The following is a 72,089-nucleotide window of genomic DNA, read 5'->3' on the forward strand; positions in this document are numbered from 1 at the left end:
AAACCTGCAAAAGAGGTGTCATCTATCACTACTGATCTTTCTCTGAAAGTGAATAAATACATCTGTCACTATTTTTCTGTGGGACTGACACATGATGGCATCTCCATTAATCACATTTTTTTTCTCTCTCTATTGCAAGAAATACAAACAGGTATTGCTTTTACAAAACATTATGAAATGACATTTGAAAAGTAAAACTCTGGAAGCCATGAAGTGTCCTATATCTGCTTTAATCTGAGGGTTTTATTTTTCAGTATTTCAGTACCTTTTATGAAACTTTTGATAACATGGTTTTCATCAGCAGACGGAGTTTGTCTAAACTGTGTCATAGATAGTATAACAGTTGTAAACTCCAGTTTTTGTGCTGAAAACTCTATGACCTTTGAGGGTTTTAAAAATATTATTTCAACTACCATTGTCAAAATATTTGCTATTGGACTGAGGTTTTGATTATAAGCACTCACCAGACTGATTTGTCATCTGCTACTTCCAAGGTTGAGAAAGAAAGGTTGAGAACACAGTGTTGAGAACACAGCTTAATGCAGTATAATCATAAAATATACGTGGTAAAGATGTTGAATAAGGTCAGTTAAATTATTAATAAACTTCTGTGATTTGATTTAAAATGGACTTTTTAGTCTTCTGTAGATTTTTGAATATTTAGCAATGTCTTTGCAAAGGTTTTCACCTCATGTATTGTCTGTGTCATATGTTTTATTGAGAATTTGAACAAACATGATCCCAGGTCAAATCCAGAAAAAAATGAAAAAGGAGGATTTCTTTCCTTTAAAATCTGTACGTTTGATAGATTCCAATTTGATTTGGCTGTTAGATTGGTGAAATTTCAGATAAGTCCCAGTGGAATTTTGAAGTGCAGGTTTAGATGGATCGAGGGCTGTACAGCGTGGCTCTCATTTCTGACAGTGTAGTTCCGGTTGAAAACATTGGCAGGTGATCGTGCAAAGCAGGAACACTTTTAACAAACAACATCCTGCTCCATACTTCATGCAGAAATAGCACTCAAGTTTTTAATAAGACCAGGTTGAAAAATGCTTTAAATCAAGACATGAAACTAATAACATGCATGTGCGGTACATTATATAGCAAATGAGATACTGACAACATGAAAAACACACGTGATATTGGTGTTATTTGTAATTAGATTTATGCTTTCTTTTAACTGTATAGTGTTTGATTAATGAAGTTTTTCGTCCACTTAATACGGGAAAAGACTGCCCTTGCTCCAAAACCACATCCTGTGCACAACGTAGACCCATGTGTGAATGGGGTTGTGTTTCAGTTGTAGAGGTCTGCAGACGGCATCATGTGGTGTCATTGACTGAAACTATAGAAGCTATATCTTCCAGCGTGCAACGTGTGCCTGTGTCCTTTGAAGGAGACCAGCTGAGTGCAGGAAATAGCTACATAGATTTTCCTTCATTGTTATTTGTGCAACTTTATAATACAGCAGACTACTGAAGATGTGCTGTGTATGAGAAATAATGGACCTGCGTTTTACTTCTAGGTCTCTCTAATCTCACAGTGATAATGTGGGACCTAGGTTACACTTGTGGTGTGATTCCTTAAGTTGAGAGCTTTAATTATTCCCAAAAGCAAGTCTTTTATTAAACTGGACCACTTCTAAAGCTCAGTGTTAACTGTTTTGTCAGTCTCAATATTAACATTGATATATAAAGCCAACAAGCTAGAAACTGTCAAGGGAGGGTGGGTGATGCACAGAAAAATTATATCGTTCATTAAGAGCTTGATAATGGCTCTGTTGGTCCATTAAATGTGTGTCCATGTGAATATTCGGAACCTACATCTGGGACCGACTGTCTCTGTATTTTAATGCCATTGTTTCTTGCACCATATCATATTTATTGCAACAATCACTCTGAAGCTGTCTCACTGTGTTATAAACACAAACTTTGCTGATGGGTTTGAAGGGGTCCAAGTCACCATTTTAATAATACTTGTAGATTAAACTCAATGCCAATAGGGGAAGAGACTCGGGTCACCAAACAATACCCAGTTTATCTTTATGTTTGTATCCAGTTATTGCTGCTATTTTAACTGCACAAATGCTACACAAATGCACAATTCAAGTTAGTCACAGAAGTTGAGATACAGAGAAAAAGAGTCAAAAGAAGATTGGCGGGTCAGTGCTGTTGGCAGGTAAATGAAATCCCAGCAAATCTGTTTTTGAACACCTGGCATGGACTGTGTTTGAATCAGTGATTACTACTCAGCAATAATCAGAACGCTGTATACACAGCTGACTTTCTCCTCCTGGATGGATCCAAATGCGATGGCAAACATGATGAAACAAAATATATAAACTGAACTTTTTCTAGTGGCATGAATCAGTGGGAGACTAAGGCAATTGTTCAGTCCAACATGCTGGTCCAGACCAGCTCCAGATCATTTGGATTTGGATTTTGACCATGAAATTAGTAATTGAAGTCGAGATGTAACCTGTCCAATAACTCGGTTTATGGTCAAATGCTTGCCAAGTACTATTATTTCCGATTTTCATTAGTTGGTGCTAGTTAGTAAATATTTACATTTACATTTACATTTAGTAATTTAGCAGACACTTTTATCCAAAGCAACTTACAAGGGAATATTAACATGCAGTTGCTGATCATGCTAAACATCAACGTATTCACATTGTCACCTAGCATATACCATGATGGTAGGATTTAGATGTATTTGTACTTTGTTCTTGGTGCAACTCTTTATCAGCTGCCTGAAACACTGGCACTCTCATGCCTTTAGTCACTGCCACGGTGCTAGATTTGGAGACAATTCATTGAGAAGATTTATGCTTATTCTGTACAATCAATCAGTATCACTTGCAGGAGATTTCGCTAAGTGTGTAGATGAAGAAGTAACAGTAAAGCAGTCTTAGCAGTAAATTGATGATTCAGTAGGTGCGTGATTTCAGCAGTTTTACCTTTCATGGATTAAGCCTCTGTGCTTTGAAATGTACTCCCTGACCGACTGCATCTTTGAATGACAACTATGCTGACTAGCCCTTGACTTCACTGTCATTTGATTTAAATTTTCAGAGCACTCATTTCCCTTTCATGAAATCAGGTAGTTTGTGCAGATGTAATGAAACCTCATCCCTAAAGAAAATGGTTTTGATGACAAAATATGCACAACATCAAAGGGATGTTAAGTTAATTATACATCAGACACAAAATGATTAAAGTTGGGAACAAAAGTGAAACTGTACAATAGCATGTTATACACTCAGCAACATTTTCCTGAATAACCCATGATTAGTTTCTCTGAATGTAAAAAGCATTATGAGCAAAAGCTCCTTAGTTAGTTTATAGAGCATAATCAAGCAGTGTTTTTGGCACCATCAACATATGTCCACTGCTCGATTCTTCCCTGGCTTCCTAGTCTTTACAGCAATGCTGTGATCAATGTCATTGATTTTCTACTGGCCAACACATGAAATCAGATGTGGAGCTGGCTCAATTTGTCTTGCCTGTCTGTCTGTGCTCTCACAATTTCTCAGCTTCCTTTACTGTTTGACACACTACAGTATTTAGTGTATAGAAAGGCAGGAAATCTCATGCAGCTACATGTATTTGTTATTGGTGTATGAACAGACCCAGGAAGAAAATAAAACATAATTAATCTGAGAAAACAGCTGAAGTCAAACCCAAAAACGGGGACACAAATGGACTGTGATTGACAACAGTATCGTGATGAGAAGAATGTCAAGCCCCAGGTCAGACAGGCTGATGATGGTGAAGGTCTGTAAACAAGTCACTTAGAGCTGGAACTCTGCCATGGCTCCACTCTTTCAGAGCAGGTGTCCTCAGGGGTCTGAGTCATAGGCATTTTAGAGTTTTCTTCTTCCAGGGGGGTGACCCTGGAAACTACGGAGGGCAGGAGTAGTGGTCACTTAAATGATTGGTTGACACTTCTAAGCCTGTATCATACATCCTACATAAGATGCTTTTCTACACTTCTCCTATTGCACCATTACGCCACATCGCTAAACAGCAAGCACTTGCACTGTAAGTCACTTCAAAAGTAAAACATGAACACTCATTAAATGTCAAGACAGATGGAAAAAAGGTCAAGACGCACAGAATTAATGAACCATGAAAATCCAACGTCTCCCGCAGGTAGAAAGTTGATTTCTAAATGAGTGTGATGTGGTGTCAACAGAGCGACGTTAACTCAGAAACAGATGGTCCTCTGCACAGAAACACCAAGAGCTCACTTTACACTATTCTATCTGCGCTCCAGAGCACCCACAGAATCGGCGGCTTTGGTCCGAGTAATTATTGAGCAGGCCTAGTGGGCTCAGGCCCAGAGGTCCAGAGCATATGAATTTACTGATGATTTTTCTTTTTTAAAGGAATCGGCAGAAAGACACAAAATGACCAAGAAGAGATATGCACAAAACCAGAACCACAAAAAGTCTCAAAAGTATAATAAAATAAAAAAAACAACCGAAAACTGTTCAAAACTGTGTTACACTGTCACCCATTTTGTATGGATCCATCGCTTTGGCAATAAAAGGCTGACCCCTTAATTGGGGTTAATTGGGATCTGTCCATGGGAAACCGAAAATCTTCTGTTAATGTGAACAACGCCTTTCTGCTCAGCATGCGGACAACACAAAACTTCGTCGCTACTCACTGGGAATGTAACAAAAGAATAAAAACAACAAATTGTTCACAGTGATGAATTGCTTATCTTATGCAAGTGCAGTGTCTCTTCAAATTGGTTTAGTGTGGCAGTTTGCTGAAATGAATAATGGCTCTGTAGAAAGTCGGTAATGTATGCAAGTGTAAAACTGTTTGCAGTATATGGTATATGCTTATAAAAGGAGTAAAATTAAGTATACATCATATTTAATTAAGGCCTCAGTCTGTAATTTATGTCCGTCCTTTCAGCACCAATGATAAGCGTCCACAGGCTGCATTAAGTCAATACATGTTATTTATTTATTTGTTCGTTTATTTATTTAATGTGACAAGCAGTTTGAGGTCAGCGAGGAGTCACAGTGACAAAGCAGAAGCCAGCTGGCACAAGGTCCACCCTCGGTCAAAAAGATCACCAGGATAAACACTCCTCAGCAACCTGTGAATAACAAAACTTCAGGGTGGGAAGTCCGCTGTGTTCTGTACTTCTTATTCCTCCATTTCGGAGTGTGCATTATTAATTATGAGGTACTTGTGAGAATCAGAATGAGCTCTGTGTTGGGTTGTTTGAAATCACAAAAGCCACACAGAACTTTAAGAGGCAGAATATGAATTTTTTTTGTATTTGACAAATCCTTTAGGCACAACAGTGCTATACTTGCATAACTTTCAGTGGTTTAACAATGGATATTTGAAAATGATCATATTTCTTTCAGTGATCATGCGCTACACTCTACATTTCCTCTCAACATCTACAAAGTCAAACGTCTCAAAATAAAGATGCCTAAATTCTTACAAATATAAATTCTGTAAGTAAAGGAGCAGTACCTTGAAATGAATACCTTTGATCTCCAGTGACTTGCTGTGAGGTTTACCATCCTGCCATCAAAGAGCCATGTAAGAGAAAAATGTTTGAACTGATGGATGAGCCAAAGAAAAGAAACACTTTGTTAACACAGAGATTCATACTGTTTTTGCTTCTCCTGTGTAACAGGTAAATTACCTTAAAACAAACAGAGGACTGTTCTGTAAGAAAATAATTTTATACAGTAACCTGATATTCCAAGTCGTACAGGCACATCTGACATTTTTTGGGAATATGCTTGTCTAGTGCAAAGATAGATTACAAAGGTTTGTTTAAGCGATGTCCGTATCACAGTGGTCTTGTCGCAAATACTCTATGGTGCCAGCATTTGGCTTTTCAGTCTGTTTTGCACATGTCAGCGAATGGCACAAGAGTTGTTTTTGAAGTTTTGAATTTTATTGCCTTTAATGAATATTTCCTATGAGACATTGTCGTTAAAACATGATCAGCTTATAAGATGCAACTTTCGATGTGTCAATAACAGCAAGGCAAACAGAACAAATGCCGACATAGTCAGCAGATATTTCATAGGGGGCCCTGGTGGCTGGGGCTGGGATGCAGAATCCCGCTTCCCCCCCAGACTCAAAGGGCGACCCTGGTGCCGGTCCCGAGCCTGGAAAAAGTGGGAGGATTGCGTTGGTAGTTGTATGCATGCTCACCAATTATTTATGGTTAAATCGTCGACTAATGAAAGAAATGCTGACTGACAAATGTTTTTAATGAGTTAGGTGAAAGGAGGTGAAACAAGAACATTTTAGAAACTGTGGAAATAAATTGATCCCAATTAAAAAAAAAAAAAGCATCCTTTCTTGTGTTTATTACAGCCTCTCTGAAAGCAGGCAGAGCTTTCAGCAGAGAGAAAAACCTCTAGGCAGCAACCTCAGAAAAAAGAGACTGAATAACCCAGTCAAACTTGGAGGACAAGGCAAATATCAAGAGGTCCTTCAGTGCCTACAAGAAAGCTCAGGGACTGTAGCGTGGAGAGGGTGGGCACTGTTAAAAAAGAGAAGTTAAAGGCTGAAAGTCCAAAGCACTGAGAACAACAGCACCTGTGAGGAAAGGAGGCAAAAGTGTTTAACTCTGTTTTGATGGGAAAGGAGAAATATGGTGGATCTGGATGGTGGATACTGGATCACTTGAAAAATGAGCTCAAGAAAGAGACCTTGACAGGCAGGAGAGAGACAGACGGCCGAATCCCTGGAGGGAGGCAGAGGCACTTAAACACTTTCTGGTGGATGTAGAATATATGCTCCAACATGAGAGTTTCATTAGATTAGATGAAGATAAGCCTGAGAGACCAGGAAGATATTGAGAAAAAGTCAAAATACGAGAGGCGTCTGAAATAAAACAAGGGAAGGAAGAAATCGAAAAGCTGACACAGCCTTGAACAACCCGAAGGATGCCACAGTCAAATAAACAAGGCTCTGAGCTCCAGAAAGGCCTGAAGGTCAGGACGTATGAGTAGGTATGAGACAGAAACTAAATCTTTGTTTGTGTGGAAAGAAATTGCAACACCTGAACATGAGACAGCATCTGTCATTTCTTCACATGCAGATAATAGCCTATGCTCATATTTACCTGAGCAGCACTTCTTGAGGTTGTGTTTGTCGTAGGGAAAGGCAGAAATGGAGGAGAAGGTCTGTGTTGCTTGAATGGGTCCGTAACTACTTAACAGGCTTTTTTTCTTTTCATAACATTAACAATTTTTTTTTTCCTGCCCCTGCCAATACTAACCAATTGTGAATGAGAAATCGAATTACATCTCATGGGGACATATTTCTTTTAATAAGATGGCGTTTTGAACAGGGCAGCATTGTCCTGCAGTAGTGGACACTTTCCCAACATGGCTGATATGGGTTGATTAGGTATTAATAATTGTGTTCATGTTTGTTTTATTGGGTTGTATTTTCTGTATCTATATAACTAACATACTATAAAAGCAAGACTAAAACAAGCCTATATTTTCAGTTAAATATGTGCCATTTATGTGATTAGTAAAAGGTCATAACTCCCTACCAATCTATTACACTGCTTCTTTCCTTTCCCCTTTTTGTTTCTGTGATATTTAGGCCAAGGCTTAGTGGTCTTAGTGGGCACTGTGATGTGTCTCCAATTGTTGAAAAAAATCCATCCCTAAAGTTCTTTCTATTATACTCCCCCTGGCACAAACAGACCTCCACCTACGCCTTGCCTCATATTGATGTGTCTGACATTTTAAAATGTTTGACTGACGCTTTATCACCACCACAGATTTTGTCTGAAGGGATTGCGTCAAGATTATGCCAACTGAGACAGATGTGGAATATATTTGGACTGACAGAGTAGATACAGACAAAGCAAAAATTGTTGGCCCCCTCATACCCCAACTAAGACAGTGCTCTGTTCTTTCTGAAAGGAAAATTAAAAATTCTCTGTCCATGCATACAGTATGGATTTGACTTACTAAGAATAAAACTAAGAGGAGAGAAAAAGTATTCTTACTTATTCTACAAAGGTACTCTTTGAAGCAGTGATAAGTGGATAGTAATGATATTTCAAACATACTATTGTCTTCAATTCAATCACACGTCTTCAATGTTGTAATCAGTCATTCGGCCTATTAAAAATGGAGAATATTACTCATTGTCAATGAAAATAACTGCCAACCATGGTCAAGGTTAATGATGCACGGCTATTTCCATGCTGCTACAATACCTCAATGAAATTATTGTGTATGAAGGAAACTGTGTACAGTAGTTTTTGCATAACAATTTGCTGACTCGACTTTTCATCAATCATACATTTCATGTTTTGCATTTGGAATTGTGTCTTGGGATTTTAATTTAAGAAATTTAAAATAATTAAAACATTTTTAATTATTTGCCCAGTTAATTAATGATCATTCCTACTCAGTTCTAATGTATGAAAAGAAGGAAACACAAAGAAACTAAAAGAAATCTTTATAGACTGGAGCATAAATACTCATCAATAATAGTATAATTTTATGACATTGTGCTTTGTGTGTGTGTCTGTGTGTGTCTGTGTGTGTGTGTTACTGAGTTTCTCCTTGGATACCTCATTTTTCTAGAGGCTGTGAATCATTGTCAGACTAAACGAGTTGTCGGATAATTAGGGTTACTGCATCATCATTCAGTCATTGGTCACTGGCAGACAGCTCCATCTCTCACATTCTTGTCATTCCCATTCAAGTCTCTTTCCACAATCAATCTCAAAGTCCTTCCTACTTTTTTAGGGTGGACTCTGTTTTACTATAATTATCACTATGTTATATCATGATTTAATGATGATATGATTTATTTCCCATAAGCTCCAGCGACCAGTAATGTAACCAAGGTCTTGTTATTCTACTGTGAAAAAATGAATAATGCAATCAGTTTACTTGACAGCAGTGGGTTATAACTTTTATTTATTAGACCTGCCGTTGAGCCACTAAATGTTTTGAGATATTATTTTGTGGGAAATACTTGAACTTCCAGCACTGATTGCAAAATTTATATTTTATCTGGTCTACCCAATAAAGACATCTTTCCTGTGAAGGAACAAATTTAATATTTACTCCTTGAAATGATTCTTTTTCTATTTTCCAGATGATCAATATTATGTTCTGTCACTGTATGTGGCAGCATATGATTTGATTTGTTGGTTGTTTCACAGTAATTGCGTGAAATTGCATCTCAAGCTTCTCTAGACGCAGCATTTAAGCCCTCTTACATTCATCTACAAGCCTTCTCTTACTTGTCCTTCTACATCTTACTACATCATTTTAAAAGAATCTTCAAATAGGAAGTATACACACACGTATGTAAACATAAACTTACCAATATACCTATCATAAAAAAAACAATAAAAGCTAGATGAACATTTTCTTTCTATAAGCAAAAAATGAGGATGTTTGCACGCTTGTTGTTTTTCTGTCCGCAATCAGAGACAGAGGCAGATTCATTCGTTTCTGCTTACAGTCTAATTGGACATGACATCTGTGGGCACTCAGATGTCCTAAATGAGTCCACCTCAGCTCTGCAGATAACACATGATAAGATGTTACCTGCTCTATTGTAGTATTCAATTACCAGTTGATTTGCTTGGATTGATACTGGCTTTTAGAAATAAACATGTTACGAGATTGAAAAGGACATTTAACAACAAACATATCTCACATTAGAGCTATGACTGTAAATTGTCCAACGATTAACTGGGATGTATGAGGAATATCTATTTGAGGGCAATGACACAGGACAGACAAAAAGACTCAGTACTTTAATTCAGACAAACCTACAGTACAACAGGTGAAGCTGTGGTAGTTGTAGCTACATGAGGCTTTAACTATGCCAGCCGTTTTTTACTTTGTTTGTCACATTGTTCTGCAAGTAAACAAGTGTTTTACCATTGTAATTACCTTCATGATCAAACTGCTCACTTTAATGTTTTGTATAGTAGCTCTTTTTCCTTTCTCTCGATCTAATCAGCACATTAAATAAACCATACACTTTTCTGTATAATATCAGAATCTTTTTCGCCACCACAACTCTGATGAATCACAGGTGTTAGAAAAGGGGAAATGACAGTAAATGGAGGGGATGAAAGAGAGCTGTCAAGTCTGTGACACATGGGATGTAGCTGGAGCCAAAAAATGCATTTCTCACTCTGAATCACTGTGTCCATACTGAAGCTTCCATTTGATGAAAGTGATGCTGCCAACATCCATATTCATTATCACCACGGCTGCCACAGTACTGCTGTGCTAACTACTCATTGATGGACTCATTGTTGTAACATCAGCCTGAACTGTGGGAGACCTGTACATTACCAGTACATGATACAGTACTGTACAGTACAATACATAAGAAAGAAATTGGAAAGTAAATTGTCTGTTGTTTTGGATGTAAGACTGTGTTTTGATTTCTTTAGTTAATGTTTGTTACTAAGGAAAGTCTTCAGAACTAGTTTCTTTTTACTACTTTTTCACGGTCTAACAGTCAAAACAGTACTGCTCTTGACCTGACCCAGCCTTTGGCTTTTCTCACAATCTTTAAGTAAGTGGTTGTTGAAAAGAAGGACATTTTATTAACGGAAGTACTTTTTTTCTAATGGACAAATCATTGGGACTTTTTGCATCTGAAACCTTGGTCGCCAAACACAATGCCATTTTTCACATTATACTATATAATATGCATCTCTTCAATGTGGATTCAAAGAATTAAAATTACCTAGAAAAAAGTCTTTGCATGTAAAGGTGATTCAGGTATGCCATGAAAAAAAATCTGAAATAAATCAAGCTCCCCGTGCAGTAAAGCCTTCGACTTAAAAAACCTGGAAGACGTTTGAGCAAACACAGACTGTGTTCGTCCTTGAGTGAATGTTTGCTCAGATACCTTTGAGAAAGCTAAAATGATAAGTAATTTAATATGTCTACATACACACAGTTCTTAGTGTGTGATCATTCTAAATTGGTTTGAGACCCAAACATTCTCTTGTTTTTCTCTAAATTCACTAAAATAAGAAAAGAAAGTTCTCTTATAATTTCATGCATGATGGAAAATCAAGGCTTTCACATCAGTATAAAAATCCATTGATCAATATTATACATTCATGTCAAAGTAAAATAAAATGGGGTTTTCAGGCAGTGCCACAAGAACACTCTGTAGCCTGGTGTACAGAGACATCGTCATGATACCCAGGGAGAAAAATGTTAAATTATGAATTATGAAATATTTAATTATTCCTACAGTGACTGTACAAGGTGAAAATATTTCTTTACCAGCACTTTTGCTGGATGGAACACCAAGTGACTCACTGGGGCCCCAGCAAACAAAGGACAGGCTGTTCACTCAGGAGCTGGTTGTAGATGGGTTCTACTTTGGTTTTGTGCAACCTGGAAAAAATGACACTGTGGTTTATGAAAAGGTGGAGGAGAGAAGAAGAATGGCAAAAATCAACATGGCAGATCAAACAAAAACTATTAATCTGATGAACTACAGTACTTATAGCTGGCATTCTGTAAATACAGTGTACGGTCACGTGAATGAGTATTAATTCTATGTTAATGGACCAGTGCCAGTCTTCTTTTTATTCTATATTTTGTGACAGAATATGCAGCATTTTGTAATGTGTGAATAGCATAAATCCATCGTTCCCTATTTTTAACATGCAGGCATCAGCTACACAGGGATCAAGAACAAGGCACCAAGATGTGAAGAGTAAACAGGCCTTATATGAAGATGCCATCCCAGGGGTTTCTTCTTCAAACACCTGTCCCTACTTAGATGAACAGCAGTGGATCCAGAGGACGAATGGGTGTAGATCATTGGGAAGTGGTGGAGGGATGAGAAGGCTTCACTATGTTCTCAGTGAATGCTGTATTATTCAACAATAGTAGTTTGTAGGATGACTGGTTGAACACCAAATCTTTAATATTTCACAAGTGGCCAATGAGGTAACTGGCTGCTCAGTTACATATGTGATAGTTGTTGTTTGAGTGCTAACCCTTTATGGAACCAACTGAAAGGAAATAGTGATATGCAATACTGAAAACCATGCTTCAAGTAATTGTATTGTCCATACTAACCGCATGCCTGTAGAGATAAAGGTCAGCCTTTGATCCTCCACAAGATGAATCCTTTTTACTTTTCCTCTAACACATACATGAGTACATACATGGTGATCGTGACTGGTTGACATGTCATCATTGTGAGTGTGCTGACAAGACCATTCAGCTCAAAGCACCATTGTGTCCAAGTAGCCTACAGTGTTTTTAACATGGTGGAAGTCATTTGATTCAAAATGAGTCATCACATGTAAAAAAGTGTGCTGAAGAGGAGGTTCACTCCGTGACTTACCACAATCCTGATATAGCCTGTGATACTCAACATGCCGCATTTTACTGGCATCAATTTTGATGTTAAATTAATCAAAATGAAATGTGTACATGTGTAAGATGTGCCAAAGCTATTCGTAGTTTGTGAGATAGTAGTAGTGCTAAAATGACTTATAACAGAGCAAAGTAGTGATAAATGTGTTTCAGTATTCAGAACCAGCAGTTATTCAAGTGCTCATGACCTCTTCTTAATGCTTCTGTTTGTGTTAAATGGAGGTCACAAATGCAGGACCCACAGATAGAGATGGTAGTGTGCAAAAAGTCCAGTACAAAGTCTGCAAATATGGGAGATACAAGGTATAAGGCAAGAAGTTAACGTCTGCCAGGGTAAGTATTCAGGACATTATAGAGGATGTTGAACTGGTAAAAATGCTGACAGGAAAATACAGGCTTGAGGTCTAGTAACTAGTCAGGGTGCAGAAACAAGCAAACAGTAACACAGACTAGAGACCTGGTCCCAGCTCTTTGTGTGTGGATTAACAGGTTAACAGGATAATTTTGGTGATGATTAAACATAATTCCAGATCTGCATGTTATTCCAAAGTCATGTTGAACTTGTCTCTTTTCAGCAGTGTAAACAAGAAAACCTCTCAGATTTGAAAGGTGTTGAACCAGGAAGTCCATCCAACTACTGATGTGATCTTCTTAGATGAGCAAACCATTGAAATTAGGGGATGATAAAAAAGATTATTTATGCAGTTTATAAAGTTTTGCACTGTGCAACAATATGTGGGTCGAAAACATGCATACCATGTTAATCTGTTACCGGCAGCAGTCTGACTTTCACAACAAAGGAATTTCATCCACAATTCTCCACTATTAATGCGTGTATAGATTAATACACGGACACTAGTTTGCAGAATATTCTTGCAGCTCTTTTCACTTGTTCCAAAGTCCTTGTAGTTTTTAGGCTACTTGCTCTGACACAGATTATACAAATGATTCACAGTCAGATCAGCAACTGTGGTGCCAGTAAGAATTCCCACTTAATTTGTCAGACACTTTTTGTCTTTGTCTTTTTGCATTTTTGCAGCATCTTTAAATCCTCATTAGCCACACTAAAAATGCATTCTCTCACTCTCTTCTTCTCACCCCTTTCTGTCACTCCTTTTTAAATTTCTCTCTCTTTCTGTCTTTCATCATTAGCACATAGCCAATAGGAAACATGCTGATCATGGTTTTCAGTGTCTATAAATAACCACCATGAGAGTGTGCAGTTATCCCAGATGATAAAATATAGCTTTTGTAATCCAATTCTCAAGCAGGTTTGAAGAACCAAAAAAAAGCAAAGATTTGCAACAAGGTTTGTATAAAAAAACTTTTGTTGTTGTTGCCGCAGGAAGTAAGGAAGTAATTTATATCTTATATTATTTATATATTAGCTTAAATGTTATTTCTTTTTGGTTACCCAAACCTAACCTGACCCCGATGTTTTTGTGTCTAACCCAAACCAAACTGCTGTGTGCGCAAAGTTCAAATGATGCATTAACAGCAAAAAACAACCGTGAAACTGTTGCAATAATATTCACCATTTTGTTAGTGTGAAACCAAAAGGAGCATAATTTCAACAGGTGCCTGCCTCTGTATGAGGCGGAACCATTTCAACAAATGGTTCACTGCGATGGAAGTATAGGGACAAATGTCCTTGGTAGGCATTAAAGTTGGAGGACTTGTTGGAAGAATAGTGATTAGCGGGTGATTTAGCACTGTAGATCAGTTTCTCGCAAAGGTGACAACAGACAAAAAAAATACATTTACAGTTATTGTATGCTAGTGATATGGAAACAAAGCTGAGTTCTGAAGCAGGCTTCTTGAGCTGACACAGGCGAGTGAGAGTTTAGAATCGCTGTGGCGACCCTAAACTCACAGGATAAGCCAAAAGGACAAGAAAAAAAAAAAAAGACAGAGCAGAGTGGAGGAGAGTGGTGTATATGTGTGAGACAGGTGATTAAAGAGGTCAGACTGAGGGCTGGAGTGTGAGAAGAAGGAAAGAAAATGGTCAAAAAGTGAACAAGGGGCAGGACTGTGACCTGCCAGCCCCCTTTGCTGATTCAAGCATTTGAGCTAAATATCGAGCAAGCTCAAAATGTCTTTTCAAAGTTATGGGCACTAGAAATTATCTGCGTTGCCTCTAGTGATTATACACGAACATGACTTTCTGTTGGAACAAAAAAAGCCTTGATTTGTGTTTTACAACCCTAAACTTGAAGTGAATAAAAATTTGCATAATTGCCATCTTTGCCATTAAGCCACGACTATTACAATGTACTAGTTCTGACAGCAGTGTGGAAAAAAATTACCTTTGAAATGTTATGTGCAATAAAAGCCGTATTGTCTGACAAACACTGTTATGGAGTCTTGATAATGACTAGAACCATACTATCAGGTAGTAAAGCAAACAACATTTCTCCTTCGGAGCCCACAGATGAAGCTTCTTATCAGAGTGTGGAGCTCAAGGCGAGTGCTGGCAGACGAGCCTTCTTCTGCTCATTCATTGGTCTTTTAAATGTGCTTTTGTTTTCCCCAGCGAGATTTCATCTCTGGCCACTGCAATATGATTTTCAGATAGCATGGTAAATAAAGTGATTTTACCCAGCAGACGGATTTAATAAGTGCTCATTATTAAGCTTGACAGCAGTCCTGCAGCTGAAGATAAAAGTTGACTAGGCATCCATTGCACAGATTCTTCTTTTAATCATTTTGTGTGACCTTCAGAACATGAAATAAACTGCTCTGTATGAGCCACTTCAACATGCCTCGCTGAACATGCACAGTTGCCTATGAACTGTGTGTGTTGACTGTAAGTTTTATTTTGTCGATAAACTAGACGCATCAAAAGGCTTTTTTAGGGTTAAAATGGTGGTTTCCGGGTTTGAAGTAAGTTTAGTTAGTTACTTACTAGAAGTGGTAAGTACTTTTACTCAGGAATTGTATTTAATTAAAATGTTGTGATACTTTAATTTTACTGGAGTATTTCCATATCATTTTACTCATTTATATTTTTACTATATACTTTTTCCTTCACAGCTTTAGTTACTGGTTACTTTTTACAGCTGTAGGTTCTCCCAAAAGTAAAAAAGTATCAACTAATAAATCCTTATATATTATTATGAATTAAACAATTGCCAGTGCATTGAGTGGTGACAGTCAGCTCCACCAACTACTGTTGTTTACTGAATATCTATAGTAACAATGATTTAATTTGTTTATTTATTTAGTAATCTAAAAATTCTTTGCCATAAACTAGATTTAAGTATTTATCAACTGCCTCAAATTAAATACTGTTTTAAAAACAGATTCTTTAGTTGAGTACTTTTGTATTTTTTGATTACACAGTTTTAGACCATGTAGTTAGTACTATTAAGATAGTTTTAATTGTAGGTGGTGAAGTTTTTTTTTGTTTATTTTTTTGTAGGTTGGCTTTTGAATATAGAGTTTGCATACTTGCATCGATATTCAGACGGTTGCAAGTTCGAGCTCTAGCTGGCCGCTACCTTTCTGTGTGGAGTTTGTGTGTTCTCCATGCGTGGGTTTCCTCCAGGTACTTTCTTCCCACAGTCCAAAGACATGCATGTCAGGTTAATTGGTGACTCTGAATTGCCCGTAGGTGTGAATGTGAATCGTTGTCTGTCTGTATTGGCCCTGAGTTAGACTGGAACACTGTCCAGGGTGGACAGCTTATAACAGCTGGAATAGGCTCCAGACCCCTGCGATGATAAACAGGGTGAGCAGTTACAGATAATGCATGGATCGATGGATGGATAGATGGAGTTTGCATACTCCTTCCACCTTTCTTGGTCCTCTTCTTCTCTGCATATAATGTATTGTTACCATTAGTTATTATTCAGAAAAATGATATTTCTTTAATTACTCTGCTGATTAATAGGTATATGTTTTGATTTGACCAAGTCCTAAGCTTGCCGCTTTGAAATCAAGAACTGAATGTCTTACAGATCAAACTGAAGAGTTCATTATTGGACCAGCTAACTTTTTATTTAAAACATCAGTCTCTGCTTTCTTGGATCCGTAGCTTCTCAGAGCAACACAGTTTTGAAAAGTTTAAACCCAGTGGAAATGTTCGGGTATTAAATTCGATTCATCTTTGTCACTGAGATCCCAGAGCAGATCTACTGTCAAGATAGCTTTTCACTACATCCACAATATAGAAAGAATAAGTCCATTTTTTACATTAAGCTTGATTATTGCAATTTCCTTTTCTCTGTTCTACCTCAGTCGTCCATCAACAGCCTGCAATTCATTCAGAAAACTGTTGCAAACATCATAACTAGAAAAAGTACTTTTTTTTTTTTTTACGTTACCCCTATTCTGATCTCTTCACAATACAACACACACCACAGAGGATTTTAAAGTACTCATCCTGACCTGAAAACTGTTCAGGTCTCATCTTACCATACACTATACCCCAAAATATCATGTATGGTCTGCTGGTTCTGCCTACATATTCATGATTTCCCTGAAGTCATTTGGTGTTTGAGCAGTTTCATATTGTGCTTCCTGTGTCACAGTCTTCCTGCTCCTATCAGAATAGCTCCTTCTCGAGAAACCTTCAAGACCAGACTAAGTACATCTATTGTTTTTGTCATGCAAAATATGCAACTAAATGTTTGACACAGTATAAGTATTGATTGCTTCCAACATATTATTTTATTTAAGTAAAACACAGGCATGTACAAATGTGTTTTATTATTTACTGTTTGGAGCACAGCTGAAGACTGACTGACGTTTTTTCCCAACGATGTAAGTTTTGTGTGTAACTTTTTCCAATTCACACACAAGACTTGTCATTGCATTTAAACAAGGGTCATTTTTATCGCAAGTTGGTCTTGGGCAAACCGATACTGGCTGTAAGAAATATAAATGTTTGACAATGGCCACAGAACTATTTTGCATAAAACTAACAGAAAAAAACCACAGAGTTGTTCTTGTTATTGTGGCGGTGTTGGCTGTAGAAGAACAGCATCTTAGGCTGCTAAAAAACTGCCTTCTCTGAGGTAAATACAGTTGCAGAGCAGAAAATTATTGCCATACCTGCAAAGGGCAGCTTTTTCAGCCACAGTTTGGATTCAGTGAGCTCATTGTCATTCACTGCATATTGCTCAGCATCATGGCTTTGACGCACACATAGATGACGTCATACAATAAACATTTCTCAGCACAGCCAATAGGAACCATAACTGATAAAAGAGAAAGACACCAGCTGTGCTTGCAGAGAGAGCAATCATAAAGGAGACTTTGACTAAAGCTGGCCACTCATTTATTTTGTGAACTGAGCTGTGAGCCCGTCATACAACAGTGTATTAAGTAAAAGGGACGCATGCATGATTCCTATGTTCTCTTCACTGTTCGGAGGATGATTTCTGCAAACGGCATTTCTCTTTCCTCTCCTGCCTGATATATCAGCAGATGAATATAAAAAACTAAACCATTTGAAGAAAATTACATAGAGTTTTGTGAAAAATGCAACAAAATGAATGTATGATTTTGCATATGACATAATTTAAGTTTAATAACCCTCATAAATTAAACTGATCTTAATTTTGTCCAAACTTTATCAAAACCAACATAATTTACATTTGAGGGCTTGAAGAATTTGTGAGGAGCTGGTGAGTGATACCAAAATATTTGTACTATGTTTTTTATTTATCACTTTTTGCTCGTGAGTGGAGTCAAACTGGCAAGGCCATGGCATAGAGACGTATTAGACTGTAGCGGTGACCTCCAGATACCAATAGTCACACAGACAGTCATCGAAAGTCATGCGCTACTGCAAGTGTACACATTTTTTTCATGATACTGATATAATTGTACAATTTAATTGTACATACTTACTTACTTGTAAACTTAACTGTCTTCAGGGTTGCTCAAAACAAACATTCTCCAAATTAAAATGTCCATAACAAAAACAGACTTCTAATGGAAATTATGTTTTACTGGCCAATAATGTCAGAAACAAAGAAAACATGTTTCGTGTTTTGTAATATACATGCCCGAGAATTAGACCCTTGTTGCATGAAATCAGCTACAGTGAGGCACATTGTTTGAATTCAACAGTGATTCTCAGAAAAACCCAAACACGAGTAAAAAGATCCTAAATGATATTCATTCCACAGGCCTTTAAAATAAAAAGGGAAATGGTTCTTATGCAAGGGTGAAATTCTAGCTTTGGCGTAGGTATTTTTGCACAAGGGAGAGAAGCAGAGGCACCATGACATACAAACATTGTGTAACAGGGTCAATATGTGCTGCTTAAATTACACAGGATTTTTTTTTAGGAATGTGGAGCACCAGATTGCTATCTTTCAGTTCACACCATTTAGTAAGAGAAAATGTGTCTCAGCAAAGCCCTGAGATAAGCTTGTGTTAATTGTTGGACTGAATCAATAAGCTGTTGTCTAAAGCTGTTGCACTGTTGTCCTATTTCTTCTCTCATCTGGTTTCTTTTTTAAGGTAAGACGAAGACAAACTCTTACACGCTTTCCACATTTATAAAATATTGAAATTAAAGCATTTGGTCCAACAATGGGAGGATTACAAAGTAGTAGAGCCATCTGAATACTTTTTGTATGGAGTTGTTCAAACTTGGATTTGATTTATCACTCGTTCTTCTCTTTTTTAAATATACAATTAACAACTATGTATTAACAGTTCACTTGCACTTTGCACAGTGCATAGGATGCTCTTTGTTATTTGGGTCCAAAGGGAGTATACAGTGGTGACTCAGCATAAAGACGATGCGTCTGAGACACTGCTTTAATAACTTCCAACCTGCCAGGTTTGCTCGGTCTTTGCTGGCAGAGCCCTGTTATCAGTTAGTCAGACTGTCAAGGCAAACATCAAGTTTTCACACAATCACCCATCAAACCCACTATACTAGCTCTCCTAAACATCATGCATCAACCCTAGAATTAGATAGTGTTGCTGCCTACACAAACACTGACAAACACACATACACACACACACTTACAAGCACACATGCACAGACAGATCAAATCAATTGCTACCTTCCTCCACATCAGGAAACGCTGTAAAGTAGGCGTCCAATGGAGGAGTCCACCCACTCACAGGATATTCAATTGCAAGCATGTACAAAATTGTCCCTTCTCTATCTCACTTACGTCTGCATGGGATCGACATGACTCTCTGGGCAAGTGCTACTTGTGCGTGTGTGTGTGTGTGTGTGTGTGTGTGTGTGTGTGTGTGTGTGTGTGTGTGTGTGTGTGTGTGTGTGTGTGTGCTTGTACCTACACATGTAGACTCAACATAAAACCACACACAAAACACTCACTCTCTGTCACATAAAAAAGCTTTATGTTCTAAGGCCACACAGAAAAAAAGGAGCAGGATTTGCGAATGAACTAAAGGGATGTAAAAATGGCTCAGAGTGCACATCTGTATTTTTTATTTTTAATTTTTAATTATGCATTAGACTTTTCTTTTAATTACCCCCCCAAAATCTTTGCTGCGAGCTTCTGTCTGTTGACAAGCCCCTTATGAAATGTCAGTCATCGCTGTAGTGACATGAGGACAAACAGCAAATATTTTACCACTGATGGAGCACAAGTGGAACATTTTAGTGAATAAATAGACGGCACTGGGATTACTTTCAGTCAAGTGCTGTACTAAAGTGTAATGATGAAGTATTCAGACTATAAAGATTCAGATTAACACAAAAGATGTTGCTATAGCAAATGTGTAAGTAATTTTTTATTATTACTTATAATCTAATATGTAAATATATTACAGTATATTTCTAACTGGTTTGATGTTAATACGTTGGAACTTTTACAAAGAATTATAATTTTGAATATCTAGTGCTTCCATATCGTTTTAAATTGTGACAGAGTCAGGTAAGGAGCATGCAATCGACTTTGTGAGTGTAACTGGTGGAGGGGCTGAGAATACTGGGCCAAGAGTCTGCTTCAGGTCTCATGTTAGATATCATAGAGAGAAATCTGCTCATTAGAACAGCGTGAAACACACATATCAAAAGCAGATAGCTGTTGGTTCTTCTCTGGGGGGGTCCCATGTGGTTTAGCAGAACAGAAAGGCTTTGTGTTTTAGGGCTATGTACAATGTGTAATTGTATATTTATAGTCTATTATGTGTGTATGCAGTATACATTTCATAGGGAATGTTTCTGCCATGGTGCACTGTAATAGCTGCTACACCACTGTTCATATATGAAGATTATTAGTGAATTCTTATAAAAGATTAATGAACCTGAAGCCACTGTATGACCATGGTACCACTCGGCAGAAAATATAGCTTCATTACCTGAATTTTAAATCACAAATATCCATTTTACGTTGACCTAAAGGTTTTCTGGACAATGGAAAAATATGCTTGTTCATTCTGGTGATGAACATGTGATGTAATGTGCCATTTCTTTTTACAAATGTTGTATTTCCTGTTCATACAGCAGGATGAATTTTCCTGATCTCAGGGTAAAAATTGTCTCCTTACACTGAGGTATGTACGATTTTTTTGATGGTCTTTCAGGGAAACAGTCGCGGTTCCCTGGGACTACAGAAAAATAGGGGTCTATTTGGATCTGTTAGTCTGGGAAGAGAGAATAAAATGACTCAAACAGATGGTTACCTGAGTGGAAAAGGACAGTGACAATCTTTCCTGCCCTTTTCATTGCCCTGGTGTCATGTAGGCTTTATTTTATTTTTATTTATTTATTTTTTTGAAGGAGTGAAGTTGACAGCTACCAGTCAACAGTGCAAACAAAAACACTTTCAGATCATCACTGAAAAAAAGGATGCGGAGGAAATCCTAACGCTGACGGTGTGCGATCATGGAAATTGGACTGTGATTGGTGGTGAAATGTCAGGCTGACAGAACGTATATCTGTGTATCCACGGGACCTTTTTGTTGTCTGACTCATTGTTATTGCTGGTGATGAAACCTGGGGTGGCTGGCAGACGTGGAGCCTGAAGGAACTTGTGGCTGAGCATCCAGGCAGTAATCTTTTTTTTCATTTGCTTTCACTTTATTTAGCAACAAACTTTAAAATGATATTCTTAATAGAAATCATGTAAGGACATTTGCTTCACAGGACGTTCTGTACTCCAGTGTTTCTGACACATGGAAAATTATTGACAGACATTGGACACATGTTTTAATGGTAAATTAATAAGTATATAAAGAAGTCACACACATGAACTCACAAGTCTCCTATATTTGTTCCAGTTGGTGAAACAACTCATGTGCATACAATGAAATAGAAACAGATAAATACCTAATAATTTTGATTTTCTTAACAAAGTAAGTAAAATATCTCAGTCTGTACGTGGAGAATTAAGTTCATTGGGTTGTTTTCAGTCTTTAGAAATATTTTGTGCGTGCTCAGGTCTTTTGTGTGAACCTTCTGAGACCAAACCTCCGACACTGCAGCAGCATGAGTCACCGCCCAACACTAATTGCCACAGGTGCGCTTGCTGATTGTTGAGGCAAAAGGTAAAAGGCTGCGGCGCCGCTTTCTATCATGTAAACCCCAATTTTTTTTTTATCAATCATTTGCTAACCTGAGGTGGTTTTGCCTCATGCCACTGTGAAGGAAAAATGTGCACAATGCTCAACTTCACTTCTGGCGACTCCAACTTGTCAAGTGTTGACCCTCACGGTCTGCAGGGGCTGACTCACAGGTCCATCAAAGTAAGCATAATAATCGTTTTGGGCGTGATGATCACTTTGGGGAATATTGCAGTCCTTCTGGTTATTACATCCTCCGTGGCTGGTTGGTCAAGGAACTCTCGGTACTTTCTCCTCTCTCTCACTGCTGCAGACTCTGCATTTGGACTGCTGGTCATGCCCTTGAATCTCTGGGTGAGTCTGTTAAAGGACTACACTGAGGGGCCAGATGCATTTTGTCATGTCGTGGCCTTTTGCAATGCCACAGTTTACTCCACCTGCATGTACACACTGGCCACGATAAGCCTGGAGAGGTACATAGCAGTGTTTTACCCGCTGCAGTACTCCTCTCTGATGACAAGGAAAAGGACACTGCTCCTCATTGCCTTCGCCTGGTGCTTCCCTCCCTTTTTACTATCGCCAATATCATTTCCTGATGGCATTATCGAGGTTCATTTTTCTACTGCATCACTGGTCTGCAATCCATCCTACTCTACAAACGTGGCATACTCTCTTAGCCTGACCTGTGTTATATTTTTCCCTTGCTCCATCATCATGACATACGCAAACCTGAGAGTTTGGTGCGCTGCTAAGAGACAGAGACTGAAATTGCGTAAATACCACTATGCGCGCCGCAACAGACACAATGTGGCATCCAGAGTGCTGGTGCCCGTGATGGCAGCCTACTACACCTGCTGGACACCCTGCATGGCAGCTATGATCTACAATGGTAAGCAGTGTCCAGATGGGGATAAAAAGAGTGCTTTGAGACACGGAAGGGCCTTAATTTGAAGCTGAACACAATTGTATTAGAAAAAGTACTAATAACTGCAAATTATGATCCAACAGAAATCAAAATACTTTGAATACAAAGAAATCATTATTCAGTCAAAAGGCTTCAAATTAATGCGAACCGAATTGTGTGGGTTGCTCCTCCTGCGTATCTTATTTACCTGTAGCACAGTGAAGTCAACTAGACAGTAGTGAAGTGAATGTGTCCTGTTTTTGCAACACATTTGTTATGTAGCAAGCTGTACAATACAGGGTAGTTTATCGTTTTCAAAATAAAGCTAATTTAATTTGACCTAGTGGATCTTACAATCACTGAAGAGGAACATTATGCAGTGGATAGGTACATGTAGAAAATTACAAAGGTTCAATCTGTTTGGATCACATGTTTTGAAATCTAAGGGAAAAGTAAGGCAAAGTTAAAACTACAGTCATTTCTATGCTTAAGTCTGGTTTTAAAGGTAGCAAAGGAGTCCAAAGAAGATATTTGCATATTTAGGATTAACTCTTAACAAATGTACATTTGACCTATTTCCCCATCTACAAATTCATACATCAATTTCAGCTGCGACTGTACTGAGAAAAATAGCTGTCAAAGTTATTTTTATAATTCTGGGCATGAATATACTGATTCAAAGCCAGTTTTATGACTCAGACCTATTTTTTTTTTTTTTTTTTGGTGACTTTTTCTCATTTACCCCAACCATGTGCTGTCTTGGAGTAATCAAGACTGAAAGTGGAGTCACAGCCGAATATTTTTAGAAGTGAAGACCTTTTTCCAAAGAGGGCTGTAATTCATCTGATATGGATAAAAAATCCCTGCAAAATGAAGTCTCTGACAGTCTTAACTTAAACTTCAAAGCCTGCTGCTATCTGAATGTGATTGCTTCCACTCCACCAATCTATCTGTTAATTTTGTACTTTAAGATCTAGAGCATAATGGCTTTGTTGCTTCCTTGTTATGTTGACATTACATTTTACATCTATCATAGTTTTATAAATACATCAGTTTATCTAGACTTTTTATTTGAGGGGGGGGACAGATATTTGACTTACCTCATTCCCCCTGTTTTCTGCCCCACAGCAGTCTCTGGTAGAAGCCTACCAGAGTGGATTGAGTTTGTGGTGGTATGGCTGCCAACCTCCAATGGTTTTCTCAACTGCATCTTCTACTTCTGGATAAACCGAAGCTTCCGCAGGAAATTCCACCTCGTCCTTCAGAGATTGGCTCTGGCCCTCTGCCCCAAACTGGCCGACAGCATTGGGTGCTGCAGCACCTCGAACACACAGCTTGTGTCAGTAATTGTGGATAACAACAACATTGTCCATGAACGTTCTGCCAGTGTATCGTCCACCTGCACCCTGTTGTCCATGGCTTAGGACTCGACATCTGAGGAGCACGATTGGCACGGTAAAGGATGTGGTCACTTACCTCTTTATTGTTGTTATAGTTTCTTGCTGGGCTGGTCAACTGAAGGCAGGTTATTCCTATATCTCTACCAAAAGTTAAGGCTAAGAAATGAAGTAATTGGTCGTATAGGTTACAGTGCAAATGGGGCCAATACTGAGGTGAAGATGGTTTTATCAATGTTCAGTGTAAAAGCAAGCTCAATTTAAAACTTATTTGGAGTTTTTGTTTTACTCATATCCACAGTGTTGCCACTGTTTGGTTTACTGCCAGAAGTAATGTCTTAACCTCCTTTTTAGTTGTTTTATAGTTAGCCATCCACCTTGTCTTTGCCCCAGAAATGCCTACCAGTATTCTGCATACAGCTATAATCAGTGTTTTAAAAGTGTCTGAAAATATAGACTTGGCTCAACATGTTTCAATTCAAACATCTGAGGTTCATCGAATAACTCATCACAAGAAACTGATATTTAGACGTCGGTTCAAATGAGACATTTGTGAATTAAAAGCAATATTGATTACAAGCATTTTGATGGACTTGATCTAACTCCTAAATGTAGACTGCGCATTGAAGACCTTGGCATATAACAGCTGGGAGAGTTAAATTTCAAGTCACAACATTTCAGTGTGCACAGAGGAAAGTAATTAAGCCGTTACTCTGTAGAAAGGTCACCATATTTGTGCTGGCAAGAGATAACTTGGGTAACTTCTGAGCCTGCATTTATTTTAGGACCATATGCCCTGATCTTTCCCACAGTATCTTACAATATGAATTATGTTTGGCACTGAGCATGTCATGTTTGTCTCAAAACAGTTTAGTGTCATGGTGATGGTTGAAGTTAGATTCAAAGTTAATCAAGTGTAACTTTTCCACAAAAACATTCAACAGAAGCTGAATTTAAAACCTTTTAATGCAAGTAATTTTAGCATCCGGGTTTCTGCTTGGTGCCACGATCATTGAGGGTTGCATATGGTCAAATGGTGGCCCACAAACTTGTAGAAAGTATGAAAATAAAAATGTGCTTAGCATCATATAAAATCTCTAAATTGCGAGAACAATAATTGACTCAATGAGGTCCTTTTTGTATGTGTACATTTTGTTATATTTGTAAATAACTAATATAAAAAATAACATTTAATGTATTGGTTTATGGGTGATCTTTGAAATAAAGCATTATGCCTTTGAATTGTCTCCTTATAGTCTAAAATTTATATTTACAAATATTAAGACATTAAGTTTTTAAGTCAAAGTGAGAACTGTTTAATAATATCTTATTTTTTTTGTTGCTGCTTGTGCATGTTTACTGCATAAAACATAAATGAAGAACTAAGTTGATCTCTCAAAGGAAAAGTGAAGAGCTGCCCAGCATTGTCAGGCAAAGTTCAGTGTGGTTTGTATGTAGGATGCTCTATCAAAACTAGGAGCCAGGTCTAAAGTAGAACTGCACAGCCCTCTGTAAAGAAATTAAATTCCATTAGAACAAAGAATTCCAATTGAGTTGAATTATTTCCTAATGTATAGTTGTAATACAAACTTAATATTCTATATTAATGACACCTAAGAGATTCAATGGCAAACTTAATTTGATGTTTCATCTCTCGTAGGTGGTGATGTACAAAATCCCAAAAGACTATTGTGTTGTATAGGTCATTAAAAATGTTGTGTTTTTTAGTTTATTTTTTAAGGTTGTTGGGCATTTTATCAAGGGGAGGAACATTTTCCCAGGAGTCACTTTTGTCTCAAGTGTAACTCCTGAAAGTGAAACTCTATCAGTACATTCGTCTAAAAACAAACGTTTGGTTTGTCACTTATTTTGTAATGTTTGCATTCAGTGTTGTCTATCTGATGATGTCTTATGCTGAATAATTTGAATTGGATTATGCTAATTACAACCTACCAGTGGCATGTTAGATAACAGACTGAGCCACAGGAGCTGGAGAAAATAATCAGAAGATGAGAATCTAATGGATGTTCTTGTTTTCAACACAGGAGGAAGAGCAATATGTAAATATATATGAGGGAGAAAACTTGTCTGTGAAGCAACTACAAGTAGTTTAACAATGAACAAGCTTAGAAACAATAACAGGTGCATTTCCATAATGCATGTTAAATAATGTGAGGACTATTGGTTTGAAAGTGCAAATAAGTATGCAGTTTTAATATGAAGCGAAGGCAATGTAAAGTATTCAAGTACAAACAACTCTTTATCATCATTTGTAATGCAACTGAAACATTTGGGGTATTTTAACATATATTTATGTTTTAAGACGCAAAGACCCAGGCCCAGAAACATGACTTCCCAGGAAAGAGATTCAGACTTTATTTAATGAGTGAGTTTGATGCTGTCATGGGTCCAAGTCCTTGAGAAAAACTTAAGGTTGGGAATGTTTTTATTGAGAGGTGAGGGTTTTCAGTGAACCTCTTAGCCAGCTGTCAAAACTGCAACATCCACTTGGGATTCACTCTGCAGACAGAAAAATTGACATTGGTTCTGCGGATGCGGGTGTGTCTCTGCTATTGTTGTGTCCCTACGTGCCTGCAAACAAAGGAATTTGATTTTAATGTCCTTCTACGTAAAACAAATACTGAATACGCACTCCACGAGTAAACGACCTTTTCAAGTAACTCGAACCACTAGTCAGGGATCAGGTTTATACCTGCAGCATCCCTGAGTGTTTTTCCAGCCGTTTGAGATTTTTTGCAGAGTAGCTCTCCCAGGACACTGGAGTGTTGTGCATTAGCAGCCTCAGCTCTCCTTGAGGTAGAAATGACAAGCAGTCCAGTCATGGGGAATGAGGTTTATCTGAAGGCTTCGTATTCCCACAGATACAATATGCTGTCTCATAAGAGTTTATTATTCTGTCTGGTCATAATTGCCTCCACAACTTCAGTTCTGACATGGCACTGAAATTGTTAATGGCTTTAATGCACTTTTGGTCAAAACCTGAGATAAAGGTATCTTTTCAAACAGTTTTACTTGCTATGTACAGTTATTGCAAACTAATGCAGATTTCTTTGAGACATAGACCTGACTTTATATTTCATTACACACATTTTTTTTTTTTTAATCACACTAACATTGTTGCAGGTTGTTGTTTGTCATCATTGCATAATATCTCTCCCAGCACATGTGACAGCATTGTGTGTATTGCTGTCCCATGCCCATAAACACCTGGTGGTAAATACTGCTGAATTCTGTGATTCGTACAGAAGTCAGATGGTTTATGTTAGCAGCATTTACTGTGTAGTATATTTCCCTTTTTTCTGGTAGAAACAACTGACATGCTGAAATAACATCTTGGGGTTGTATTGCCACCTTGTGTTTAAAATATATACCTCATGGCAGAAAGGACATCATATCATAACCTGCTATTAAAAAAGCTTTTTTTCTCCCTGCATTATTCTGTGTTTTTACATATTTATTGGTTGCTAGAATTGGGGGGAGATTGACAAAGGTGACGTCATTTTCTGACCAATTTAAATGATCTATTCTACTTAAACAATTCAATCAGTTCATGTATCCGTGTATCCAGCTGTTGATATGTTCCAACTGATTAAAAGGATGAATCAATGGGTTTTGATTTGTTCTTTCTTTGGTTTTCTGGTCATGGGCACTCTGCACTATAAGGGCTCTTGTGGATGTTGCAGATGGAAAGGCTCTAATTTCAATCACTGCTTCCTGCTCTTCTCCACAGGAAAAGTAGCTGAGAGGAGCAAGCATATGCAGGACTCGAGTATTATTCATTTTGTGCTGGTGTGGCACTATGAAATGGTTACCTAAGAAAAACAAATCAGTGTGAGTGCATATCCACATTATCACATACCTCAATGCATGCTTTAAACACTTTTGTTTTATACATTTTACTTAAATAATATGAGGATTGCTCAATTATTTCACCCCAGCGTGTAGCAGTATTAACATTTGTGTTTTTTATGGCATTTTTAAAAGAGCTCATGGCCTCTGGTCATCAGAGTATGACTGATATCTAATCTCAGCTATTGTAGCCAAGACCAGGATCACAGAGAGGAATTAAATTTTGAGCTGTTGATAATTTCATATCTTTATTCCTTTTAAATGAGCATAGTACTGCCATGACAGTATTTTATATTCATGAATATTTATGGAGAACTACATAATAGTGGATTTTCTTTTAGTGCAGGGAATTTCTCCTTTTGTTACAGTGGTGACCACATAGTTTCTGGGCTTGTAACTTAAGAAAAGCAATTCCATTCATTGCACCCATCTTCACTCATGACAAAGTGTTGAGTGTGAGTGGAGCTTTCTGGGCTGCCTCCATTTAAGGTGTAAGTTGATGCAGGCCTCCAGACTGCTCTGTACCTGCAGCTGTTGCATCAACTCCCTGAGCCTCTGTTTGGGTCACTTTGTAGTTTATTACTGTTGGGGTCATTCAGCAGTTTACAAAGGTCAAACGTTTCTCTTTTGTGAGCCTGCTGGACAACTATTTGTAACAATATGGGTATATCAAGAGCATATGATTTCTATGTTTAACTAGTCATTTAACAACTACCTGCCACATTTAATAAATATATTTGTGAGCAAAGGAACTAGTTTTAAAGCATGCACCAGAAAGTATGCTACACTCATGAGCTCAATCTGACTAAAACTGTTTGCATGAATAAGAATTTATTAGTCACAGTAAACTGCTGCTTGTTAACCTATTGATAAAAATTGCATGTAAGAAATGTATTCTTTCAGATGATGTGTTTATTTAGGACTTACTGTATTTGTAAAGGACTTTTGAGACCTTTCTCTTTCAAAATTCTATCTTTTGCACTAAAGATTACACTATTTTATGGCCCTGTTAACAATGGTTTATCATCAAAGCCTGTTTTTATGCAAAATACACTGTTGGCTACAAACGTAGAATGAATTTCATAAACCTTGTTAGCTAAACATTGTTTAATTTGGTAATCTTCACTGCATATTGCTATGAACATCTGTATAAATAAAACAACACCCAGTACGTATTTAAAATCACAGTAGATATTAGCATAGTATACAAATAACCTACTACTCACTATTTTGAAACACTAACTTTATTCAGTGACTTTTAAAAACAAGAAATAGCAGTTGAAATGCAAAACGTGGCAAACCTTTAAAGTCAGCCATCTCAATTTGGACATCGGCAAGTTATATTGTAGTCACATGGAAAAATAGCAGCAAGTCATATTTCAAAACACCAAAACTTTGATAACGGACAGATGAAACAGAGATTTTAAATTGTCATGGTCTTTTTAAAGTTGCTTTCAATACTAATGTGAAATCAAATGCTTAACTGAATATTCAATTAACTGAGAGCTTTAAAAAATGCCATGCTAAGCTTACCTTAAAACCACATTTAAAACAAAATGGTTGCCTGTGCCACTTACCCAAAACACGAAAAGAAGCAAAGATGCAAAAATCATAAGCTAAATAACAAATAGCATAGTGAGGGAAAAACACATTTACATGCTAATTTTAAAATGTTGTTTTCTTACACACTACATTTATCTTGATCTATGGATAAGGTATGTGAAAATTTAAATTCATTCCTGATAACAGAAGCGTAGAAAAGGACAAGTCAGAACACAATCTACCCTAAATAATTACGAACAGAAAATAATTAACCACTATTTTCAATTAGGAATAGATACAAAGACTTTTTGCTGCATTTACATAACTGGAAAGAATATGATTTATAACCAATGCAAAAAAAAAAAAAAAAAAAAAAAAAGGCATTGCTTCACTCTAGAACTGTGCAGAAATGAGTGTATGGAACAATGTGTACTTTGCTGGGACATGGTGGTTTACATTTACCAATTTTTAATAACTAAATAAAGGCATTGGGCGTTATAATTTAACTAGAATGGTCAGTGAACCTAATGTCCTGATTCCATCACCATTCTGCAGACTAGCATCTTCTTCAATATTTACATTTTTTCAGTGCAATGATGGTTTGTGTTTATCAGGCTGTTAACAAAATCCTTCTCTGAGAGGTCTAATGGGTGATGAACATCCGGTAACTAAACTAGGCCAAATGCATATGAAAGTTTAAGTTAAAGACGTTATTTATAATTATGACAACAGGTATAATGACAGAGACATATAAAGAAAGTCTCTGTCCAACTGTGTATTTGGTGTGCTCTGTGTAGACGGACAAGGACAAAAGTACATTATCAAACTGCTTTTCTTGCTGCAGACACTTGGAATTGTGTGCATTGAGTGTAAGGAGGTTTTGGTCAAACATTTCAAGGCCTCCATTTAAAAAATATTAGATAAAAGCAGGATGCCATCACTCAAGAGGACTTGTGTTCAAACATGTAGTAGCGATACAGGATACCAACAGCAGCTGCAACAACAACAGGGATTAACCATGTGGTGGTCCAGGTGTGGCTGAAAAATAAAGAAAATATTAAATGGCATTTTTTTTTAGCCAGAGCAATAAAAAAATGACAAATCAATTTAGAAAGGCAAAAATAGGGTGAACAACAAACTATAGTGATCAATGTTATTTTGCAGTTATGGAGCCTAAGAGACAGTGTTCATCACGATAGCTAACCTGGATTCTCCCGAAGTTGTGTCTTGTATCTCCTGTAGCAGGAAAAATAAATAAAGATAAACATTTTTTGCAGAGTAAGATTTTGTCACAAACCCAAAATGCCTGTTAATTTTAAGCCGGTAACATTTTGCTTGCATATAAACAAGGTCAGTTAAAAAAGAGACAATGTAGCTTACCTTTGCGTCATTTTTTCTGTCATTCTATAAAGAGAAATCAATAAATTATTATACCCAAACTGATGATGGCTGACAGAATCAACACTCAAACAAGCTGAGAATACACATTAAGATGTCTGGTTTAAATGATTAATTACCATTTTTGATTAGGGTACATTTAAGTTACGTTTTTTCTTCTTACCACGTGAAGCTCCCCAATGTAATACTGCTGGAGCATCTCTCTAGCATCTGTAGAGTGACCCACATCCTCAAAGCTTTCTGTGGCATCTCCACCTGCCTGCTCCAACAAAACCTCCTCACCTCCTGGATGCTAAAATTACAGAATAAGTTAACAGTTAGAGTTGAGCTGGATAATTTCTTTCCGCACAGTTAACTTCTATGCAGGGTAAAGCTACTATATGCACATTAGGGTAGTTTTAGCAGAGGATTTAAATTCTGTTCCACCTAGGCCTTCATGTCCCTGCTTATCCCTGCTTTGCTGCAGACTCTGCTCCATTCTACCATGCTCCACCCACTGCTTTCGCTACTCATCATTATGAAATTACAACAAATGAGAAAGATCTAAACCATACTGATCAAAAAGTAATTGATAATCTATTTAATTGATTTCCATTTTAAGTTTGGAATAAAGCTAAATACTGTACCTTTAAAGTAGCAATAGTTATGAAATCACAATCTGTGTTACTTAATATATAAACTTTAAATAAGATATAAATAACATCTTTTCACTCCTGACTAAAGAAACTTACTTTATAAATGACAACTTTAGTTAAATTTTGTTCATTATATATTAATCTAAAATATTGATCATTTTAAGCTTTGCTAAATGTTTACCTAAAACATTTAAAAGGGAAAATTTTAACTTTTTACTCAGCTGCTCAACTTCACCGGTTTCAACTCTGCTCCACGTTTGTGATACTGTGCCTGACTAAACTGTTATGTAACAAGACATATCAATGTAAACGTAGCAAAACTGTAAAGTTAGGCAACAACTTAACTGGCTCAGTTGTTAGCTAATCTAAATTAAACGCTCAAAGTTTCACGGATTTGCTGTTGAGGGACGTCAGCGAAATCTCGCTTGTTGTAGTTTAACTAGTTACCGGGGTTTCACTCAGGATCACAGACAACTGTATGAGTTGCGCCTGATAGACTCCCAGCGTAACGCTGCATGAACACGTTGGCATTAGTTAACGTCAAATACATAACAATCGCTTTGTGGTTCCAGGAAGTAGACGTACACAGAAACGAGCAACCTAAGGCTTAACCTAGAAAGACTTAAAATTATGAAAGTGTTGATGCCTAAATAGTTTCTATCATCTGGCACAAAGTGTTTCTTACCTCTTCAAGGAAGCTTGTGATGTCATATACTTTATCGTGGATGATAAGCCATGTGTCATTGCTCAAATTATGTAATCGTATTTCCTCGAAGGTGTAATATTTTACCGCACCTTCTACCGTGTCGCCGTTTTCCTCAGCATTGGTGTTATTAGCAGATCCATTGTCTTTATTAATTTCCTCGCCCATTCTATCGTTAAATGCGAATGGTCTGTTAGCGATTGCGCTGCTAGCTAAGGTTAGCGTCTGTTAGCAAGATATGAATAGAACGCTCGCTTCTACTGGATGACTTTCTAAACTATTTGAATAAGTAAAAAAAATGCTCAAATAATTTCAAAAAACGCAATAGTGAAGAGATTATAAACACCATTCAAATGCTGAACAGTGCACTGTTACAAAATAAGAAAAAACACCCCCAACCCGGCTCATAATCAGACATGTGAAACAGACCAATGACGTGCATGTTATTTCGCCATCACGCGCAAACACCGATTGACCAATAAAACGGTGGCTGTCGGAGGGATGACCAATCAAAATCGACCACTTGATAATCATGAGACCATCTGATTCACTAAGGTGGTCAACTGTGCGCTAACGGTGCGCATACACGTTTTTGTTTGTTTTTTTTTTTTTACATCAGCGTAACTGGCAATGCCCTTTCTGTGCTGATAGGGGCCCTTAGGGCATAAGGATGCTGCTGATAACATGATGCTGAAAGATTTATCTGCGAGAGAGGTTCACCGTGTACTTTGCGATCATCACATGACACATGACATGTATTTTAACATCTGATTTCACGCTCAGTTCGTCACATTTAAGAATACAACATCAGATAAACTTTAGGGGATAGTGTATTCAGACACGCTCTAATAAGCTTTTTTTAATAAGAATATTGGTGCAATTACAGCAATGAACACTTTCAGACCTTGAAACCGGGGAATCTGGCGTAAAAGCTGTGCAAGTCAACACATGACAAATGATCCGCTTATCACAGGATAAGCCGAAAGGACAAAAACAAGCAAACAAACAAAAAATTGGGATATATATATATATATATATATATATATATATATATATATATATATATATATATTTGTATGTGTGCTAGCTAAGGTGTGTGTGTGTGTGTGTGTGTGTGTGTATATATACATACATACACATATGTGTGTGTATATATATATATATATATAACACATACATATATGTATGTATGTATATATACACATATATAATACATACATATGTATATATCTATATATATACGTGTATATATGTATGTGTGTATATATATACGTATGTTTTTGGTGTCTAGCTACTTCGGCATACTTTTAGCTAGAAACAACGTTCAAACTTAAAAACGTTCAGCTTATAAGGACATTATTGCTTGTTTACAGCTCTTTTGATATAATTTATAATTTTCAAAATCGTTTCAAAATCGACTTTTTAAAATTAAACTTTTGTGACGTCATCGATGGCATAATCCATCGCATCGCACAATTGACTTTGAAGTTTATAGTTTTTGCTTTGATGTTTGCCTAACCAATATATAAGCCATTTTTTCAACAGTTCAGCTGTTTTCAGCTTTGCTTGGAAAATCCTTTCAGTGCCGAAGCATTTACTGTCCATTTTCTCTCATTAAATGCGTTTTCCAGTTTTACATGATGTACTCTTTCAAATGTTAGCTTTTAATTTTGATATATTTATGATTTATAAACGTGTCTATTAATGTTTGTGTTGTACTACTTTACTTTTTGTGAGGTTAGAAAACACTCCTTCCCTTTGTTAACGCTAGCATTTGAATAAAGTTTTAAATAATTTTTTTCCTCCCCTAGAATTGTGGGATTGCAATGGCTGCTTACTTGTCTGTAAACATACGCACTGTTTTTACGAAATCATCATTTCAAGTATTTTTCAATGACGACTAAAGGCCTGTTTTTTCCTCTGGACGTGTTAGTTTAGAGTAATCGGTGCTATACCTTTCATTTCATGAGATACGCTCTGCATTTTACATAAAAGAGAAAACGCGGCAGTTTGTCGTAGTTTGCTGTCGGCCTCGCCAGAACAGACCCAGGTAGCTAACGGGCTAGTTAGCCTTAGCTTCTCTCACGGTGGTACGTAATGGTTTCATTTAATTTATTATAACTGTTATTGAACAGGAGAAAATATGATTATTTTACTTACATTATTTTCAAGTGATATTTGACTGCCCTGCCATTGTTAGGATTCACAATACGCTTCCTTCCTTGCTAACTAATTAAAAACAAGCTTGGACAGTCACAATTTTTTTAATGACATACGAAAGGTTAAGATCAACTACTACTACTCTTTGTATAAAGATTTTAATATTAATAAGATTATTGGTGTACATGTCATCGACTTAATTATTTAATACGTATTTTTTATGAAGATAGATAGAGAAATGCCCCTAATTTACAGGCCACTTTATGCGGTGTTGTGAAATTACTGAACATTTTTTTAACCTAATAATGTTTGAGTGGTTAGAAAAGAAAACACTGTCTTGTCCTGCAAGGTTCTTTTCATTAAGGAGAAACATTGTTATATATAGTTCCATATTTTTGGTTGTCTTACAAGACCCATCATTTCAAGAGGCCACCTTTGAGAATTTGGTATGGACATTTATTGCCGTTTAAGTCATGTAAAGATACTGATAAATATATTGATATATCACTATAATTTCTAAGTGTCTCCTCATCATATGTAAGGTTCTAAGGACAGAGGATGTGGTATGTGGCAGTCTAATGTATCTTTTATTACCTTATTCCTGGCTACCTTAAAAGCTAAAAGATAGGGCTACATTTTACAGGGAGTTTTCAGATGTAATAATTTAGTAGCACACTACACATTGTCATCTTTGGCACGTCTTTATTCCCACACAGAAAATGGATGATGATGAATCCATGCATAGACTTGAAGGGACGGATCCATCTGCCCAGGTTGGTGGACTGATTGTAAAGAAGAAGAGTGCTGCTGCAGAGCCCCATGTTTTTCGGGCCCCTACTCCACGCACATCTTTGCTGGGCTTGGATCTGCTGGCAGCCCAAAAACGGAAAGAGCGTGAGAGTAAAGAACTGGAAGAAGCAAATGGTGACGAAAGAAATAGAAAGAAGTCAAAGGTTTCCTCCTATAAGGACTGGGAGGAAGGTAAAAGTGACTCTGGGTCTGATGAAGAAGATGAAGATAATAATAGAGATGCTAAGAAAGAAAGGTAATAGTAATATTTCATACAGAATGATATTTTATTAAACATTGTTAATAGTTTAATCATTGTTTAAAAAGTCACAGGCTGCACGTTTTTGCATTTTAAATAAACAAGTCCTTTTGGCTTATCCGGTGAGTTCTTTGACATGTGGTTGGGAAAAGAGGGGTGTGAACTCCCGACCCTATGGTCGGTAGGCCGCCACTCTACCAACTGAGCCACTGCCGCCCCCTTATATTAAATAAGACACATTTTAATCTTTATATATTCTCAGTATGTTAATTCTGTCTTTCCTTTTCCCCCCCCATTGGTTATTTTACTTACTGTAGTAGTATACAAATATGTAGAGTATTACTTATGTGTAGTATTTTATTTTTGTTTCTTCAGCAGAAAGTATCGTGTGACTGGCTCTGAGACTCCCTCAAATCCCGGAGGTGTCAGCGAAGAGTTCAGACGCAAGCACCAGCAGAGAGAGAGAGACAGGCGTGAGCATGGTGTCTATGCCTCCTCCAAAGAGGACAGGAAAAGACCAGAGGACAGAGAGAAAACTAGAGATAAGGGCAGAGACCGAAGGAGTGAAAGAGGTGATTTTACGGATTGTTCAGTCATAATGGATAAATTTAGTTTTGAATGTGAACAGAAAAATATGCAGATGGTTTATTATTTTACTTTAAATGTATTTATTTTTTAGTGTGAAAAATGATCAGGTTTTTGAAAAGATGTGTGGCAGATCATTCAAAAATAAAACCAATGTTAGGTCCACCTCTATTTAGCCTTGAGATTGAGATTTGAGATAAAAATTTTCATTGTCTTTATCAGATGAGCGAGAGAGCAACCACAGTCGTGGAAGCAGCAGCAGCCGGTCGGAGCGTTGGGAGCGCAGTGACAGGAGTGAGCGCTCACAGAGGGATGGTTGTTCTGATCGCATCAGCAGGGGGAGTAAGCGAGATGAACCCTTAACACCACAGCATCGGCCCAGAGGTAGTTTTTTCTCTCGTCCAGTATTGGTTTTGCACAGCCGTGTAAGCATCAAAGCAAATTTTGGTTAATTAAGCAAAATTTATTTGACAGATGGTTTTACACCCTCGCGGTCTAACTGGGACGAGGACGACAGTGGTTATTCCAGTTCACGGCATTCCCAGTGGGAGTCTCCAAGCCCTGCCCTGTCTCACAGAGAGTCAGATCGCTCCGAGCGAAGCCAGCGCTCTGGCCGAGAGAGTGAAAGGAGGGACAGGTATACATCCTTCATTCGGTTTATCCCATATTTGTATTTTATGTATTTTAAATTTGTTAAATAAATACATAACTTTTTTCATCCTTATTTTGTATATTTCATTTTCCTTAACTACATGTAACTGTTTGCATTTTTTGTTTGTATTTCTATTATACTGTCTGTTTTAACTGCCTCTTTCTAGTCATTCCATGCCTTCTCATTGTAATCCTATTTTGAATAAAGTAAAGAAAGTCTCTGTTTTAAAAATTAATCTCTTTTCTACTTCTTATTAACTAACTTAAAGAATAAAAACTGCCTAGATGAGACTGTTATTGTAAAGATATGGCCCAAATATTTACCCTGATTTCTGTTGCAATGCTGATGAGTATTGGTCATTCGTTATTTAAATTTCACAACCTTGCTGTTTTATATTTGATATAATTATCTTTTTCAGAGTGATAAATACATCATTAAATATATCATTGCAATATATCTATTGTTACTTAGACATAGAGGCTTTTATATATTTTTATTACATTTTCCTTCTTAGGTCTGTCAGAGGCCGCTATTCTGATGACACACCTTTGCCTACTCCGTCCTATAAGTACAACGAGTGGGCCAATGACAGAAAACATCTGGGTTCTACTCCTCGTTTATCACAAGGAAAAGGTATTGTTATTCAAAGCAAGGCATTTTGTGCTAAACTGCAACATTTAAACACTGCATGTCTGCTAAACCTTTTTTTATGTTCTGTGTCTTTAGGTAGGAAGGAAGATGGTGAGGGAGGAATTATGTTTGATAATGAGGATGAGAAAGGTCAATGGGAGGAAGACCAGAAGGTGAGTGATTCAGTTATCCCTCATTTATGTGTTGTGAAAAAATGTTTTTTATGATGACATTTTTTTACATCTCTTATTTACTCATTATTTTGCAGCAAGCTGACAGAGATTGGTACATGATGGATGAAGGCTATGATGAGTTTCATAACCCTTTCACGTCTACCTCTGAGGAATACATAAAGAAGAGAGAGCAGATCCTCCAGAAGCAGACTCAGAAAAGAATATCTGCTCAGAAGCGACAGATCAACGAGGTGCAACCACACGCTTTAAATCTGCTTATTTTCAATTGTACATCTTCAAGCATGGATAAAAACTGTATGTGTGTGTAATTGTATTATTCTTGCATTTGTCTGGGCTGATAACGAGCTGTGGTTCTTCTGTCAGGACAATGAACGATGGGAGACCAACCGTATGCTGACCAGTGGTGTGGTGCAGAGGCTGGAGGTGGATGAAGACTTTGAGGAGGACAATGCTGCTAAGGTTCACCTGTTGGTTCACAACCTGGTCCCTCCATTTCTAGATGGAAGAATAGTCTTTACTAAACAGGTGACTAAGAAATATTTGATAATGTTTAGTGCCTTAGGCATCATAAGTTTGTCACATCTATATAGTTGAGAAATTTTTTCATTCACGTGTCCGTTTTCCTGTGGCAGCCAGAGCCTGTTGTCCCTGTTAAAGATCCAACCTCTGACATGGCCATCATCTCTCGAAAGGGCAGCCAGCTTGTCCGTAAACATCGAGAACAAAAAGAACGCAAGAAGGTAGGCTGGATCTAGAACCAATATTAGCTGGTATATTTACAGCCAAAAAGTACATTTTGTTTCTCACCAGACCGCTATGAAATCAGTCCGATTTGGCCTTGTAATTATCTTCATGACGAGAGTTAGATCTGTGTCTGGTAACTAAATTATAAAATCTGACCTGAGCTTTTTCATATTGCATGTTAAAATGAAGTAATGCAGCTTGTCAGTTATTTTGTCTGGGCGTTTTTTTTGTGTGTGTGAGAGTTCTGTAAGCAATGCAATTTCTGTGTACATTTGTTTAAAGAATGTCCTGACCTTTTATAAGAGTTTATTTCACTGATTTTGTTAATTGCTAAGTAGTAAACCATTTTTATACCCATCATTATGCAGGAATAGTAAAGCAAGCAGATAGGATCTTCACACTCTGATACTGCAGAAGGTTAATGGCATTTGTTAGTGGGCATCTGTCCAGTTAAAATGTCACTGCTGTCTGACTTCATCTCTTCACCTTACCTGGTCGGCTGATGGCATTTTCACCACAGATGACAATCAGCAAAAAGAAACAACTTGACAAGCGTGACATAGATGCTCCGTCATCTCTACTGTGTGTTGAATGTGCAGGAATCTGCAATCTGTGCGTGCAGTAAAGGGGTGAGGCTTTATTATTGATCAGAAAATCATATAAAGTACATAAAATTGTGCTATATGTTTTTTCAGGCTCAACACAAACACTGGGAACTGGCAGGCACCAAGTTGGGAGATATTATGGGGATCAAGAAGAAGGAGGACGAAGACCTCTCTGGAGGCAAAGTAGGCGAGGATGGCAAAGTAGACTACAGGTGATCAGACTGTCTGCTCATAGTTTGGATCCTACTGTCATTTGACATTTTCTTTTTAATAATCCACAGACTTAACTCTGAACTGTAGAGCCAGTTTGTCTGACCTGCTATATTAAAGTTTGCTTTTTCTTTCTCTGCGTTTCAGAGCAGAGCAGAAATTTGCAGAACACATGAAAGATAAGAGTGAAGCCAGCAGTGACTTTGCCAAGAAGAAGACCATTCTGGAGCAGAGACAGTACCTGCCGATCTTTGCTGTCAGACAACAACTTCTTAACATCATAAGGTATTATTCTTTTAGCAATTACCATTTATGCTGTGAGATGTTCTGTCACCTTGGGCTGCTGTTTCCACATCTGGCACAATCAGAGTTTTGTAGTCCGCTTTAAGTAATATGTGAGGGTGCAGTGCTAATTTGAAAGCATTTAGACACAATATAACCCGAGAAAGATGCACATTAGATTGAAACAGCGTATTTGAACAAATTTGTAACTCAGATAGCATTCAAGTGTTACATTTTCCCTGATTTGTTTGTTTATAATAACCTTGCATTAATGTGATGTAATTACTTTTCTTTTTTAATTCTCCCTAAATCAATTCTATCCCTAATGTTTTACAGCACATCAAATCTTTGTTTACTTGTCCCTTTGTTTACAGGGACAATAGCATAGTGATTGTTGTTGGAGAGACGGGCAGTGGGAAGACCACCCAGTTGACTCAGTACCTGCATGAGGATGGTTACACCAGCTACGGCATGGTGGGTTGTACTCAGCCCCGAAGAGTGGCAGCCATGAGTGTTGCCAAGAGAGTCAGCGAGGAGATTGGCACCAACCTTGGAGAGGAGGTGAGACAGATGGCTGGAGCTTGAGCAAATCAACTGCAACTGGGAATACTCAGCTCTGCTGCTGCTAACCAGCAGTGAGCTTTTGTGTGCTGCTTTTTCTCTGGTTATGAAAACATGGTGGCCATCTAAAATAAATGAATTAGCTATGAATGGAAAGTTAATGAAATGAAAGAAATATCTGAGCATGGAGAAATCTGTTTAGGGCTCTTTTATAGTAATTTTAATGTTAAAGCCTGAGAAAAGTTTTTAATTTTAATAGAACCAGCTTAATAACAGCTTCACAATTGTGTCAAACTAGAAGAAATTCCTGATTATATAAAAGGGAACCATATTATAGTGTCAGCATTTCACTATAGGATTTAGAAGGTGTGTGTCTCGCCTTTTGATTTTGGAAGAAAAAACAATTCCCCTAACATTTTTAAACTGAACTTGTTTGTATGCTGTCTGATTGTTCATGTAGTTGCCCTATGAGTTGTGAGAAGAGGTATTTATAAATACTATCTTCCTGTATCTATGCTGAGATATTGATTGGAACATCTTGTACAGTTAGGACTTATTATTTCATTTCCAGCGTGAGGGGCTTCGTCTTACAAACTGATCAAGTTTAAGCAGTGTGACACTGCCATCTTGTGGTCAGAAAATACAATGTTTTTTGCTGCCGTGGGGTAATTGTAGGGACTTAACCGAGGAGCAATGGTAAAAAGAATACTTCAACTGCTTAAACAGGTTGTTAAAAAATGCACGATTATTGCAAACAGACAAAAGTTCTTTTGAAGTTCATATGTATTATTTTTAGTAGATTACAACTTATAATGTTGCCTGCAGGTGGGCTACGCAATTCGTTTTGAGGACTGCACATCTGAAAAAACACTGATAAAGTACATGACAGATGGTATCCTGCTGAGGGAGTCGTTGAGAGAGTCAGACCTGGACCACTACAGTGCAGTAATTATGGACGAGGCTCATGAACGCTCCCTGAATACTGATGTGCTATTTGGCCTGCTGCGTGAGGTCAGTAAACAACTGCCAAACACCAAATGAGGATAGGTTTCCTTTTTTGTTATTTCCAAAACAGACAGATGTTTGTCTACTGTTAGACTATAATGATAAATTCATTTGATGGTGCTGTTTATTTTCTTTGCAACCACTTAAAATTCACATCTGTCTCCTACCAGGTTGTATCTCGACGCACTGATTTGAAACTCATAGTTACCTCTGCCACTATGGACTCGGACAAGTTTGCAGCATTTTTTGGCAATGTACCGATTTTTCATATTCCAGGAAGAACATTTCCAGTTGACATCTTGTTTAGCAAGGTAAGTCTATGTATGTTAGCATAATACTGTGGCAGTATTGGAGTCTTTTGCATACATTTTTCACATAATTATAATTATACTTCAAGTATTACCTGAATAATCTTTCTTGTTCTGTTATACTAGGATAGTGAATAGATTTCAAAATATTGTCATGAATTGCAAAATCTTTGACCTTTAAAATGAAGTCTATGCCCTAAAGGCAACAAGTAGGGAATGGCTTGATGTATGTAACAGTAAAGTGTTTCCTCTTTCACTGATTTATTGTGATGTTTGCTATGTAGACCCCCCAGGAGGACTATGTCGAAGCAGCAGTGAAGCAGGCCTTGCAAATCCACCTGAGTGGGATGGTGGGAGACATTCTCATCTTTATGCCTGGGCAGGAGGATATTGAGGTGAGTGAATTCGTTGCTTATCGGTTGCATTTATCTCTGAAATTGTCGTGTGGACTTGTGGCATAAAAGACTAAATTAATTCATAGATACAACCTGTGATTTGACTTTGATAAAAAAGGTAATAAGATGCTGTAAGGAACGGACTTTGTCTTTTACAACTTAACTGTTGGTTAACTGACCAATAGGGCAATTTCCAAAGAATTTGATAAATGGTAAATCTACTAATCTTAAATGCAAAGCATCCAGTTACAAAAAGTTTATTTATTTGACAGGGAGGAAGACAAATTGTCAATTTTTCTAGCAAATTAAAGTGTTTCCTTGTGCTTGCAGGTCACTTCAGATCAGATCGTGGAGCGGCTGGAAGACTTGGAGAATGCTCCCCCTCTGGCTGTACTGCCCATTTACTCCCAGCTGCCATCTGACCTCCAGGCCAAGATCTTCCAAAAGGTTCTTATCAATCATTGCTTAAAATATTGCAATTTGTGACCTTATTGAATGGATTTCCCAGATTTCACTTGCATCTCTCTCTATTCCCTGCTAGGCTCCAGATGGTGTGAGGAAATGCATTGTTGCCACAAACATTGCTGAGACTTCCCTTACAGTGGATGGAATCATGTTTGTTGTGGATTCAGGATACTGCAAACTTAAGGTAATTAGTTGTATATTTATTTGTATATTTATATTTAAGCAGACTAAAATCCGAACTGTTTATCCACCTCATTTTTTTTTTAAACAGGTTTTCAATCCTCGCATTGGAATGGATGCTCTGCAGGTTTATCCAATCAGCCAGGCCAATGCCAACCAGCGTGCTGGCAGAGCTGGACGTACAGGACCGGGGCAGTGTTATAGGTAACCCAGTCTTTGTTTGCCATTAGCTTCTACTTGCAGGAGGAATTAGTGCCTAGTTCTATAAGGCTGCTCCAAAGCTTGGATTTTAGCAGGCAAAGATTTTTACTTTCTAATTCCTTCCCCACCATTAAATCTATTTTAGTTCACATTCAGAAAAAAACTCTTGAATAGGATTATTTATTTCAGTTATAGCCCTATTTAAAAAGTACCATCATTTTAACAAAACTGTTAGTGTTTTTTGTTTTTTTTCCTTGTGTCATTTAAGATTAGTGCTGTTCTTTCCTCTGGGCTTTGAATGTGTGACATAGCCACACTTCCAAGGCAGCTGGAGGGGAGAGAGAGGGGTCCAGAACTGTAATCTCCAGAGGATTTCATGCAGTTTATCTCTATTTATGGCAGAGCAATGTGCCTCAAAAGACCCTGTCAGAGGTTTCACTTGACCTCTATCTCTTTTGTCACATTTACTTAAGTAGAGAATGAGTTACGTATACACAAAGTGGAAAATTTTGCTTTCCTAAGGAGCTACGATGCTTCTAAAAGACCAAATATTTCAGGTTACATTTTGGCCACTCGCGCTTCCACAAGCTCGCCAAAATCTGTGCAGAATCAGTTTTGGAGAAGCTTTACACAGAGTATAGTCAAGGTATGTGTGTGTGTGCGGGTGCGCGCATATTAGCGGTTGCACACATGGTGGTTTGCTCCACTTGCACGGAGAATTCCCCAATCAGAAACCCTTTTAACTGTGACTGCAGGCACTTGCACACAAGCTCAAAACCTCCATATACATTAAAATCATTCTGTAATTATACAGTAAGCACCTAACTCTGACAGCTGTAATTGTTCCTTTAAGCCACGTCCTTTACTTTAGCTTAGGTTCTGGATGTTTCCCTGAATTTGTTTAGCAGCTGATCCACATCTGGTGTTTACTGCTTAGTTAGAATCCCACCGATATATCTACACATTTTAGATAATATTCAAGATTCAACAACTTTATTGATCACATAGGTAAACTGAGTTGCCTTGTTACAGCTGCTCTCTGTGAAAGTAGAAAGAAAGGAAAAAAACTTCCACCAAAGCAGCAGAGCCATAGGCCACTTTAACATTTGAATACATCAGGTCCAGTGTCTTCTCCCTCTGGTGTGACAATCCACATACTGTGTGAAGGGGGGGAGGGTCTTTGAAAGAGTTGCATGATTAAAGTCCCCAGAGATCACCAGTGACATTGTTGATTTTCAACAATGTCACATAATAAAATGACCCAAAGAAGCATATTCTCTGATCATGTCCATAAAGTGTCACTAATTTTAAAAAACATTCTCCGTGGCTTAAGTTTAACACTCCTTTTGTCTGCCCTCCTCTCTGGCCAGGCTCTACACTCAAAGTGCTTATAAGAATGAAATGCTGACTACAACCATACCGGAGATCCAGCGCACCAACCTGGCCAATGTAGTCTTGCTTTTGAAGTCTCTGGGTGTTCAGGATTTGCTCCTCTTCCACTTCATGGATCCTCCACCTGAGGACAACATGCTCAACTCCATGTACCAGCTCTGGATTTTAGGAGCTCTGGATAACACAGGTAGGTGCTGAACAGGGGTTCAAATAACCAGTGGCATCATTTGTTTATGATACATGTTTACATCTACAGAGTGTTGATCTATTCGTGACTGTGTGTAATGTGTAAAATTATTGGGGCACATCAGCAAACAGGTGCATTATATTGGAATTTAAAGAGAGCAGTAACTGAGATGAGTAGAGCTAAAACTATAGATGATAGCAGGAATAATGAAGGAGAGAAAAAAACTGCATTATGTATAAATCATTGAAAAAATATTTGTTGATATTACTACAGTGTGAATTTTCAGATTGATTTCCATATGCAGAATATTGCAGCATACTGCAATTTTATAGTTTTTACAATTTTCATTTAAAAAATTACAAGCAATCCCTAAATTGTTACTATATAACGCCACATTGGACTTGGACAGAGGACTGGGCCGTGGCTCTGCAGGAATTCCATGCCAGGCCAAAGAGGTTGTTCAGAAATGGACAATTTGAGATTTGACTACATTCCACAGTCTTGGTCAGAAATAGAAGAAGAGAGACAAGGAAGGGTTTCACGGGAACCCTGCTTAAGCAGTTGTTTAACCCAGTCCTATGATGTGGGAAGGTGGCTGTTGTGGGTGATGTATGTGTGTAATGGCTGGCCTTGGCATGGGTGCAGCTGCTTGTAGGAGAGTGGAGGGGAGGGCGACCAAAGGCAAGTGGTAGGATGGTTTGAGGGGAGGAGCATGGATGTCTCGTTCTCAGTCTGAGTGAAGAACCAGGTGTGTGATGAGCTGTTTGATGGAGGTAGCAGATTGTCTCCATCTGGTGGAGACAACTAGGAGCTGATGGCTGCCACTTTGCAAAGTCCTCTGCAGCGAGAGGAGGAGGAGGAAGAGGAAGGTGGAGGACAGCTTCCTGTTGTTTGTGGTATCACTGACCTTGTTTAGGTAGTATGCAGATTTAGCCTCAGTGACTTAGTGTGAAAATGTCCTAAGAAGACGTGCACACATTTTTTTAGCAGACAGTGCTTCTTTCTGTAAAACCATCTTTCTTTCACTCACTATTTAGTGTATTTTTTAACTACGTCAATAATTAAACATCAGATACACGATTTCTGTGTAGTTTTACATCACCTGTAGTAGCATTGCATACTTGGCCTGAACCAGGCTTATATACAGTGTGACAAAACAACATAAATCATCCCGCTCCTCATATGAAGATGTGACGGAGATTATTGTCTATTTGAGGATTGTGTTTCCCCCTCAGCGCTGCTTTGAGCTGCTATATAGTGATGCTGACACCACAAACACAGGCAGGAGACCAGCTTCTGTGAAAGATGCTGCAGTGATGATGCAAACACGTCTGGAGGAGGTAGTTGTGAGGTTTAGCCCATGAAGTAATTGCCTAGTAACTGATGCCGTTTGATTTGACTGGTCAGGTCTCATTTCGGTCTCATCCTTAGCCAGATTCCTGGGGATTTAGGGATTTGAGGATAAGGTGGGACTTTTGATGATTCCCTGTATGGTGTGTTAACAGCAGATTATCTCTGATTAAGGCTTACCTGCCCCAAACTGGCTGCTCTGCGCCGCTGCTTTTCCTCCTCATAAGCTTCTTAGACTCTGTCGCCTAATGATTTAAATCAGACCTGGCAAATTTTTGCTCTCATGCTTCTCCTGTTTTTTTTTTTTTTTCTAACTACGAGTATTCTCAGCTGTCAGCAGTTCATCCTTCTCTCTCATGGTGATAGACAAATAAGTGTTACATTATGTTGCCGTCTCTCTCATGCCAGAAGGGTTTTCTGGCATGAGGAAGAAAAGAAGCTTATCACTTGTGTAGTGCTTGTCCCTTCTGCATTTTTTACATCTCTTGGCCTTTTGTGGTTGTGCTTCCTTTTGTACTTTTAGGTGCCCTGACACCAACAGGCCGTCTGATGGTGGAGTTTCCCCTCGACCCTGCCCTCTCCAAGATGCTGATTGTGTCCTGTGACATGGGCTGCAGTTCTGACATCCTCATCATTGTTTCCATGTTGTCTGTGCCAGCCATCTTCTACAGACCTAAGGTATGTTTCATGCGAGACAATGGCATTTAAGGCTTCCAACTGTATTATTATATTTCTAAATAATCTCTTTAAATTAGTGTATTTTGTTACGTTAAAGTTGCTATAATGTATATTTTAGGATTCGTAGTGAATCACACAGCTGCCTATATATTGAAAACGGTCGTTCATAGCGGCGACGCCAGAGAGTCATCAGCCAATCCTGCAGCTCCTCAGCTGTGTGGAGCCTTATAGCATTTTTCAACTCACTGCTTACATTTTCCAGCCGTCAAATGATTGTTGCTTAGTCTTATCACTCTCATAATTTTTGGTCATAGCAGCACTTCAGCACTGAGCACTACCTGCTCAGCAGCTGTCAGACACACCTAAGGGCTAGTAGGTGAACAAAGTGACGTGTTCAGCAGCTGTTTTCACAAAGTCAGTTGAGACCAAAACCAAAGCTCAAACAAGGTGGAATAATGGAGTCACAACTCCTATTAAGTGATAAAAAGATCACAAATTGTTTTCTCTACTTGACGAAAAAATTTTTCATTAGAATTCTGCAATTTCCACAAGACAGATTTATTAATGTAGTACATTTCATATCAAGAGCCAGTCCAAAGTGCTTCATCAGCAAAAAAGTGCAAAAACAAAGCACACATTTATTTTGTTTAATCTCTTCATTGACAGAGACAAAAAGCAATACAGATTTAAATAATGATACACTAATGTCATTACATGAATGTTTGGAAAACTTGACCTTTGCTTCTTTTAGGGCCGCGAGGAGGAGAGCGACCAGGTGAGGGAGAAATTTTCCGTCCCAGAAAGTGACCACCTCACCTACCTTAACGTGTACATGCAGTGGAAGAACAACAATTACTCCAGCATCTGGTGTAACGACCACTTCATTCACACCAAGGCCATGCGCAAGGTCAGAATTGAATTGTTTCGCCTGTTCTCCTCATCAGACCTCTGGCCCTGGATAAAAACCTGTCATTTAGTTTTCCCGCATTATTTTGTGGAAGTCACTGGTTTAATTCTTTCATCCTACATTCACTACATACTGTTTTTGTACAGGTGCGTGAGGTGCGTTCTCAGTTAAAGGACATCATGGTGCAGCAGAGGATGAACCTGGTTTCCTCCGGTTCAGACTGGGATGTCATCAGAAAGTGCATATGTGCTGCTTACTTCCACCAGGCTGCCAAGCTCAAGGTACTTTGTGCACTCGGGGTTTTCCTTAGTTAATATGTTATGCCTCGTGGCAACTGGTTGTGGCAGATTTATAGCAGCGTAATTACAGAGTGGTGAAATATCCCTTCTGGCCTCACATTAATACAGTACTAAAATCTGAAAGGGAATTTAAAATCATGACTATATAATCAAGGTTCTCAGTTTGACTTATGAGTAGCCAGGCTAACCCAAGCAATTGCAGCAGTGTTGGATATTCTTCAAATTTATTTTCCTGCTGTCTCAGCCAGGTGGAGAAGCAAATTAGCCAAAATGACCTGCTTTACTCTGCCCTTAAAGTGCACCCATCGCAACACCCAGCTTACTGCTGGAGCACGCGGGGTCTCTTTTTCCTCAACTAGAAATTCCAAGTCACACAGTGAGTTTGTTATTAATTCATGTTTTTGCTCCCAGGGCATTGGGGAATATGTTAACGTAAGGACAGGCATGCCATGCCACCTCCACCCTACCAGCTCCCTGTTTGGTATGGGCTATACTCCTGACTACATCATCTACCACGAGCTTGTCATGACCACCAAGGTAAAAAGTCTGTCGACTGCTGAACTTTACCAGCATCATAACAATGCGTGACATCTGCATTGTTGTTAACTTTGGATTTGTGTTGCAGGAGTACATGCAGTGTGTAACTGCAGTCGATGGTGAGTGGCTGGCAGAACTCGGGCCCATGTTCTACAGCATCAAACACGCTGGAAAAAGCAGACAGGTAAGACAAGCCGAGGCTGGTACTTGCTCGCTGCATACTATGTCTACATTTTTACATCTATTGATATTATAGCAGTAATTTTGGACCAACAAGTTGCTTTTTTCCTTCTGGTTTTACTGTGTAACTGTAACTGTCGAAGACACAATTGTCCAGTAAATCTCCAGAGAAATCATTAGTCTGACAATAATCGCCTTGCAACACCTCTGGCAGTCCTCACTGGGTGTCCTTACCTTTTTATGGTTTTATATTGTGGCAACTGTTGTGCAGATTTGAGATGAACCCAGTCTTAGTAGTCAACAACATTATTGCCTTTGGTATATTAGTCAACACAGCAGATGAAAGTATTCAACTACAGACCAAAACTTGACACTTTGTATGTCTTCCTCATCTCTTCGGATTCCTCCTCAGGAAAACCGCCAGCGAGCCAAGGAGGAGATCAACAACATGGAGGGCGAGATGGCTCTGGCTGAGCAGCAGCTGCGAGCACGCCGAGAGGAGCAGGAGAAGAAGAGTAACACCGGCATCTCTAAGTAAGTCAGCGACCAGCTCTCTTCTCTTTGGTTCCTCTTCACACACTGGCCTCATCTCACAATGGTTCCCCATGGCCTTCATTTTCCAGAGTCAAGACAGAAACATTTAATTTACCTACCTCGCTGACAATCCATATCTTCACCCCCCTCCCTCCTCCTCTTCCTCCTGCTCTCTCTACCCCACCTCTCTCACTCTTCATGATGAGCTTTTCTCACCTCTGGTCCCTCCAGACGAGACAAAAAGAAATAATATTGACTCCTGGCTGACCCCCATTACTGCAGCAATTTAAATTGTGCCATAGCAGAGCGGAGAAAGGAGGGGAACGTTCATTTTCAAATTAGACCAAAAAATTAATTTCACACCCATCTGTGAGCCTTTCAGACAGAACTAGGGTTATAAAGACAGATTTAAACTTTTATAGTTAATTAATCAGCTGGTTTATCTGTCGTAAGTTTGGGTGACCACGTCTGTGACAGATCTGTTGAAAATAATCACACTCGAGGTATAGGATTAAGATTTTGATTTAAGCAGAGGAAGTTGTTGAAGGCTCTCCTGGGTTCTTGCCTGCTTTTGTCCTCCGGCAGGCCTCACAACCATCTCCTCCGAGTTCAGTGTGACGAGGATTAAACATTTCATTGACTACGCCTTCATGTGCCGGCTGCTTATCACCTGTCTCCCTGCTCACCAGCACAGATCAGTGGTGTGAATTAGTAAATGGCTCAGTCATCTGTTTTGTGTATAAATGTAGAGTAATGTGAGTGTTTTGTAGAAATGCATCAGTGGGGGGTTCTTTTGTTCCATAGGAAGCTTTTAAAGGGCAGCGCCACAAGGTTTAGCTTCTTGGGGCTGGGTATCTATTAGAGTACTGATGGAACGCCTCACTCAGTTGGGACAGTTTGAGTGTCACTTGTTAAAAACATTTTGTGAACAAAAAAATATGTTTGGTCAGTTTTCATTAATACAGAAACATTCCCACTCAGCACATGTGTACATATTTTCAGTTGCAGACTTTAAAGGCATGGAAGCGCATTTTCCTGACAGCTTTGGGCCTCTAAAAAACTTTACACTGTCAAATGAGTTAGCAGGCAGCTAAGACATGACTGTGCTCTGTAATTCACCACAGTTTGCCTCTATCATTGTTAGACTGTTAATGTGTGATAATGCATATCAACTGCAACATGCAGAATAAATAAATGAAGACCTGATGGATCACACAACCAGACGGAAACCCGTTCTATCATGTTTTAATTTCTAAGTGTAACATGATTCACACAATTTTGGAAATTAAAGATACATACATTGCAACAAGCAGCAAACACATACTTTGTAGTAAATTGTCTAAAACATCCAAAATTGTCTATAAACACCCTGTAGAGACCAACTCTTCATTTGTTTGCATCGTTCTTAAAACCATTGAGAGCTTGCGTACGGAGGGAACCGCAACACTTTCTCCTGAAGTGAACAAGGAGACAGAGAGAGAGGGGGACACAGTGACAGAAAGGGGTTATGGCCTGATGGTTGTAATTGCTGCAGGTCTGTGTGTTTGTGTTTGAGAAAGCGGGAGAGATGAGGAAAGTGTGGGCAGTGTCAGGGTGTCACACTGCTGTAATTAAAGATGATAGATTGTGCTGTCACAGACGTCAGGCTCCATGTCCCAGCACTGTTCACCGAGTCTGCCTTTTCACTCTCCCCTAGTCCTGCTGCTTTCAGTTTCACATTGAGCTGCTCAAGCTAGTCTGCCTCCGGCCCCTTTTAAACCACAGCTGCTTACCTAATGTAACACATGCATTTGACTAAAACAGAGCAACATAGAATGAGTCTGAATGTTGTGAATAAAACCTGTTTTGCATCTGACTTTTCTGTGACTCAGGTCAGTGAAAATCTGCACACCAGGACGAAAAGAAGAGGCCCCCATGACACCCAGACGCACCCCTGCACGTTTTGGACTTTAAAACATGCCAACCTCATCAACTCCTTTAGACTCGTCATCCAGCCATGGACCACAGTAGCACTGGGAAACACAGTGCAACTTTGCACTACCATTTGCAGTTCCCATAGAGACCACTAGAGTGAGAACTTGTATAAGGCACAAGACTCAAAGAGGGGTCCATCAAAATGCCTCTGTCCACCTTCACTAGATAACAGCTGTTTCCATGAATCATTTTAAGGAAGACTAGAAGATGGCTGTGTAGTTTTGTTTTTGTATATTCAATATTTAAATGTGATCTCTGATTTTATTAGAGACAGATTTAATTTTCTGCATTTTTTTCACCCAGTGTATCACAGAGAAGCTGAAATAGTGATGTGATTTCAGTTTTACTTATCTTTGTGTCCTAATACTAGTTCTCCTACTGTTGTAACTTAAGCTGCGTACGTGAAGTGCTCCTCTACAGACCGAAGCACCATTCAGACTGTACTTGTAGTATGAGTGTCTTCAGACTCTGGAGGTGTATTGTAATACACACAAACACACACCAAACACATTAGGCAATTTTTCTAGTTTTGTTTACATTGCTCCAACAGTCTAATGCAGTGTATAACACAGCTTTGCTTCATACAAAACTCTACCACAGTAGATTAAACATATTAACTGTATTTTCATGGTCCTTGTGTTCAAAATAGCACAGTTTCTTTTGTGGATTTCCTCTAAACAAATCTTTGCAAGTGTTTTCTTTTAAATGGATAAATAATGTGCTTTTGTTGATGTCACTCTTCTGCCCTCTCACCTGATCAGAATATCATGCAGCTTCAGAGAGGCTGGTCTATCTGTAACAAAGCAGTCAAGTGAAGGCCGTGTTTGGATGGTTCTGTTTTGTGTTTTCTCAGAGTGCAGACAGCAGGGGGACAGCTAATGGATGTCTTTTTGTTCTCTTAATATCTTTTGTAAATGAAAAAATAAATGTTAGCTTTTTTTTAATCTGAGGTGACTTCATTTGAAATTGTTGTCACTAATGTGTTTTTCTCCTGCACTGCAAGTGTCTGAAATAATTATGTCATTTAGATGCACATTTTTAAGTCAGTTCTTCAGTGGTGTGAATGATAGCTCAATAAATGAAAGTGATGCAAATGAGTTTAGGCTATAAATTCTCTATATGTGCTGTGGGTTTCTTTAGTGAATACTTGCACTTATTAATGTATGAAGCCAAAACAGTGACGCGTCGCTCATTTGGAAGCTGGGCACAAAGTATGTCTACAATTCAATCATATTCTGTATCGGGTGTTAACAAAGTAACAACACTTAAGGGGCGAAACAAATCATTTTCATTATCGATTAATCTGCAGATTAATTCCATAATAGTTTGAAACAAGTAACAAACTACGAGGATTTTTTAGAGCCCAATAGAATGTTAGCATATTAGGGCTACATCTAATGATAAATGCCCAATGTGGTAAAGATAAAGAACTGCAAATCCTCATAACACAAGTTAAAAACACAAATGGACATTTTTGCTTAAACGATGACTTAAAGACTGATTCATTTTCTATTGATGCACTAATTGTTTGTTCTCTTATTCAAAAGTCAGAAAACACAGTTTGCTAAAGGAAGCAAATCCTCAAGATGGCTAAAACCACATTAGACATTTTGTTTGGACACTCAATGATTAACAAATTATAATAAAACATTTTGTAAATATTTTTGTTCATTACGTTGTGCTCTTTTTGTGCTAGCAACAACAAACATCCAAACTTTATCATATCACAAAGAAAAGCAACAAAACATCACATTTCATTTCATTTCACTTCTCAAATTAAAAACAATTTTTTAAAAAGTTCTCTTTGGTTCTATAAATTGAGATAGGTAATTCATTGCTTGGTTGGGAGACTGCTTCACATTTTCTCACATCTTTTCTTGTGACTAACTTGGGGTCAGTGAGGTCACGGGCCGTGGTAAAACAAGACCCATTAACATAAATATGAAACAACACAAACGCAGCAACGTCCCATGAGCTCAGACGGTCATAATGAAATTCCCAAAATGGTTGTTTTCATCGTTAGCTCTACTACTAGAGCTGAGGCGAGTGAGGCTGATCAGAGGGAAACAAAAAGCCTGGGCCTGTCCCTCGCTCACGCAGACACTCACACCCACAGATGTCACACATCTACATGAGTGATCCCACAGCTTTGAAACCCCTCAGCTGTAAAGCAGTTGATATGCTTTAGATGAAGAGCCAGGCAACATGTGGGTGGATCTTACGTCTGGTATTATTGAAGCTTTATGTAAATCTTCAGGTCACATATCTGTTGAACAAAAGCCTGGATGGTGTTTCAGTGTCTTCATCGCGGTTACGCTACATGTCTTGATGCCTATCAGCTGAAACTACTCTTACTGGCTGGCATCAATTTAGAAGGGAAGGCAGAAAGAAGCTGCCCTGCTCGTGATTTCTTCAAATGTAGTGTGCAAATGACTAGCAGTTATTTTCTCTTAGCCGAATCCTTCTGCTACACTCACTTTCTTGTTGGTCAGTTAGGCTGCCTCACTGTAACCCTTATGCAAATAAGTGTGATTATGAGCGTTCCCTCGACCCCCTCAATTCTCTAAGTCATGTTGATTGAGTGTGGCAGGCAGAGGAGGGGATGGATATAATGGACTCCACCAACTTTAATGAGACAAATCTCAGCTATGGGCTGACATTTTGAAATGGTCCTTGTGAATGACAGTGTCAGCAGTCACCTTTACCAAAGCTTTCCAGGCAAGGTCCCTGTAATGATGGAGGGAATTAAAATGGCCTCCACGGCAGTGGAGATACGAGCCACAGGATTAGGGGGCAAAGCCACGCCTCTTAAATCGTCTCGTCTGCCATAGCCCAAATAAAGACGCTGCCTTTTCATAAGAGTGCAGCTCCCCTCTGCCAGCTATGTATCGTCACCCTGAGATTTGATAGAGGGATTAGAGTGAATGTTAGTTGTTGACCACTGTGAGATTTGTTGTGGTGAGCTGTCCTTCACATTAACTGCCCCCCCCCATCCTTTTGCTCGCATTCTGCCCCCTTGTTGTGCGTCTGGTGGCAGACAGGGACGAGCTCTGCTGTCATTACAAACTTAATAAGAGCAGAAGTGAGATTGATGAGAAAAAAACAGAGGCATCAACTGCTCTTTTAATTAACTCTTGTTCCATAATGGCGGCAGGACAGAGGCACTGAGCAAAGAATGAGACATTTTCTTTCTCTTTCCACCCTGTTCTGTTTTGTTGCCTCGCTCAGCCCCGATAATGAACAGCCTTCTGGGACCCAATTACATCCAAGGCTGCATTAGGAGCACAGCAGGCCCAGTGGAAACTTCAGCTGAGTTTCCCCTCATCTCCCCCCCTCCGCTCCCTGTTACCCTGCTGGAGATGGCCTTCACTTGATTGAATTTTGAATGTTACACCCCTCCCTCCTCCTCTCTCTCTCTCTCTCTCTCTCTCTCTCTCACACACACACACACACACACACTCTTGTGTATTCACGTACCTTCACCAGTTCACAACCCACATGTGGTTTATGATGGAAACAGGAGGATGTGTGTATGCTTGTTGTTAACCGTCCTTCACTCGATAACTACTTGCACTGATAGAGTGGCACCGTACACACTGTGTAACAGTTGGCGGGAATGGGGGCACTAAAGCCTGTTGTGTCCCTGTAACATAAAGTACATTTTGGAGAGGATTTGCAGACCATTTGAAATCAAGGAACTGAGGTGATATAAAAGTGAGTAAACACTGATGGGATCAAATTTAAATATCTATTCATGTCAAGTGCAGTGGCATAATTTTTTCATGATTTTGGCTTCAATGTCTATTTAAAAAAATCAACAGCAGACAAAATATTTAAGGCTAGAAGACTATTTTAATATCACATTCTTAAAGGGAAAAAAGGTGGTTAATATTGGAAAGTATACACCTTACGTAGCAGATGTCGTTTAAAACATGACCTATCCTGTAAAATGTTACCATCTTTGTTCCTCTGCAGGCCGTGATTGCCTGCAGAACATTTTACAACAATACATTTAACAGTTGCTCAAACATTTAGAAAAAGGTCAACTTTATGGTGCAGCACAAGAAAAGTCACTGAAGTCAGGGTTCATCTTCTGGGGAAGATGGATTACTTCATAGTAATCCATTCATAATATTTTACTTTGTACCCAAGCTGTGAACAGAGCAACACTGCTAAAAAAATTATCTACACTTCAGGGACATGAGGCATTTTAGGAAAGAATTTTAATATTGCTCAGTTTTTGAGTATGTACAGGACATGATGGTGGGGTGTCCTAAAGATAGGGACTGCATCAAATGCTACCCCATAGGATTAATAACAATTATCGGTGTTCTTTAGTTTCCTCGGACACCTTAAGTGTTGCATATTGACTGCTATGCTGAAAGAATGTTGCCTAGTGATTTGGCCAAGGAAGAATCCAATGTTTTCCTCTTCCTGTAAGGCTGGAATTACTCCTTACATGCCGGTGAAGGACTGAATAACTTACCTACTACCATCCAGCAACTGGACACCTGCCTCATCACTTCGGCACGTGCTCACAGTGTGTCCTCTCCGATGCTTTCTGAAAGTGAGTCGGGCTGAACCTAACGTGTGCTGCAAAAAAGACAAAAACAAAGGACAACAGGTGCAACGTTTGTGGAAGCAGGAGAGTCACTGAAACAACTCCTCCATGCAGCTTTGGGCTTTTTTTACATCAGGCAGTAATAAATGTGTTGTCAGTTGCTTCATACATAATTTGCATAAACTTTGCTTTTGATCTTTATTTGGTCAAACTGGACATTAATGCACAAAATAAGAGTCACCACTTTATTTCTGATAGCAAATGTAAGACTCTTGATGCATCTAGTAATGTTTTCACTGGTGCATTGTCTTATCCCTAACCAACACTTTGTGTATACTGTACTACCATGCTTGGTCTATCTCCCTGTGGACTGGATGGTTACTAACAGCTCATCCACTATTGCTTAGGGGTCTTATTTTGTTCTAGAAGAAAGACTTTATACTGTCAAACTCAGACATCCCATGTGATTGAAGGCCGATGGGCATGGAACTCTCAGAGCTGCCCTCAAAGCAGCAACAATGCCTCCTTTCAAGCAGCCAACTTGTGGTGGGTGGAGCGGAAGAACAAAGGCAGACTTGTTAGGGTTTAGATGCCTTTATTATTCTTTTATATGGCTGCAATTTCTTGTCTCTCTGCCCCTGTTCATTAAGATTTTGGCTACATTGGCTTGTGGGGTCTGTGGCCCTAGGAGTATTAACTGTGTGACTCAAAACACACACACTTTTGTAGAAATCAATGTACAGTACTAATCAGTTAAAACAGATTAATATTCCTTTTTAGGCGATTATGTCTTTAGTCTATACGAAATAAAAAGTAATTACATTGATATGTTTGGTGATTTGATTCAGGACATTGACAAAACAGTAATAACGGTGTTCAAATTATTATTGCAGCTGTATAATAATATATAATGTTACATTTTGTTTAATGGTTAGCTTGTGTAACAGCCGTGTCCAGGGATCTATAGTGATATATAAAAACCTTATATTAACAGAAACAAAAAAGCAGCACAATAAAAAAAGGCTGCAAACATAAAATGCATAACAGAAGACACTTTACCAAGACTCTAAACTCCTTGATGGAAACACAGTAAAGTTTGATGGGACCTGCCCAACCAAATCTGATTACTGTAGGTGCCTGTACAAGGAGAAGGCTCCTCCTTGCTGCGCCATCAGAAACCGTCCGAGCTCGTCAAGAATCATGGCAGCTGGGAACTCACAGGCTGGGAGAGTTTGTGACTCCTCTCCTCTTTTGTAGACGGCTTGACTAATCAGGCCTCCTCGGGTAGTCAAGCTCTGCAAAAGCACAAGAGACTTCATTCCAACAAATGGATGATCAAAGAGCATTAAGGCCAGTAGAAAGATGGGATGTTGCAAAGATTTCATCTTTATTTGGGGATTTTGTTGCAGAACAACTAGACAATGCCTAAGGTTGAATTTTGTTTGAATTTTTAATATTTTTGCCAGTATATCAGACTTGAAATCTTTTGGTGCCAAATGAAGTGAAATTGTACTTTTCTTACTTGTAAACATTTCATCCAATGTTGTATTTCTGGAGGAACTTTCCAAAGTTGAGACAAAATAACCCTAATGATGCGAACAAGTGTCTAAAGAAACTACTGAGTTGCATTATTGGAAACATCCCCACCCCTTAATCCCTTTGGCTCAATAATATGGTCTAAAATTGACAAAAAGTTTGATTTGGAAATTGGTGAGGAGTGGGAAATAACAAAAAAGACCCGTCCACTGGATGTATTTCAGTCAGAATCAAAATACTAAACCGCAATGACTCTCAAATGCATTTGGTTACACATTTTCTCAAAACACCCAATTGGGATTGTCACTATCATAAACCTCATTTTGAAGGGACCCGCCAGTGCACTGAGCAGGTCTCCAGCAGCTGCTGTGTCACTGAAGCCCGGTCGATATACAGCAGCTTGGAGGGAGTAAACATGGACTGTCAGCTGGTGGAATCACACAAGCTAAAATCCGACTGTAACAATGCTGCCTAAATCCCCAATCAAAAATTGCTTGTTACGCTTCTTTCTGTGTCAAAACACTTCCTTATTACATGATAGAAAAGAAGATTGATGGCTTCTTTATTTGTAAAACAGGTCTCTAACCAGATGTAAATTCTACCAGAATGCAAATTTTCTCTGCTTATTATGGCCACGCTCCTAGTGTCCCAATCACTCTTAAGCTTCTTGTTGACCGCGTCTGCCAGCTTTGTGTACACAATTGGCTTCTCAGTTATTCCAACTGCATTGTTAATGTCTGCCCTTTTGTGCTGCTCGATTCCACTGGAATACACAGAACAACACGTGCAAAATTATTTTCCAACAAAGATAATTAGCCGAAGTAACAATCCCGAGTAGGAATAATAATGTGCCTTGGTAACAATATAACTTCTAAGCATGGGAAAAGGAGGAATTTGAATGCCAAGGGAAACAAGCTTATCAAATAAAGCTTGAAAATGTGCAGTGAATGAAATGAGTCAATCATTTTAATGTGAGATGGAAGCCCTGAGGAGAATAAATAAGCAATCGTCACATCATGCAGGGAGAACAAATGAGCATGGTACACAATTAGGCAGGGTCACATTCTGCCAGAGCTGTGAGCGTGGGATGGGCTAATGAGCTGTGTGAGTGAGAGTGTGTATGTCTGTTTTTGTGAATGTAGATAGAAAAAGAAAGAGGAAGTAGAAGATGAAAAAGCTGATCCCTGGCCCTCAGAATTCTGATGAACAGACTCAGACAGCCAGACAGCAAGACACACAAGCAGCAAGTCAGGTGAGAGACAAAGATAAAAGTAAGAGGGGCTGCTGGAGAAGAGGTGGGCTATCAGTCGACTTGGCATCTGGGGCAAGTAGACATGCAGGCAGACAAAGCAATGGGCAGGTACAGCAGCCAAATAGACAAAAAGAAGAGAAGTGCCTCAGAAGGACCAACGGCACTGAGCTTTCAAATGCGACTCATACTTATTAACTATTCAATCACATAAAGGAGAGCTGAAGGCGTGAAAGGTTGTGGACCGAAGCACTTTTGCTTCAGTGCATTAAGAGCCTGGTCCAGCACTCTGGCTGTGTGAAAGAGAAATAGATTGCCTCCCAGGAAGATGACTGCTCAAAGGAGTTGGCTTTTTCCCCTTAATAACAGCAATCTGCTGTGAAAATCTAATCCCAAGTACCATTTACACTGAATCTAGATCTGCTCGGAAAAGCGTACAATATGAATATTTCATTCAGTGATATACAAATAAACAGAACAAGCCCCCCCCCTCCATCAATCAAGGGACGTTCTCAAAGTAAGTGAACTGGAAGGGCAAATTGCTAATGAATACCATGCTGCTAGAAATGCACATTTAAAAATGGCTTTGTGGTTATACTGTACAAGTGACTGAAAAAACAAAAGAAAAAAAACGTTCTTCACGAGAGTGTAAAATGCATTTGGTTGTACTCATATGGGTGCACACGACCCATATGGTCAGAAGAAAGGAGAATACTAAGTGAAACACTCACAATGTTGATAACCCGAGTGGCGCACACACACAACAGCAAACCAAGCATGAACGTTGTCCCTTAACTGAAGTAATAGCTCTATCTTAGCCATTAAAGGCAGATATGGATGCACCCTTTAATACCCATACTCTCCTTCTCGCTGGCCTAATTCCCTGTCCTCAGTAGAGGATAACAGGGATCAGAAATCCATCCATATGCATGGCCAACTATCTGCAGAGGGGATGTCAGGTCTCAGCCTGGCCAGCTTTTTGTAAGTACTGGTAATGACACTTAATGAAAGCTAGGGAGCCAGGCACTGAGTGGGGAAGCCTGTGCATGTGTTCCCTTAGCTCCCACATCCAGACGTCATAAATAAACAAACGTGCTGCGCGAGAATAGATGTGCTATTTCCTTTGCTTCTCTCAAGCCATTCTATCCACTTATTTATCTATATATTATTATTCCCTGGATCACTGGTTTGCTTTCAACGCACCTCTATACTTCAGTCTCCCAGCAGGATTTTTAAGTGCTGCAAAACATTAGCTGGACTTTGCTCCAGTCACCCTGTGGCCCTTAATGCGTCGAGTTTTCAGCCCTCCACTGATCCTCACAAATATCCAAACATGAAAGCTGTCTAACCACTGTAAATAAAGCAAATATTCTGATATGTCCCACATCTTTTGATGCCAATCACACTGCCCCCTTCATTCTTTCTAATGGGTTAACAAACTTAACAAAACCCCTTCCAGCCCTAGTTAAGTGCTGATCCTTTTAATTGGTCTAGTATGACAAACACAGGAGCTCAAATACGTCTCCTTTGATGCAGGTGATTTGGCTGAACTCGAGAAGAGAAAGATGGGAGAGTGTCCCCGTTGCAGTGATGCCTGTGTTGGGAAAGGTAGTCAAGCTCAAAGTAAACAGAAGGAATGAGGGGATAGAGAGGCTCTTCTTAGCACAAGCCCCTAATCAGTACAGTCAACACATAGCAGATTGGGTTCACATCTTTCTCTCCTCGCTCTTGCACTGCCTCTGTCCTTCAACCAGCAAAAATGTATCCCTTCAATCAGCCCCCATTTCCCTCCTTTCAATTTGAGAGGATATCAGATACGAATGTGTTGCAGGCAAATGCCAGGTAACATAAATATGGCTTACTTTGAGGCCGGGGGGTATTGGCTGAGAAAAATTAAATGGTTTCAACTGTGGGACACCATCCCCTTAACAAATAAAGCATTCTCAGGAAACACATACAATTCATACTTTATTTAGAAAAAGGTAGAAGTTTCCATGGGGACGTGTGAGTGACATGTTTACTTCAAGTGTCCTATGTGGTCTGAACACCAACACTTATCCTTTTAGCCAGGAGAGAGAACGTCCTTGGGTCTGCTGGGTGAAAAAGTTTGCCAACTCTAGAAGCTCAACCCGTGCCAGGGAGGTGAGATCTGACCTCTGCTGCACCATGTCCTTTGACTCCCCTTTGCAGGGCCGAACATTTCTCAGCCAAGTGCACAAATGTGCCTTCAGTGTTAACAAGCTATAGCCATCAGCTGAGGCTGGGCCACACAGGCAGGGATGACACAAGATGGCCTGAGTCGAGCAGATTAAAGTGAGGGTCGACGTGGGTAAAGAATGGGAGGAGTGCTAAACATGGTTGTATGTAAAGGAGAGTTTCTGCTCTGTGAGATGTAGAGAGAAATGTGCTGGGGTTGCATTAGCAGGACCCAGAGGCCCAACCCATGGGGGTGGCGGACTTCAAACACTGATGTACAGACTGTTCAGAGCTCTCAGGCTGCTGATTTCACAGTCGGAAAACACAGACCATTAGTCACACAAACACGCTGAGGCCTATGCTAATCCCAGAACAACAAAAATCAACATGACAGCCAATAAAATCCTGGGAGTTATGCAGCAGCTTTGCTTTTCAGTGATACTGTCTGTGATGTGTTGCTGAGTGTTTGTATTGACCCGTGTTTCAGATGGGCCACTCCAGAAACACTCATGCTCTGTCTGAAAGCTTGATGCTTTGTCACTGACACTGTCTCTGGAGCCAGCCTGAGCAAAAGCAGAAAACGTGTACTGAGAGGGGCTTGTATAGATTTGCTGCCCCTCTTTTGGTAGAAAAGTGAGTTGTTGTTTCTTTTCCATTGTCAGAACTATGATAGTTTAACATAGGGTAATGATTAGAGCCAAAGTCATCCAATCGTGGACTGTCTCATGTCAGGGTCTTCAGTGTTTTTCTTGACAATTTGCAGCAAAAGCAATTGCAGCACACTCATGCTCACACATTCTAACCATTGTTTTTTGTAAATGGGAACCATTTACAAAAAACAATGGTTAGAATGTGTCTATGGTGTTAGTTGCTCAATGCTGCATTAGACTTTTAAACATTGTGCAAGCTCATTTTGTCGCCATAAACATGCATTTACAGCTTATAGACCCTGGATCTTTTAGTTGGAGTAATTAATTGTATGTATCGGAACATATTATACATGTAAAATCTATAGTTTTTAAATAAAATACCATGTACTTATAACCATAAATATTAGTGAGATTGAGCAATACAGTCTTTTTAATGATTTATATTAATCATAGTAAAAACCTAAACCGTGCTGCCTTTAGGGTTAGTTGAGGTCTCTCTCTGTGTGATGGCCTAATGGAAGAAAAAAAGTGTATGTGGAAAATGTGAAAATTTGACCTGCACCACAATTTCTGAAGGTTTGAGTAAATTTTCTTCGTATATACCTGGATCTTCTCTTCAATCCCCTTCTCATCAAGCTCAGCTTTAAGTCGACTGACCTCAATTTGCAGAGCTTCCACAACCTTCTGCCGTTGGATCATGTGTGCCTGTATACACACACACACAAACAAAAATTGCACTGTATCTCACACGCTGTTGCTTTTAGTATAGCACACAAAAATAATTCTCCTCTGTCCAATTCCTCCTTTTTGGCAGAGACAGATGTTCTTCGCGGTTGCTCTTTTATTTTCAGTGCCAGTTTTTCATTTGCTTGCCTGCAGCAATGTTGCGATATGATAAAATGTGAATTAACTATTGTTGGAACAGAAGCCAATTACTGTGCGAGGCAAGGAGGCCATAAGTAGTAATGTGGGATGTATTAAGGCCTTACTTAAGTTCTGGAACCAGCTGGTTGACAGAGAAAAGCATCATGTGCACAGAGAACAGTGTGAGCAAAAAAAGGAACATGTAGTATATGTATACTAGACAGAGAGGGAGGAAAGGACATGGTTTGTCAATACCTCAGATGCAGCTCTGATTAGACTGTAAAGCATCAAAAGAAAAAAAACTGACTAGTTATACTGTCAGACGGCTGAGGCCTAGGTTTGTGATATCATGTCACCTGTACTACCTCCCTACATACTGACAGCAACACCTACCCTTTGCCCACTTCAAATTGGATGTTCAGCCTGATCTCGGTCATACGAGCCTGCAAACATAAATTATATAAAGGATTGTTACATGAAAAATAAAAAAGAATATATATATTTATATATAAGCATCAGGACAACGAAGTCTGTGCACTTCAAGTGAGCGAAAGTGCGTCTAAAAAGTATTGCTACCCCCCCTTCCCTTTTTTTCGACAAAAAAAAGACTTCCTAGTCAATGGTACAACACATTTCTTCAAAGTAATCAAAAATAAATTAAAACTAAAAATATTGTGAATTTGTATTAATAGGCAATTATGCCCTTTAATGCAACTCAGATAGATCATCACTGGTGCAGCTAATTATTTTAAAAGCCAGTTAAATGGAGATGAGTGCACTGACTGTGTTTCAGGGATTGTAGTAAAATACACCTGTATCTGGGAGATACACTTAATGGTGAATCAGTAAACTGTTCAAAAACTACACCGTGAAGACACAAGAACACTGTTGAAATGCAGAGGTCAGGGGATGGACACAAGAAGGCTTCTATATCTATATACTGAATATCTCTTGGAGTACAGTTGAAACCATCATTAATAAAAAGAGGGGAAACATGCTTAAATCTGCCAAGAGCAGGTTGTGTGCAAAAACTATGGCGACAGGATTCAGATTATGTAGGGTTCTAATTCTGCAGTAACTGGACTTTCGAGATACATGTGCATTTATACTACAGTCCCGTAAAAACACGAGTCTTTTTCATAAACATTTTTAAAAAAATATAATAATAATTAAATCAACTATGATGATATTCAATGTTGTAATAAAATAAAAGGTGAAAATTTCAAGGGTGAGTAAATAATTTTTATAGGCATTGTATATTTCATTGCCCATGGAAGTCAAAGTTTATTGTGCCAGAATAGAACTTGAGGATGCTGCCACATGAGAACCTCTTGTTTCTCACGTATTGTACACAGGGGATGTAAAAAGGCACAAACCTGTCTGTCATCTAAAGGACTGTCACCTTTCCACTACTTCCAAGCCAAGATACTGCAAATGCTATTAAAGCTGGCTGCCCATTGACTCCCTTTGTCAGGACATGAAGCATTTTTAATTGTGATTATGCTTTTGCCTTACTTAGCATTTTCTTAGTATAAAATTTTGCATTTAGCTAACAGAAGTACGGATCTATATCTCTACCAACAAGGTTGAAATCACAGACATAGGACACTCGTTGGGTGGCATTTGAAGATATTATTCTGGTGTAGACTTAACTCATAGACATGGTTTGAAATAATGCATTATAGACAAGATAGAAATCTCTGCAGAGCCTTTCAGTGGCTATCCTGTTGTGTCACCGCTTCCCCAGCTTCAGCCCTGCAGCCATTTCCTGTTAGTCAGGGAGATGGAGGCTATGAGTACACCACTACCATCACAATGACCTTTCCACAAGCCCAGGGAGCACGCAATGCAGAGGAGAGGCAATAAAAGTAATGAAAGAAGCAAAGGCAATTAAAGTGGTGTGTGTGAGGGGAGCGTGGCGGAGATGAGGCTAACTGGAGGCGGCCCTAGAATACACTACAACTCCATATCCCCCATAATCCCTGTGTGATCGCAGGGCAACCCTGGTGTGCTGCTAGCCTGATCATCCTCTTGCAGCATTCACCATCTAATCCACGCAAAAGGACAGCCATGCACACACACACACACACACACACAGACATTTATTTAGGTCTTACACACACCTCTGCACACACTGCTCGGATAATTATTATAGGCTGCAAACAATATGTACTGCACGCCAAAGTGAGGAAACTACTAAAAATAATTTACCAAACAAACACATTCAGGCACAAATGCGTGCACACACACACACGCTCACACATGTTCATTTCCAGAAAATGAGTTGCTCTCCTCCCGCCCTCTGTAGCGCAGTGTTTCCTCGCAGCCAGTGAGAATCATTAATGCCCTTCCTCTGATGCAGCCACACAACCAACAGCAATTATTTCTAAAAGCAAATAGTGAAAACAGACAGCGAACACACAAATATACACTGCACATAATCATTATTTTTTTGTTAGGTTGGATGTGTGGGGGTTGAGGAGGTGGCAGCAGCCTGGACTTCATTTTCTCTAGCGGAGTTTACTGACCGCAAAATGACAAGGATGCTTTTCCTAAACCAATTAAGAGGCTGCAGTGCCGCTGTTACCATGTGACACTGGCTGCTCTTAAGGAGGCTGACGCCAGGCCTTAGAGATGAGCCAGAGATGTGCTCTTGGCTCAGAAGTCAGCAGACACACATAGAGAGAAACACGAGTATGCAATCATGCATCTATAGTCACACACATCAATAAAAGGGATGGCAGTATAGAGCAGAGAGCTGTGTGTACACCAGGAGCTACAGTACAGACTTGAACAATACATAAGGTGTGCAGTGTTAGGGCCTGTGCGTGGCTAAAAAAAACCCAGCTGGTAATATCAAAAACCATTAAATAGCCCTGCACATGCAGGCCTTGAGTTTGGAAAAAGACCTCATTCTGTAATCAGCTTTAGAAATATATGGTAAGGGCACAGCTACACATCTCCCCTTTTCTTGACAACAGAATCTGATCTTGCCTGTAGTATACAATTAGTGAACAGAGTGGAGGTTATGACTCTAGTTGAGACAGGCTGTGTGATCCACACTAATGACCAGAATGCACTGTGAAGGGGCTAGCATTGTGCCCCTTCCCAGCTCTGGCGATCTTAAACTAATACCATTGTTGAGAAAGGAGATGAGACTCCTTTTGCTTCCTATTACAGAGCACTCCAATCATAGCTGTGCCCGGGGCTTGTGGGGCGTTGGCTGGTTAAAGTGGGAAGAGCTAGTGTGCAACTGTGGGGCAGATCAGTATCAACTGTGGTCCTGGCTGCTGAATGCTGGGAGCAGGTTGGGGGTGATAATAAGTGAATATTTTGAATCTGCAGCTCACCACCTGCTAGTGGCCTGTAGTGGGATCATCTCTTTCATGTGTCACTTAGTCCTCTCCTGCTGGCTCTCTCTCTCCTCCGTCAGCAGGAAACATTTCGGCTGCAGATGGAAAATAACACAGAGAAGAAATTAAAAAGTTATTCTCAACCCATTCATTGTGCAATTTATTATTCATATAATAATGAGGAGAACCAGGGGCCATGTCACTGAGATAGACGGCTGACAGAGAAAAAAACACATTAACCAAAGTGCTGAAGTACAACAAGCTACTGCAACAGTTTCAGTACATCTTGGTATTGATTCTGCATCTGTGTAATACAATTCCTCGTGAATATTTCTGTTCATGTCATGTCTTTTTTGGTATGTCGAGCAATGTACCACACTGGCTTTAATTCTAAATTCATCTTCTTCATTTCATATGTTTTTTTACTTACTAGGAAAAAAATAGAGCAATTTTCCATGAAGACAATTCCAAAAAGAAACTCAAAACCCACCTGTCATCCTTTCTCAAACGTGACTGCTCTCAAACAGGACATCACACACATTAGCTTAAGGACATATTAGCAGAGTAAAGCACACAGAACGCAGCAACTGTTCATTTGCAACTGAAACATATAATGTGCAAATATTCAACAAACTATGAGACAAAAAATGCAATATAGACAAAGAATAGATCAAAGTCAATAATTATTTGGAGTGGAAATGCACTATATGGCTATAATGCTGCAGCTGAGCTATGCCTGCCTTAAGACGGTGCTCTGCAGCTCTGTCACACACTGCTGAAGGCTGCTTACAGTCTTACACTACAGACAGAGATGGCTCTCGGTTACGCCCCTCTGTTTCCATCTCCCAGTAATCAGCTTGGAGTGGCATCGGCGCTGGAGTTTCACATAGGACTAACTTTGACACTTTTCATCTGAACTCGGTGGTGGAGATTTGAAGTACATAGGTGGGCAGATGAAAGATACCCCTTATATGCATGAAAGAGATCAAATTGGGATTAAGGAGATTAATTTCAGATGGTAATTGAGAGAGAAACTTTTTCATCAGATTTATCTAACTTTCTAAAAGATGTGAAATGTGGTGTGATTTAATTTGCTAACAGATGAATGGTTGGTAAATTGCTGTGCTTCAGGCTTGTGTCCCTTTGGTTGGTGTAAAATCATATATTGTCAAATTTCATGACTTGAGAAGATCTGACTCATTTCTCTTGGCTTCCTTTGGGGTTAAAAAATAATTACTAGTTTTGAAACACAAATTCAGACTGAGACTAATTCAATTTGTGAGCATGGCTGGAGGGTGACTGAGTGGAGCATAAACGGTTGTAGTTAGGCTTCAATCACAAGACAAGCATAGAGGAACAGCCCTGCCCCCGTAGAAATGACCTTGGAAATCACATAGTTCACATGCTCAGGTAGGGTCATGGATTCAAAGAATGAGGCTCACCTTACACTCTGCCAAAACTATTGAAAGGTAAATGCTGAATGTGTTACTGTTACTGCAACCATGTGTTGCTTGTGTATGCTGTGTGTATCGACATCTGTGTGTCTTACATGTCCACTTGATTAAACTAAAAAGAAATACCTTTCTCTAAGGTTGCGATCTGACATTTTTCTTCTGCTCCTGCTCAGTATTTGTTAAGCAGGACAAAAACACGACACAAGTTTGTTAAGCCAAGTAAAGCAGCTAAACTGTCAGAGATTATTAATAATAATAGTATTAGGATGCTTCTGAAGCATGCTTTAGTTTGCTTTTGAAGCACGCAGCCCACAGGCCTCACCATAATTAATCTGGGGAAATTTTAAATGTACCAGTGGTACCTTGACTCAAAGGCCAACAGTCCCACGATTAAGTGAATTGAAGAAGAAAAGATTTAAATCCTGATAAGATTCAAGCAGATAAAACATGCACAACTGAACCAACCATGTGTTTACAGAGCAGACACTGAGACACTTACTTCAATCAATATATTGATGTTTTGTAATAGGCTCTAAATGACTCAGGTTAGAGACTGTTGTGCCGAAAACCTTCTTACTGCTTTGGTTTATGCAGTTGCCTTCTGCACAGATATCAAACATCAACTCAGACAGTTAAGAAAAACTAATTTGTGTTGTTACAAAAAATATTTTGTTGGTTCAAATAACCTACATGCAAGTGGCAGAGGACCTCACCAGAGCCACTGGGTGCTGCTCTTGTTAAAATTGTCCTTGAGGACTTATAGCAAGATACTTAAAATTATGACACCAGGCAACAATGTTGAGGTGTTAAGTCCATTTATGTAAATACTGTACAATGCAGTTTGTGAGTAACAAAAATAAATAAATATTATGAGCATTTGTCCTCTGTCACAATGATGATAGTGTGCTTTAATTAAAGTCCCTGCATCGCTCAAGTGTTCAAGCTTTAGCTCTTGTTAGCTGTGACTGCAAAAGAAGGGCTACAACAGGTGAGTGGAAGGGATAGAAACACCACTTGTGTCCAGATTCACATAGTCACAAGGCTAAATTGATTTATTCTTTCAAAGACAATGATGGAGGAACCCTGGTGGTATAAAGTGTTGGTCACGTTACATTTATGTTTAATGAAACTGCACAGCACTGTGAGACATCACATTTCTAAAGAAGTTAAGTTGCAATACATTTTGATCAGTGAGATCAAAACTTAACAGTGTGTAAAAGCAACAGTACAGTTTTAAAAAAACATCTATACGACCTCTGGGTTCCTTAAGTTACAGTGTGTTGACCTCTTTGGCCCGCTGTAAATTTTTCCCTGCAAAGTGTTGTTTTGTATAACAAATTGTTTTATGAATGTAATGTGTCACTGCCACATAAGAATAAGACTAGATTGACAAAAGTGTTTCTTTGTGTGTGTGATTGTGTGCGTGTGTAGCCAGAGCAAGCACTGAGCAGGGCCTATTTACTGCCAGGTGAAGCAACTAATTAAATATCAGAGGCCAAGCACAGTCCCCTCTCTCCCTCCAATATCAACTATGACCACAACCACGGGTCAGAGCCCTTATAAACACAGAGGCAAGTTTTAAGAAAAAGGAAACAGGAGGGACGAAGATGCGGCTGAGTGGAAAGTGGCAATTTATTAGCACATAAAACACTGCTAGTGAGCCCTCTGGAATGCCCAGTTTCACCTCTATGAGAGTAAAGTTGATTTACAGATATGGATGAGGATGAATGGGGTGGTTAAAAGAGCGTCCTCATCACAACATGCTGTGTCACTGACTAACTGTGTATGCATGTGTCAGGAGCTGGTGGAGGTTACTGTGGGAAAAGCCCAGAGCCTTTCCAATGCTCACCTCCCTCTTCTATTGACAAGTGAGGTGCAGTAACAGCTAATCGATGGCTAGTGAATTCCCCGTGCACCCCCCTCGCCAGGCTGATCAATATTCCTGGCAATTAGAATCCCCTATCTGCATGGCTGTGGGGACCTAGGGGTGGCTTGCCAGCCCACAAACACCCAATTTAGTCCTCAGCCTATCACTTAATTACTAAATCCTCCCTAATGCCTATTGGCAGGTGGCGGGCGTACTCACAGCGGCTCCAGCGGTTGAGTGAACATGAGACCTTTGGCAAGGTGCTGGTTAAGATGCTGCCGCCCCACTTCAGTTGGCCAGTTAAACATCTGATCTCACACGAGGGCCTCGACCTGAAATGATCCGCCTATTGAGTGCCCGGCCCACACACGCTCCAGATGGATGGTGTGTGGAATCGGAGAAAGGATAGGAGGGAGGGGGTAGAGGATATGAGACAAGAACAGTGTTAAACCTCTACCAGTAGTTGTGTCTGTGAGGACACAATGGGGGGAAGTGTTCAGAGCAAGATGATGTCCCGTTGTGCTTACTGACTAGGGATAACATGAGATAACTAAGTCTCATGATAATTCCCATCGTAACAGCTATGAGAGATGCAGATAATTCACATTATACCTGTAGCTGTGCAGTTTTACTCTGGAGCTCCTCACTTTTCATAACCTGTGGCAGATGCTCCTAAGTTCTTAAATGTCCATCTGCTGACAGTTCTCCTCCTGTAAAGTCAGTTTCTGGGTAGATGTAGGACATTTAAAATAAAACATGTACAAAAACAAGTTTACATGCACTCTCGCACAAATATCCTACATACTGATTTGTCCCTGCAGTGCAGCTTTTCTATGTGACACTTTAAAGAGTGGTTGCCCGAAAGTGTTTACAGAGTATTCAAACGACTGTTGCACTTACTTTTGACAGTTTTGTGCATTTCTGACACAAAAGCCTGTTACTGTCACTCCCTTCCTCTATCCCTATCTTTCTACCTTACGCCACTTCAATCATTGTCTCTTTGTTTCAATGTCTTTTCATACTTGATTTTGTAATTTTAATAGCCTCGTCAAAAAGACAGAAACAGATAAGAAGCTGACAGTAGAACAAAAACAACAAATGTGTCTGACATCTTTCCCACTAAAAGACTTTCAGGATCTCAGAACATTTCTATCCCATCTGACAGTGAAGAATGACAGCAGAGGTAGCACAAAGAAAGGAAATGTGATGTGTAACTTGCGTGACACATAACTGGTTGGACCCAGAGACACGTTGTCTTGAACTATTACAATGTCCACAAACCACTGAGAACTGTAGGGAAACGCTTTCTCATACCCGAGTACTGCAGTGGTCCTCCTTGAGCTCCTTTATGAGCTCCTTTGTGCGCTCCATTAGCTGGGCTGAGGCGAGGCCATGCTGGGTCACTCTGTGCTGTATCTGTGCAGTACTGCCCATCAGGCGCTGGACTTCCAGCTGCTTGCAGCTGTGCCTCCCTAGCTCCTCTAAACACAGTGCCTGTGTTTTCAACAGATCAATCTGTGCCTGACGCGGTAGTCCATTCTCTAAACTGCTGTGGAGGAAGTGAGAGGACGTAATGAATGTAGTGTGTGGGAGCATGTGTAATTGTCCACTTCTTATGCAGGAAATGCCTTCTAACTGTAACATGGATGTATGTCCCAGCTGGTGTCTGCTCTCTTTTAGTGGCTTGGGTGGGAGCAAACTCTAGGTCCACCTGGTAATGCTCCGCTCTAGAGGTGATATCTCCTGCTGACTTCTTTAACTGAATCTCAGTTGCAGCTGATCCACTGCCTCTTGAAGGTCAAGCAGCTCTAGACAAAAATGCAAACAACTTCACACAATTACAATTATGATATGTAGGGACAAAAAGTGGAATTTCACAAATATTGAAAATATTGGATTTTTTCCCAGACACCTCCCGGTTTTTAGATGGTTGGAGTCTGGACATCTTTACTCAGCTGACATACCTCTGCATGATGCATACTCTACTCCTGGATGCCTTGGGCACACTGCTCCAGGGCCTGGGGGAGAGCACGTGGAAGTGTGCACATGGACACACACACACGCACACAAACACTGCCCTGTCACTTTCCTGTCACATACCTCTGGAAATGGCCCGAGGTGAACTAAGGATAGGTGCCCTGAGCTTTACAAATCCTCCTGAAGGACAGAGCAGAGACGTGCCTCCCTTCTTCCACCCGCAAGCCATCTCCACACCTGCTGCACTGCACTCACTCAGCTGCCTCCCCCTAATTTGGTATTTCTACAAAGATGACATATGTATCAGGCAGAGCAGGAAATGTCCAGGGTTGGTAGAGAACAGCTTCCTGACAGGTGTCACCTCCAATCTGCACAGGCCTGCCTCTGATGTGTTAACTATTCAATTAACCAGCACATCGCACTGAGCGGATGCCAGCACCTAATTACCTATGAGACCTCGCTTGTGAATGGAGTGAAATACGTGTGTGTGTGTGTGGATGACAGGTCACACCACATGTTACTGTTAAGGTTTCTTTTCACTCTGAACCACCTTGACATTCACACAGAATATGTGGTTTAGAGTGTGTGTCTGTGTGTGTGTGTGCGTGAGAGAGAGAGAGAGAGGGGAGCAGGGTGTTCCCTTCCTTCCTCTTCCCTCCTTTCCCTCGTTCATTTCCAAAGAAACAGCAGGAAATTAGGTTTATTGCTTAGAGTAAAATATACAGTAAGCGCAAACGTTTAATGAAAATAAAAACTTATCATTTAGCTGTTTGAAAACGACTCCTAATACCTCACACCATTAAAATAACGAGGTGACACTGAGCTCTGCTTCCATAGCGCCAATGTTGACACCCATCAAGACAAATCTATATTTCATGGCCACTTACAGATGTATAAATAGCCAAATGAGGTGCAGTAACCATCTATAAAACGGCACTAAAAGGTTGCCAGAAGATGGCGAGTGTCATGAGCCGGTTGAGGTGGTAATCAATCTGGGGTGAGAGGAGAGGAAAGGGGAGAAGAGCAGAGGAGACGAGTGGGCCGCATTCCGTGGCTAAGAGGCGACGCACAACGCAGTGCAACAAGCAGGGTAGTAAATCACATCTGCACAGCACGCTCGCCCCACTGACACACAGCCACTTCCAAGTGACATGGGGCTTGCTCGACAGCCTGATGGATCACCACACTACACTCCATTAAAGCCAAACTGGCACAACAAGCACTGACATAACAAACAATTAGTCAGTGCTGTGGGTATGGACTTTACATGTCAGGGGCCTGCCTGGCAACGGGCACCAACCCCCTCTAGGTCTCTGGTTTATTTGTGATATTGAAAGGCCACATACTGTTGTAACAGCTATATCATTTACAATTATAACTAAGTACCCAGTCATTAGCAATTTTCTCAACACAAACTTGGTTCAGCAGTACAATAAATAATTCTGCAACTAAACGTAGAGGTTCTCAGTTTTTCCGGGATCATTATCATCGAACATTGCTGACAGCAACCTCTTGTTAACACTCTTCAACCTAATGACGTCTACAATGTGGATCGTCAATTCCAAACACATCATTGATAAGTTAGGTTTCAAAGATTAATGTGTTTCGGGGAGTAACACAAGAATACTCAGGGCAACTTTAACTACAGTGTAAATCTCGCACAACCCAGTCCCACATCTGTAAATATGACTATGTTCACATTACATGATTGAATGGGGCAGATGCAAATTTTTTACCCCCAAGTGACTCAGATC

At 39.3% G+C, this 72,089-nt stretch overlaps 3 protein-coding genes across 4 annotated transcripts; 2 read left to right on the forward strand and 1 right to left on the reverse strand.

Annotated features, from left to right (window-relative positions):
* Positions 1–22,015: 22,015 nt before the first annotated feature.
* Positions 22,016–24,305, forward strand: zgc:162592 (uncharacterized protein LOC561993 homolog). Its single transcript, XM_067493064.1, has 2 exons — positions 22,016–22,805; positions 23,949–24,305. Exons 1-2 carry the CDS (start codon positions 22,016–22,018, stop codon positions 24,242–24,244), a joined length of 1,086 nt encoding a protein of 361 aa, XP_067349165.1. The 3' UTR covers positions 24,245–24,305.
* A 5,008-nt stretch (positions 24,306–29,313) lies between these two features.
* cyb5b (cytochrome b5 type B) lies at positions 29,314–32,801 on the reverse strand. Its single transcript, XM_067496535.1, has 5 exons — positions 32,348–32,801; positions 31,191–31,319; positions 31,010–31,033; positions 30,834–30,865; positions 29,314–30,667 (listed from the first exon to the last, which is right to left on the reverse strand). The coding sequence occupies exons 1-5, from the start codon at positions 32,531–32,533 to the stop codon at positions 30,571–30,573; spliced, it is 468 nt and encodes a 155-aa protein (XP_067352636.1). The 5' UTR covers positions 32,534–32,801; the 3' UTR covers positions 29,314–30,570.
* A 1,362-nt stretch (positions 32,802–34,163) lies between these two features.
* Positions 34,164–51,725, forward strand: dhx38 (DEAH (Asp-Glu-Ala-His) box polypeptide 38). Of its 2 annotated transcripts, none has more exons than XM_067496537.1 (27): positions 34,164–34,455; positions 35,242–35,570; positions 35,952–36,145; positions 36,381–36,542; positions 36,633–36,795; positions 37,325–37,443; positions 37,537–37,613; positions 37,709–37,864; positions 37,998–38,159; positions 38,267–38,374; positions 39,074–39,195; positions 39,341–39,478; positions 39,850–40,036; positions 40,862–41,047; positions 41,212–41,352; positions 41,634–41,744; positions 42,075–42,191; positions 42,286–42,393; positions 42,481–42,593; positions 43,961–44,169; positions 46,043–46,197; positions 46,949–47,104; positions 47,251–47,385; positions 47,815–47,940; positions 48,029–48,124; positions 48,533–48,654; positions 50,526–51,725. In XM_067496537.1, exons 2-27 carry the CDS (start codon positions 35,245–35,247, stop codon positions 50,605–50,607), a joined length of 3,771 nt encoding a protein of 1,256 aa, XP_067352638.1. In that variant the 5' UTR covers positions 34,164–34,455; positions 35,242–35,244; the 3' UTR covers positions 50,608–51,725. The 2 variants fall into 2 exon arrangements, with proteins under 2 accessions (XP_067352638.1, XP_067352637.1); XM_067496536.1 differs by having other exon boundaries at positions 34,165–34,455; positions 35,949–36,145.
* Positions 51,726–72,089: the final 20,364 nt, after the last annotated feature.

Source organism: Channa argus, chromosome 2 (assembly GCF_033026475.1).
Source record: "Channa argus isolate prfri chromosome 2, Channa argus male v1.0, whole genome shotgun sequence".
NCBI classification, from domain to species: Eukaryota; Metazoa; Chordata; class Actinopteri; order Anabantiformes; family Channidae; genus Channa; species Channa argus.

What these genes read in the sequence shown, in the direction of transcription:
- zgc:162592 (XM_067493064.1), top strand. Translation starts at nt 22,016, where the DNA reads ATGCTCAACTTCACTTCTGGCGACTCCAACTTGTCAAGTGTTGACCCT. An exon ending in GGCAGCTATGATCTACAATG is followed by an intron (nt 22,806 to 23,948) that starts GTAAGCAGTGTC and finishes TCTGCCCCACAG; the next exon opens with CAGTCTCTGGTAGAAGCCTA.
- cyb5b (XM_067496535.1), bottom strand. Translation starts at nt 32,533, where the DNA reads ATGGGCGAGGAAATTAATAAAGACAATGGATCTGCTAATAACACCAAT. An exon ending in TCACAAGCTTCCTTGAAGAG is followed by an intron (nt 31,320 to 32,347) that starts GTAAGAAACACT and finishes CTGTAATTTTAG; the next exon opens with CATCCAGGAGGTGAGGAGGT. An exon ending in ACAGAAAAAATGACGCAAAG is followed by an intron (nt 30,866 to 31,009) that starts GTAAGCTACATT and finishes TTCCTGCTACAG; the next exon opens with GAGATACAAGACACAACTTC.
- dhx38 (XM_067496536.1), top strand. Translation starts at nt 35,245, where the DNA reads ATGGATGATGATGAATCCATGCATAGACTTGAAGGGACGGATCCATCT. An exon ending in AATGGGAGGAAGACCAGAAG is followed by an intron (nt 37,614 to 37,708) that starts GTGAGTGATTCA and finishes ATTATTTTGCAG; the next exon opens with CAAGCTGACAGAGATTGGTA. An exon ending in ACACCAAGGCCATGCGCAAG is followed by an intron (nt 47,105 to 47,250) that starts GTCAGAATTGAA and finishes GTTTTTGTACAG; the next exon opens with GTGCGTGAGGTGCGTTCTCA.